The sequence below is a fragment of the Pyxicephalus adspersus genome, chromosome 5 (assembly GCF_032062135.1).
Source record: "Pyxicephalus adspersus chromosome 5, UCB_Pads_2.0, whole genome shotgun sequence".
Taxonomy (NCBI): domain Eukaryota; kingdom Metazoa; phylum Chordata; class Amphibia; order Anura; family Pyxicephalidae; genus Pyxicephalus; species Pyxicephalus adspersus.
The window spans coordinates 138108564-138180652 of NC_092862.1; the positions used below are offsets into that span (position 1 = coordinate 138108564).

The following is a 72089-nucleotide window of genomic DNA, read 5'->3' on the forward strand; positions in this document are numbered from 1 at the left end:
AGGAGGGTAACTACACCTCACCACCATTGGTAGCTGGTGGTCATGATATTAAAAAAAGGCCTAAAACGGAGGCAGGATGAACAGGTATTCATTAACCTCCCTAGCGGTAACCCCAAGTGTGACTCGGGGTAGAAAAAAGTAGGTAAAAGTGGTAACCCCGAGTCACACTCGGGGTTGGAACACCAATGGAAGGTTAGTAAATAGAGCGCTTACCTGATCCGCCAGGGTCCTGCACCATCCAGCGCCTCGATCTCCGTCTTCTTTCTTATTCCTGCTTCTGCATCCGATGAGTCACCGGGGGAGTTCCCGGTGACGTCGGTGCGTCTGTACGTCCCGGTCAGGCGGGAAATTCAAACTCTATTTGTATTGCATTCAATACAAAATAACTGTATTGAATACAATACATTGGATTTTTATGTGTAAAAGCAGTACATTGTTTTCAAGAACATTTATTTTACAGTATATATAATAGTATAATGTGTATTTTTTTTAAATATATCAATTTTTTAATTTATTCAATTGATTGTTTTTAAATGATTTTTTGTTTCAAGCTTTAATATACTCATACTAATATATTATACCGTAAAATAAATTTTCATGAAAAACAATGTACCACTTTTAGACATATAAAACCGGAAAGAAATGAACTGCTAGGTTAAACAATAACATCAGCATTTGAGTTTACATATACCTTGTGATTGGTGCATTCTGGTCTATAGTAACCACATGCCAAGGCATTTGGCTATGTGAGTCGCACTTTCTCCAGGAAAGATCAATATTGCAGTCATTTAGTAATTGTTCTTCCCTTACCCCCACTTCATGTACAGTTCAAGGTTAAAAGTTGGTGGGGGGTCCGCTCACTGGACATCACACAATAATGCCATTTACCCAGAAGTCCACTGTTTGGTGAGTTGTCTATTACAATTTCAAGGGAAGACTTCTAGATGTCTCCCTTCCTTCTACCTGATACTTCAGGGATGTGAATCATGGAAGTTTTTTGCCCGTGTTGTGATACTGATTCAGTGGGACCCACAGCAGTGGCTGCCATATTTGTAGGCTGGTGAAGTCTTGAAGTTATACATTCACTAGCAAATTCACTTGACCACATGATGTTTTAAGGGGGCATCCTCTGAATAAATGGATCTGGTCAACAAGATGGCTGCCTACCTATATGCTAATAATTTATGCTAATTATTTACACGGCTGTCCTAATTATTCTGACGTATGTTCAGTGTTTTCCCCACCCCCTTTTAGCCGTGTACCCCACCTGGTGGATTTTAGTAACCGCCCAGCTGTTTTAGGGTGGTTACTGAAAAGTTGGGTCACAATACAGGGGACACCACAACTTGCCACCACAACTTGCCACCAACCTTTTACAAATTTCTGGGGAGAACACTGATTTTGGTAAAGATCTAATAGGTCACAGCAATCGTTATTTAACTGAAAATGTTAGTTGCTCGGGATTACTTTAGTTTGAAGAACAAGCATGCAGATATGGTCTTCTAAATTTTCTCTGGACTTAGGTTAACCAAATGCTGGTGGCTGAGGGTCACCAAACTAATCAGGCAAATCATTTTCAGATGAGGGTCAGCAATAACAACTCCTATAATTCTTTAATGACAGGGTGAATCCCTAAATAGACCCTCCGGAGATTAGTCTTATCTCAGAAAGAAACATCTTGGGTTATCCCTATTTGGATGATCTCTTCTTCTGAGTTGGCCAGGAGGTGTCTACAAAGGACAAAAATACTTTCCATACCATCACCAGCAGGATCATATAGTGATCATCTCATGTCTACGGCATTGGATCAGTTGTGGCCTCCCTGTCTTAGTACCCAAGAGCTGATCCACTGCCAATATTTGCACTTGGCCAACTGGTCCAATTTGAAATTGGTTGGTCTTTGGTCCCAAAACAGGGCTCGCATTCTTCCATTCCAGTTTTGTGGGTGAGGATGAGGTGAACCATAGACCCATGGGAGCTCGTAATTGGATTTGTGCACTCAACACAACTCGTGTTTGTTAAATTTCTATCAACACATCCAACGAAGGACCAAAAAATGGATTTGCTGTTACATTCAATTCAGATTACTGGGCAGTCTGATCACTTTATTGCAGCAGTGGTTGGATTGGAAGTAAAATTCAGCCAATGTGTACTAGGGCTTGTCAGGGTGCAAAAAATATAAAATCGGGGTAAAATCAGCCCCTTTTAGCTGGGCGCACAAACCGGCAGTTTTTGGGTGGTTACTGAAGAATGGGTCAAAACACGGGCTGACGCCCACCTACAGCTTCTTCTCACCCAGCTTGAAAAATGTTCTGGGTTGAACACTGAAAATGATCAGTTCAGTTTGTGATGATGAGTGGTTAAAAACTTTTAAGAGCAAGGCATCCCATAGAGATTTTTGTTTGTTTTTTTCTTATTTGCCGTGATGGGGGTTGGAGTTTGGAAAGGATTTATGTGACGTGTTATCTGTTGTACATTTTGTTCTTATGTTATGTTATTTATACCTATTTGCTTGTGTTATCTCCTGATCAAGGTGTTTTCATGAGCTTTATTTAATTTAAGATATATGGATATCCGAGTAAAGGACAAGTAAGTAAATCTTTATTTCTCTGTGTGTTTTTATTGGCATTCTGTTTTTTTCTAGTCATATTTAATTTAAATAAAATTAAGCCTTACAAAGGTTTCAACTGTCAAATCATTCATTTACAGTTGGATTGCCCACCACCTTTTTATCTCTTGGGAAGCCCATCAGTGAAATCTCCTTTCAGCTATCCCAGCTTTCTCCTATAGGTTTCCAGATCCATCTGACTTCCCTTGCAGCCCTTTGCATTGTGAAATGTCACATGACTCAAAGCTGTATGGGAAGTCGGGGATGCAAGATTTGCCATGAAATGTTGGATGGGCACCACACTGATGAAAGGTTTGAATGGAGCCTGGGGACAAGTTAGTGCATCCTCATTGTGAAAGCAAATAAGAATGACTACCTTCGCAGTAAGGATTCTGGGAACGACCTGATCTTATCAATATTTCGCTTTAATTATTAAATTTACTAGCCCACAATGGACCACCAGTAAATAACAATTATGGTGCTGTCTGCGTAAGACCTTTCCTTGGTTCTCGGTTAGCCCATCATCACCTGTACAAAAGGTAATGATTATCTCCGGTATAAATCTACCATTAGTACAGGTGTCCCCTGTTGTCGCTGTAAGTGTTCTTCCATTTGGACCTCTAATGACAAACACTTTTGCTTATTTTATTGATATCTCTGCATTGGGGCACCTCCTGCTCTCTCTCTTTTCTTCATAGACAGGCTGTTTTAGAGTGCTATTCAGACAGCACACATTTGACCCAACCAGAGTGATAACGGAGAGACGGAACCACAAGGGGGCGATATGTATTGCTCAGTGGTGGTGTGAGCCCTAAGTAGGGCCAAGGTGCAGAGTCTAAGTAACAACCTGGTCTTTTCCAGAGCTTCTAGAGGTAAGGATGTTGTGCTGCACACTGATAACAGGTTGCAGTCCTTGGGTACACTAGGGTGGGCAGAACAATGTAAAGTACCCAATCAGCGGGTAAGAGAATAGTCAATGATGGCCAGAGACGAGGCAGGCAGCAAACAAGCGAAGTCGGGAACAAAGTCAGGGGTCTAGTACTAGAAAGCGTTAGTGACACCGGTGCCACAGGGGTCACCAAAGACACAGAGGAACGCAGGAGACAGGCCGACACTGGAGACACGGGTCACCAAAGACACAGAGGAATGCAGGAGATACAGGAAGAGACTGGAGGCACAGGGGTCACTGAAGACATGGGGGAATACAGGAAACACAGGGAGAGACTGGAGTCACGGGTGACTCGGGAGTACAGGAAACACAGAAAGAGACTGGAGGCAAGGGGGTCACTGACGACACAGAGGAATACAGGAAACACAGGGAGAGACTGGAGGCACAGGGGTCACTGATGACACAGGGTACCACAGGAAAAGACTGTAGGCACGGGGGTCACTAAAGACATGAGGGAATACAGGAAACACAGGAAGAGACTGGAGGAATGGGTGACACGGGGGTCACTGAAGATACAGGAAACACAGAGAGATTGGAGGCACGGGGGTCACTGACGACAGGGCACAGGAAACACAGGAAGAGACTGGAGATACAGGGGTCACTGATGACACAGGAAGAGACTGGAGATACGGGGGTCACTGATGACACAGGAAGAGACTGGAGATACGGGGGTCACTGATGACACAGGGCGCAGGAAACACAGGAAGAGACTGGAGATACGGGGGTCACTGAAGACACAGAGGAACGCAGGAGACAGGCCGACACTGGAGACACGGGTCACCAAAGACACAGAGGAATGCAGGAGATACAGGAAGAGACTGGAGGCAGGGGGGTCACTGATGACACAGGGTACCGCAGGAAAAGACTGGCACGGGGGTCACTAAAGACACGGGGGAATACAGGAAACACAGAGAGACTGGAGGCACGGGGGTCACTGACGACACATGGCGCAGGAAACACAGGAAGATACTGGAGGCACAGGGGTCACTGAAGACACAGAGGAATACAGGAAACATCCAAAGTAACTGAAGGCATGGGTGACACAGGGGTCACTGAAGACACAGGAGAATACAGTAAACACAGGGACACTGAAACAGCAGACTGGACAACAATAGGTTAGTACAGGAGTTGGACTGGGAAACACTCAATCAGGCAACAGCTGAGTTTTTAAACACTTCAGCAGCTAGGGGATTCATCAGTAGTCTGGGGACGCGTTGCCTGTACCCTGTGCATTGTGTCTGAGCCACCTAAATAACCTGGGACTAACCAGGCTATCTCCTGATTAGCCAGCAGGAAGGGCAATGCAGATTAAATCTGGACGAGCAGGTCCAACTAGGGTCAGAGGGTCAAAACTGCATGCTCAAGAGACAGAAGCTGGTGTTTTAGTTAGGAGGAAGTGAAGGGCTAGATATGGAGACCCCTTGGTTACCCCTAATGTGATTCCAGAGATACATTTCAAGATGGTACCAAAAATGTCCAAAGACTCTCAACAATGTTTCTTCTATAAAAGTAATACTTTTTATTGCAGTAAAATGCACATTATTACAATGCAGAATGTTTGTGAATACCACATCTGGTCAACGTTCACTCCTATGTACAAAATGTTGAATGAATGAAGGCTGGAATAAAGAAAATTTCCAACTATCCCACGGACTCAACCAGACAGAAAGCAATAAGCAGATTATACTAACCACCAAAATGTTGACTAACCACTGGTCAAGCTGCCATCTTTTAGATCAGAGTTGATTGATGGATTGCTCATCACCATCGCTGCTCATGCTGCCATCCTGTGTTCAGTAACTTTTATTTGTTGTCGTTTTATTAAAGTTTATTGAAAAAACTATAATCAAATTTATTACAAAAAAAAGTATGATGAAACTGTCCCATGAGCCATGCAAGTGGGTCATTGTCTAGGTTAGAAAAGTCAACGTTTATGGAGTGGTTTGTTATAAGTTCATGGCTTCTGTCAGTTTCCGCTCTTCAGGTATACCATTGACCTGCAAGAAAAAAAAAAACTCCATCAAAATGCGTCTTGCCCAGTGGAAATAACACTTGAGAAGAATATAAGTATTACAATCTGCTCCCTACTGCTGTGTCTATTCCAGACCTTAATGGCGCATCAGTATTTCTGTCTCCCCATACACCCCCCATGTAATGCTTGTGTGCTCCTTTTGTTTTAGGGCCCATGCACATGTTATACATATGTTTCAGTGCATTTTTTTGCCCATGTGTTACTACACAATGTGTGAACCATTCCATCTGCCATATGGCAGTCCCCAGCCCTCCAAGTCTTTAAACCCCATCTATTCTATCTATGAGCAAATCCACCTTTCCCACCATTCTGGTTTCCAAATCCTCAATCTTTTCCCCTTCTCTTTGTGCTCTGTTGAGCAAGGATTCCCATTAGAAAGCCGAATGGAAGCTTTATTGTTTATCATCGTAAAGCAGTTTGATTACAACTGCTTTACAGTTAATATAAGCTAATATAGAGGTGTTAGTCTTTTTTATGTACCAGTGTTTTGCAACTTTTTGGTAAATTGCCCTACATTGGCACCGTGTTACAATTCCTCTAATCAACAGCTCTGTTCAGGAAGTCTCTTTGGAGCCACTTCTAGCCACAGCCATTTCCATATACACCACAATGGCTACAAGTTTTTGGAACTATGCCTAATCAATGTGTGCTCATTGTGACAACAGTGGACCTTGCCTGAGTAATGTGTGTTAAAATGTCCGCTTGTCTCCATCAGAAGCCAATGTGACATGGTGACAACACTGGGGCAATATTTGAAGAACAAGGAGTGTTGTCTCCCAACAATAGGAAGAGACTGAACTTTCAATGCAGAACCACAGGTATTATTTTAATTATGGATATAGACCTAAAAAGACATTGTACAGTGCTGGATCAATAAGGGTAACAATAGGAGCAATCATCGTATTACATGGTATCGATCACAGTATAAAAGTAACAAAGTATTGCTGGTTATACTCACTTCAAACCTCTGAAATGTCGCCATGCGGAATTCTCCTTAGGAAAGCAGTAATGAAGAGGAAGAACAATATGAAATTCCCTGCTCTGCAGTTCTTACACATATTTGTTTTTGGGTCAAACAGGATAAAGTTATTGATGTAACTAAAAGGGACAGTCCACCCAAAAGCCAATGCTTGAAGACATATAAGACACAACCTCTTGTCTTTTTCTTTTATTGGTTCTATTGGTGAGGTCTCAGAACAATGTGCTCAAAAAGTGCATTGGGGTAATCATTGGGGTGTCATTAAGAATAAATAAAGTTTACAGGTTTGCTGTTCCTATTTTGAAGGATTCTTCAACAAGAGGAGAGGGATCACTCTAAGGTGGATTGGAACACCTGGAATTCTCATGTAGGCACGGAGATCTCACTGTGGAAGCCAGGAACTAACTTAACCCATCCCGTTCTACCTGAAATGAAATATTTCTGGGCAGAGTGACCCTTATAGGGACAACTAAATGATGTTCAGCAGTAAACTCCCCAGCCCCTTTTAGGTGGGCGCACTACCCGGCACTTTTCAGTAACCACCGGCAGTTATTGGAAAATTGAGTCACAATGCAAGGGATCTCCACCCGCCTGGTTCTCCTTCCTACCCAGGTTAAAAAAATATTCTGCGGAGAATACTGTTCAGTGAAACGTATGTTCTAAAAAGAGAAAAGTTGCGGTTTTCAGGAGTTTATATATGAACCAGGACAGTGATGTTGGAATGAATTAGAGTGACCATATCAAGACTGGCTATGGATTTTTTAGATTTTCCTCCAATCATTCTAACTAATGACTGAATAATATCTATTAATCCAGATGGTTCTGGAATGCCAACAACAATCCCTCTGACCCTATATAAGACAGGTGCAAGAAATGAGTAGGTCTTTTACATGTTGGGAATATATGGCATCTGGAGCAGAGTCGTCCACCTCCAGACCAGGATTTTTTTTTAATAAAAACACATTTTCAGACTCTTTGTAAACTACACCTTAGTAAATGTATTGCTTTGTTGTTAGAGGAATACTAAAAATGTATGCAGATGCCTGGAGGATTGGAGTTGGACAGGTCTGGTGTAGAGCCACATGTGGACCTCCAGATCTGCAACCCAGGGGGAGAAGTCACTTAAACAATTTTGTTTGAGCATATAGCTCTATTGTAACTGCAGATTACACCTTCTAGATCAGCAGTCGCCAACCTTTCGGACCTCACGTACCACTAAATTCATCGTTTTAAAGCCCACGGACCAATAATATGAAATTATTTAAAAAAGATAAATCCATTTGTAAAATAATGATCTTCCTAATGGTGCTGACAAGGACTGTGGCGGCTCTGATTCATTGATCAGCCCACGGTTATGTGAAGTATTACTATTGTTACTATTATCATTAGTTGCACTATCTTTATTATTACTAAAGAAATGCAAAATATGTGTTTGCTTTTTCTCACTCATTATGGGTTTATTTCATTCCAATCTAAGACCAAACAAGAAAAGATAGTTATCAAAGTCAAACTATTTGATACCATTAAATATAACAGTTAAAGAAGATACACAGTTAGGCCATACTTACCTAAAAGAGCATCTGAGAAAAAAACAAATAAAATAAAACAATCGGATGAGAATCGGTTATGGCGGGGTGACTGTTGTAATTGTTGTAAACAATACTGAAGCGTGCGGCTCAGCAACTTAACTCATACAACTTAAGACTACTGAATTTAGTGCAAAATAAAGGAGAAAATTGTCATTCAGAATATAAGAATTTATTATAATATTATTTTTGTTTTATTATTATTAAAACATAAAAATTGCACATAATGTCCACATTTTTCTGTGGACCACTGGTTGGCGACCGCTGTCCTAGATGTTGTGTTCCGTGCTGTCACCTTAGCTAAGAACAGCAGTTACTTTTTATATCCCTGGTCCCCAACCTGTAGCCTAGGGCCACTTGCAGCAATGCTTTTGAGGTCCCTATTTTCCCACCATAGGTGTATATAGTGGGCGCTATTTTCGAGCTCTGTTCCTTCCAATTGAAGTCTGCAGGAAGGAGTGCTTGGGAGAAGTGTGAGCACCCATCTACACAAAACAATATCCTGCCACTAAATGAAACAATCCACTCACAATGCTTTGCTCTACTGACCTGCATTGTGTTGCTGAGGTATTGCTGTCTGATGTGATAATGTCCTAGGAAAAAAAAAAAGATGAAGCATTATTTAGGATATGGTGAATCTTGGCATCATGTCAAGCAATTGTTTTTCAAAATGCTAAGAGGATACAGGTTTGACAATATTTAATACATATTACACAAGAATTATTAAAGATTTAAGTACAGAACATATTAATGCCTTTAACAGGGGCAAAACTACAGATTAGGACTATGCCCTGTTTTGCTCATTCCCTCTCCAGTGACCTATCTGCTGCACCAGTTATATTGTACTCCATATAACAAGATTTTTCCCCATTGGTGGCCAGTGTCCTATATCACCTAGTCATATGTTCTACTTGTAATTATAATACAAAACTGCCAGATGCATACTGTAGGTGGGCTTTGTATATGACAATATATTGTTGGTCAAAAGAGAAGAGTCCTTTATTTGGTGGTCATTGGGAAAGAGCCCCTGTACATTTATGGTCAATGGAGAAGGGTCCCCTACATTGGGGGTAGATGGAGAAAGGCTTCCTTACATTTGTGAGCAATAGGGAGGATTCCCCTTACATGGTGGTCATTGAGGAAGGGCATCATTACAATGGTGGTCGGTGTAAATAAGGTCCTTGTATATTGGAGGGTATTGGTTAGGACCCCCTGTTCATTTGTGGTCAATGCAGACGCGTCCCCTACATTGGTGGTAGGTGAAGGGATTCCTTACATTTGTGGTTAGTAGGGAGAATTCCCCTTACATTGGTGGTCATTGAGGAAGGGCTTCATTACATTGGTGGTCAGTGTAGGTAGGGTCCTTGTATATTGTTGGGTATTGGGGAGGACCCCCTGTACATTTGTGGTCAACGGAGAAGGGACCCTACAATGGTGGTAGGCGGAGAAGGACTACATTTGTGGTCAACAGGGAGCAGTAACCTTAAATTGGTTATTGAGGAAGGGCGTCATTACATTAGAGGTGGTCAGCATAAGTAGAGTCCTTGTAAATTGCTGGTTATTGGGGAAGGGCCCCTGTACATTGGTGGATAGTAAAAAGGGCCTGCTTACATTTACGGCTAATGTGGAAGAGCCCCCTTACATTTGTGGTAAGAGAAGAAGGGCCCTCTTGCATTGGTGGTTAGTGAAGAATGACCGACTTACACAGATGACCAGTGGAAAGGGGCCTCCCTACATATGGATTATTTCACAGAGCTAGGCTAGGTGAATAGAACTCACTCAAGTAGCTCTACTGTCCTCTAAAATATCTTGCCAGACCATATAGAAGCCATGTGGGCTTCTTTTTTTTGTTGTTGTGTCCTTGTCTAATGTATGCTGGAAAACTAATTATTCAGTCATACTTGTAAATATAAACTTTATGCTGTGAAATCTGGAATCAATGCATTGGTTACATTTAGCGTGTCTTCTCTTTGCTCTTACCAAAGTGCATACCAGAACTGAGAACAACAAAGCCATCAGAGAACCTTCCTAATGTTCATTCTACTGAAATTTCATGGCCATAATGGACCATGGCACAACTTAGCTTAAGGTATATTACCTTTTTCTAGCAAACTTTGGTTTCCTCAGGAGGTATATGAGGTTAGAACTCTGGCATTTGCAGCGCTAGGTCTCAGGTCTCAAACCTCGGCCAGGACACATGGAGTTTGCAGGTTCTCCCAGTGTTTCTGTGGGTTTCCACCAGGTACTCCCGTTACCTCCCACATTCCAAAAACATGCAGTTAGGTTAATTGGCTTCCCCAAAGTTGTCCTTACACTGTATTAAAGACATATGACTGAGGTAGGGACATTAGATTGTGAGCTCCTTAGAAGGACAGTTAGTGACATGACTATGGACTTTGTAAAGTGCTGCATAATATGTTGGCACTATGTAAATACAAGGTAAAAGTAATAATAAATGTGCAATATAGTACATAAATCATCAATTATGTCTTCCTTGGTGTTCCCATTCCTGGTCTCCAGTTACAGTGAAGACAGACTGAATGTAAGCAAAACAATGTTTACAGAGTTATAGATAAATGTAAAGTTATGCACTTGGGGGCTAACAACATGCATGCTTCATACTGTCTAGAGGGAATACATTTGAGGGAGCCAGAAATGGAAAAGGATCTGGGGGTTCTGGTAGATCATAGACCTAATAGCAGCATGCAATGCCAAGCTGCAATATCTAAAGCCAGTAAAGTACTTTCTTGTAATAAAAGAGGAATAGACTGCAGAGATGGAGACATTATCCTGCCCCTGTACAAAGCATTGGTCAGACCACATCTGGAATATGCAGTCCAGTTTTGGGCACCAGTTCACAAAAAGGACATTGTTGAATTGGAGAGAGTGCAGAGAAGGGCAACTAAGCTAATAAAAGGAATGGAGGAGCTCAGCTATGAGGAGAGATTAGCTGAACTGAACCTATTCTCCCTTGAGAAGAGACGTATAAGGGGGGATATGATCACCCTGTATAAATATATAAATGGTCCATATAGAGAACTCTCTTCCCTATTATTCACTTTGGGATCATTACAAAGCACAAGAGGGCGCTCTTTGTGTCTGGAGGAAAAGAAGTTTAATCTCCGGATAAGGAAGGGATTCTTCACTGTAAGGTCTGTGAAAATGTGGAATTGGCTCCCTCAGGAAGAAGTTTCAGCAATTATTATAGATTGCTTTAAGAAAAAGCTGGATGATTTCTAGAAGCACAAAATATAACTGGGTATTGAAGTTTTAAAGTAAAGTAACAGAGAATGGTGATCAAGGAAACATCTGATTGCCTGATGGAATCTGGAAGGATTTTTTTTCCCCTGTGGGAGCAAATTGTACCAGGGTTTTTTTGCCTTCCTCTGGACCAACTATATGGGATTTGTTTATTTCCCTAGTGGTTGAGCTTGATAGACATTTTTCTACCCGACCTACTATGCAACTACATGTAAGATGGTCTATAACGACAGCTGTAAAATCAATATACATTAACTTTTGCAGGGCAACTGTGTTTATTTCCTTTATGGCTTCCAAACTGGGATTTAATACTCACTGCTGTGTCTGCATCAACGGCATGTTGGTATTATCATAGGTATCTGTGTGCATGGGTGGCACCATTTCACCAGTCACCGGGTGGAAAACTGGAAGTGTAGACAAAGGCCAGGCAATCTCCCTGTTCTTCGACATGTCCCGGAGTTCTTTGGTTGATTTCTGGATGGCACTGTGGTGAACAAGCTGAATGCTGGAGTAAAACAGAAAGTTCTTATGTTAAAGTTTGTTTATTTTAATCATATCTCAGAACAAAATAACTGGAGTGGAATCTTACTGCACAGAAAGATATCATAGGGTTCCATGACTTCAAAACACTGACCAAAAGCCATCAAAAACAATTGTAAGTGTTTAAGTAGAGTCTGGTTCTAATTGCTTATAGAACACTACTGGAAACAGTAAGGATACAGTTCTTATTTTAGAATTTTAATCCCTAAAAAATTGGTTGAAGGCCAATTCTACCCACGTTCGATATTACAACCTTACATAGCTAAAAACAGGTTCTCAGAGACAACAACTGCAAAATTGCTTCAAAATTCTTTACTTGTTTGTTGCAGCCATTACAAAGCCAAATGATGGTATGAAGCTTTCCATTACATTTTCCATAATGTGGAATAGATTGATGACCCCAGCTCAGTGAAGATAGCCTTGTATGAGAGAAAATATATGCAAAGTAGTAGTAGACTTAGGTTTAGAGAGCCACAAGAACTCATTGCATGGCTTGGTTGCCCTTTCAAACCAAAATATTACTTTTTGGGTGGGATTCACAGGATTCAAGTTCTGCTCACTTCAAATAAGATTTCAACTGGCAACCCCAGGAATGTCATCTCTGTAAAAGAGTAAAAGGTTACCAATTTATAACCAGAAAGGAGTTCATTCCTTTCAGCCATTTACTCAGGTGGAGCTGGGGACGTGATATCCCAATTTGACTTCCCATCATCACCAGCAGATCAGAACCACAGCAAGTTTATGAGCTTGCTTATCCAAAGCAAATAAGCATTTCCACCATAGTGAAGTGCCTATTGTCTGTATTTATGGTGGGTGAAATATCCTTGAAATGCACCCAGGTCCAGACCTCAAGAAACATCAAGATGTGTTTTTTGTTTTTTTTTTAGCAATTGACTTCTAAAACAATATTGATAATTGATCTCCTGTTCAAATATTATGTTCTTCAGAAATATAATATAGGTTTGTTTAACTCTGATTGGTTGAATCACCCAAGAATTTTCATTGTACCTTTTGCATTCGCTGTTAGATTCTGGACCAGGGGAAACTCAAAAGCCAAAAGTTCTACTGTAGAATACCCGTTCTTATTTCAGTTTCCTCCCAATCCTCTCCTGCACAAGCCCTAATGAATAGATATCAGTAAAGACTCCAAAATGTATTGCATATTGCTTTTATCTTCATGGAGAAAACATAATTGAAGTTGACTGTCGGCTATATGCCTGGCACTTTTTTCATTGTACCGGAATCACCTACTGTATTTGTCTTGCAGACACCAAAGATGTGATCACCCTGGTGTAATATCATAAACTTGCCAAATCCACCAGAGCATACAAAATCTCTTAGTGGTGGTTGGGCCAAACCAAGACATTGTGTGTGGTGGTGGTTAGGCTGAATAGGTGGGAACTCAAGGGTAAAGACCTGGGAGGTAAAAGTAGCTACAAATATAAATACCCAACCTGTATTAAATCAGAATAAAATACCCATATTGCGATTTTATTTGTAGACTTATTGAAAATATTTTTGTGACCCTAATCTCCCAGTAGCTCCCCCTTTAAGACCTAAAAGTACTAAAAGCAGCTTTTTTATTACGCGTCATACATTGAATATATATACATTCAAATATTACAATCTATGCACCAACACATCTAGTAAACCTGCATAAACTACAAGCAGCTTTCACCAAAATAATTCATGAGTGAATGTCAAGGTGGAGCATGAAACACATGGGTGAGGCATGACAAGCTACGGTGAGGTGGTAGTGAGAAATATAGTGACAACAAGGTAACATAGAGAAGACACTTACTCTGGTGTTTGCATGTTTCTCTTTTCCCTAGAAACGAAACAAAATGTATGAATTAAATAATAGCATTGATATTTGGAGCACGTCCTAAGCTACAGATGAGAGATGAGTTCTAGATGAACCATAAATGCTGCTGTAGGTACTGAAGAGGAACAGTCACGTACATCAGTATTTATTAAGAAGGTGGAGGAGATGCTTAGATGTTCTACATGTGATCAAGAGCGTGTCCTGTGAAATACTCCAAACAGCAGTGTGGTAAGTGGTTAATGGGATTGACTTTGGGTGAAAGGAAACCTAACACACAATGGACCTGTCTTATTAACTGGATCACCCAGGTTCTCCTATGATAGTCTATCTTGACCAGTCTTGGAGAACTTATACGTAACCTTATTACATCTTTATATCCCAAGATCTAAATGTTTTCATGAGAAACAATGATAACAACTGAGCCCAATTTGTCAGTGTATCAGCTGGTTTACAGCTGGACATAAGTAAACTTTGAAAACCATAAATCCTAAATTCAAAAACCTTAGTTGAGGTTCAGGCCAATTGAAATATAATGTATTACAGAAAAGCAAATTGTGAAAATTGTTTGGGTTCCTGGAGCACATGAAAGATCTACCTAGAACGGAAATTAGGGAAAAAACACCCCATCAAAAACTCCACCAAGGTTCTGTTCTTCTATATTATTTTGCTGTTTCTTCTTGTCCCTTTGTCCCATTGTCTTGTCTTCTTGTCCCATTTACACCCCTTGACCCTCTCCTGATGATTTCCCTTCTCTACCCCATACTTTCTACCCCCTTCTCTCCCACAAGATATGTTGTCCTTCAATGTAAACTTTGGATCTGTATATTATTTTTCATTATTTGATAATTAATTTAAAGTAGGGAAATAGTAAGGAAATATTGAGACTAAAACTTCAGCAGGGATACTTATAAACCATAGTGGGACACAGTGGCACTGGAAGCCAAACTGAGAGTGCTCGAGAAATAACAGAAGGAGATTTAAACCAAAAGTCATCCTTGAATCAGCCTATGGTTCCTTTCTCCAAGAAGACATTGGGGATCCTGGCCACCAAAAATAATATTGATCTTGGATTTGGCTATCTGAGTTGTAAAAATCAATCCCAATTTAAGGTCATCTGAAGTTTGGGATTAATACTAATTACAGCTCTTAATCCTTAAGTGGGATTTAGAGACTATAAAAAAAAACCTTGTTGGCTTCTTTTGGATTTGTTTTTGTCTTGAACATTTATTGTATGCATGAAGTGAAACTTTAGCAAAGCAGAGTAGACAGGCAAAATATAATATGGGCTTCCAGAAGACATCCCAGAAGAGTAAACCTTTAGATTTGGTATGACTGGGGCTAGTTTTGAGTGGTTACTAAGTTTCCAGAATATTGGCCAAACAATGGACACCTTCGTCAAAGACCACCAAGGGAACCATTCCTCCAGAGTTCTACATTTAGCTACCTCCAAAATAGGTAATGGTATCAGTAGTTCTTGGAAAAGCTAAGAATACAGAGAAGACCTTCACTGTACCTCAGATATATTCTCATAAATATTAGCAGATGAAACAAATTGTTAATTTGACTTTAAAATAGAATCCACACTGCTGAGGAATATGGGAGGGTCAATACACCCAATATGATAGTTTTATAGAGTGGATGTTGAATTCTTCTGAATTTTCTATAGCTTCTAGGGACAATATCAGTGAGGTCTTTGTAGCTGTGTTCTTCCTGAGACTTCCTCTGATGGTGGAGTAAAGCCAGGAAGTGTGTTTGGTGGATCGCAGCTCTGCAGTCCCTTTGAGATATAAGTACCTACTGGTTGATTCATCCTAATGGATTCTTACCATAACTGGAATATCATTTTTGGGTGAATTGGGCCTTTAAATATACATTTCTAGCAAAGACATTGTCCCTGGATCACTGTAGAGCAAATAATAATGAATCCAAATGCATGGAGATGCAAAGACATTACACATGTGAAGAACAAACACATACATGAAGATTAATGTCTGGCGGAAATAAACTTCATGAACGAATGTAATCAATAATATGCAAATGGCTTTTGTTATGTTACTTGCTGCTTTTTTCTCCCCATTTCATCTACATAAAAAGTTCTAATCAAACTTATTTTTACTTTGAAAATTGATCTAAAAATATGGCACATTGAATGTAAATATATTTGCTTCAAATCAGGAAGGTGACAACATTGTGCTAAAAATTCACATACGAATATTAATATTTCTATTATGTCATACATCTCTTTTCAAACTCTGAAAGCGTAACAGTACAGATCTTATAGGAAATCAATAGAAAAACCTGTGTTTTGTCCAGATAAAATTGTGTGAATAGGTTTTCAGAAACTCTACACATGAAATAACAGTCCACAATCTAGTCAAACCAGGGTGGTGATCCCAAGCCTGTGTGTGGCCCCTGTATCACCTGGATGGCCAGTGTAGGGAGAATTAGTGATAAAATACATGCTTATATTGCTCTCATTGAAAAGTCCATACTGGCCTCCTGCTTTGGTCCCTCCACTCCTTATACAGCCACATTATATGGTATGTGGACCATTGACCATCATGACCATGTGAACTTGTTCAATGCACAGGACCATTTCCAAAACACTAATATAAAGTTCTGCCAACCAAAGTCCCCCTTTGATGCTATACGAGATGATGGGTAAGGCTTTCCACAAGATTTTGAACAGTGTATGTTATAATTTGGATCTAATTAGGATTATTTAAAAGGTCAGGCCAACAATTGATGGTTCAGTTCAACAATTAATGTTGGGACTGTTTGCAGGCCCCTAAGTTTTTTGAGATGAGGAACCAAAGCCTCTACTAAGATGACCATATCCACTTAGGGACACAAAGAAGAACAAAGCATGGCAAGTAAGGAATTGGGAAAACACAGCGGCAGGAAGACCAAAAGCAAAACTGGTGACATGTCCCATGCCCCAATTTTTATGGACATGTCTTCCACAGTTTAGTTTCTAAGGGCTACCAACATTGAAGCAGAGATGCTACAACCCACTTATTTCCTATTGTAATTTATTATTTGCAGTTCCTGCTGTGGAGGTATACAATACAATAGGTAACTACAAGTCAACAGTTCAGGAGAAGCTGCTCAGCTTTCTTCTCCACACACTGGATTTTCACCCAAGATTATTATAATCGCTAGGTGGTGAAAATCTAAAGTATTCATTGACCTTTTAGGCACTGGGCAGGCAGCAATTGTGTACTGCCCATTTTCCCAAGGACAATTCACAATGATGCCATAAAAACAGATATATACAGATATTTCTTTTCATAAGATCCAGCTTTTGTGAAGTGTAAACAACATTCGCCATTATGCACACCATTATGTAGTCAAATCTACACTTTTTTTAGAATATTTATTCAATGATAACTGGGGGCGGGAAGGGCATATGTTGATTCCCAAAACGTGTTGGCTAAAAAATAAAGGTGAGCCCAGTCATTGCACCCAGTGATAACTTCAGCCCCATATTTTGTCCTACTCCCACAGGACGTGACGATCAATCTCCCTCAATGGAGTCATAGACAGTAGTAAAAGAGACAGAACATTTACATGTACTCTTCTTAACTTTCTACTGGATTCAAAAAGGTCTGTATGATGTTTTTTTTGTGATCCCCAATTATAGTCCTATTATAGTTATAATTAAAATATATATATAAAACAGTTTTTTTGGTTGGGTAAATTTCAAAATGTATAAAAATATTGCATTTTTATATCCAGCAGTAAATGCTCCAATCCCCCTTTCATAGTATTAACTCTATTAACCTAAGCATGAATGATATACCATTAATCAAATAAACAGTAAAACTCAAACACTATTTCAGCACCCACAAAAAGTATGACTGCTTCCGGGGGCCTGTGAAGAGGCCCCTTACTCTAAATACATTTTGTAAAGTGTAAAGTTAAAGTTAATGTATAAAGTTTCTCTTCTATTCTCTTCTGTATTCTATTTCTCATATGTCAGGTTTGGGCCTCTAGCTGGCTTATTGAAAAGTACAGACAAACTAAATGTATTACAAAATTGCATTTTGTTGATTAAAGTGATCATAAATTTGCCAATAATGGAGTAAAGGCAACACATACCTAATCATCGAATACATCATCTTTATTACTGTAATGTATGATTGCTTTTTTCTTTTTTAGGTATGAGCTGCTGCAAGGATTACCATACCTTGTGCTGATAGCACACTGGAGAGTCGGGTGGCTGCTCTCATACACAATTCAATGGCTCAGGTCTTAAGCAATCGGACACACCCCCAGCACACTGCTCCAATCAACAGCTCTCTTTGAGCAGTTCCTGACCAATAATATTGATTGGAGCAATGTGCTGGGGGCGTATCAGACTGCTGGGCCCTTTAAATGTGTAAGAGCATCCACTTGGCTCTTCAGTGTGCTGCCAGGGTGTCTAAATCCTTGCTGCAGCACAGGGGACTTAAAAAAAAAAGAACAGCCAATCACTTATTTAAACACTGTCCCTTGGGGGACAAATGAGTGCGCATAGCCATATTGATTTTTACCTTGGATTTTTAGGCAACTACTGTATAAAACACTGTTCAACCATACAGCCATTCAACTATCAAGAACATTTACATGAGTCAATATACACAACTACAAACACCCAATCCTTGTCTAGGGACTGCCAAGAGGAGCATGTATCAGGGAGGTGACAACAGAGGTTCCCACTATATGACATCACTGGGACATTACAAAACAATATAAAAAAAGTCCCCGTCTAGGTGACTATGGAAGGGGTACTTGTCTAGTATAAATGGGCCCCTGTGCAAATACACAGTCTGCACACATGGCATTTTTACACCCACACATCGAGATTTTCTGTAGTGACTGACAGTATTCCTCCACACCTGGCTTCCCTATTCAACAACTGTTAATACCAAATATAATACCGGCCACATGACAAGCAAAAAGATTTCAACTGGCTACAAACAAATAATTATTTTATCAATTATTCATTGCAATTAACATGGTTGAATTGAATATAAAATTGTAAACTAACCAACTTTCATTCAATCAATTTACTCATAATGATTTCTACTTCACCAAGATAATCAGCCACAGCAAAATTTTGCCAACCTCTGAAATATCAGCCAATCATATTCCAGATTTATGGGTCATTATTTTTTAAAGTTCTATCAATATTGTCAGCTGATTGCAGTGAGCAACAATTTGGGGCCTGAGATAGAAAAGCTTTTATAGACTGGAAAAAATAGACTATCAGGGGAGAACCTGAGTGATCCTGCAAATCTGAAATGGATTTCAGATAGTTGGCAAATGCTTTCAATCCTGGATCAGATCCATTCCAGGTGTGCTTGATCACACAGGTTCATCCATGATAGTCTATCTTCTCCAGTCTTGGAGAACTTTTTAATGCCCAGTGTGTGCATTGCATTGTGCAGCATTTGAGTCAATAATTTGTTTGCTTGAGATTGCTTGCACCTAAATTTAACGCATATGCCAATGCTTCTCATCCGATTATTTGGCTCAGAGCCAATATCCGAAGAGAATTTGCTGTGTGTACAGCGCTGTGTGTGCTGTGTGTGAACGATTGTAATAGAAGTGAAGGGGGAGGGAGCACAGCGGGGTGCTGCTCCGTCATTCCCTATCCATAGAGCAGAACAGTGCTGTATGTACACCACTCGTACATGCATCATGCAGTCTTTAGTCAATGAAAAGGATTGTGAAAGATCCTTTCCAATGACAATTATTGCACGTGTGTACCCAGCTGTAGGGTCCATTTGTAAAGCAGTGAATCTGACATTCACCAAACATTCCCTGGTGAAGAATCTTCCGGGTGTGTTTTTAATTGCAGGACTTATTATGAAATTAAGAATGATTGGATGATGAAGGTGCTATCGGATTCACTGCTTATTCAGTTATAATTCACTTATAAAATGACCCCTATGTGTATGGCCATCTTTAGTGAGACCCAACTGGAACTAAGGGGTAAGAAGCAAAACAAGTATTTGTAATAAGTAAATTTGACTGCCCCTGTGTACATATATAGTATAAAAACAAGAACAGGTGAGAAGATTTCATTTTTCATTGATAATATAATTCACATGGAGCTCAAAAAATGTCTAAAAACATTACAAATACCGTAGTCATAGTTTAGCAGACATAAATGGGCTGCATTTAAATTGACTCCAAAACTTTATTATTACTTATTTATTATTATTTATTATTAGATGGCCAGTATTATCACATGACCAGTAAATGTTGGCCTTGTTGCCAATGTTATCCATAGGAAAATATGGCTACCATAATATAAGGCTGGTATTGTTTTCCAAGAAGTATTGTCAATCCATACAAAGGTCACAGGAAACTCTTTTGCAATCAGAAGTGTTGATAAAATCCATATCTAGTAATAAAATCCTAACTATCAATGTTCAAACAAATAAAACTCGGCCAAATTGTTTGACTTTGAATGGAAGCCAAAGCTGGTAAGAAAAAAAATGGAGGTCACTCACATTCCTTCTCTCCGGCAGCACATGATGTAGGCTAGTATGGCAAACAGCACCATAGCCACGGCAGATGGCACGGCCAGGGTTATCAGGAAGTCTGAATAGAAATCTCGGCCTTTCAGGGTCTCCGATGGCGGTCTGTATTCGCCAATGTCCGGCAGGATCCCTTCTCCCCGCACAACTTCCTGCGTGATCACCACTTGCTTTGTTCTATCCACCTGGAATATATAAACGTCAATCCATGTACAATGCCCAGAGGAGAAATGTAGAATTCTATTCATTTTAGGAAATGTATATTGGTAGTAAAAATATTGGGATTGTAGGAATTTTTTTCTTTGAATACTACCGGTATTTGTTTTTTAAAAATGTAATGCATTCCTTGAGTACCATGTTGTGTGTTTATGAATTTCACATTCACCATTATTTTGTGGAAAATCAATTTCATGCTATTAAAAACACATAGACCCGGAAGATTTTACACCAGAGAATGTTTGATGAATGTTAGATTCGCTGCTTTATATATTGGGCCCCATGAATTTTCCCCAAATTCCAGAAAGAGCCCAGTAGATGCTGATTTCTTTTAGGCTTTTTAGGTTTAACTAAAACCTTAAAATTGAGGCATAGGATCTGAATAACCAAAGCTCTACAAGACTGGAGAAGATAGAATATTATGGGTGAATCTGAATGATCTATCAAACCTGGAATGGATGTCTACAAACTCATTTGCTGTTAGTTGGCAAATGTTTTCAATCCTGAACCAAATCCAGGTTTGTGGGATCACACAGGTTCTATCTTGTCCAGTCTTGGAGAGCTTTAATAAATCAGGTCCATACAAAGGGGTGGGGGGATCTTTGCTGCAGCACATGAGCCCTCCCCACTGATCCCTGAACTTGAGCAGTTGCCAGCTTGTAGGTACCAGCATACGGCATGGGGGTGGAAGTCATGTGACTGGGAGGTGGCAGGTATCAGAGTTGGGTGGGAAGATGGGGGCAACACAAGCTAGATGGCCTAGGGGAGACAAAAGTATAAGCTTCTTTGTTCTCGTCCTATAATGCAAGGGATGAACCATTTTTTCAACAAGATCCCTGATTTCCTGCGAACAAGGATCCACCAACCAACAAAAATGTTTTTTAAAATCTCAATAATATGTTGATGGGGGAATAGAAAAACCAAAGAGGTCAAAATATAAACAGATTGAACCTAAAATCTAAGGTTGAGTGATGTTTTCAATGAGCTGAGAGAAATATACAAACCCACCAGTGAAATCTTGCACCAGTCTATGTGGAACTGAGCTCGGAACTTTTTATCACAGCTGATGACCGGTTCCATCTCTTGGCTGCACCTCAGCTGGTTCTGGGGGTTCTCCACCTCACGAAGACAAGAAGAGAATGCGACGTCTGCACCCACCATGACGTACACCCTACAAGAACAAAATTGTCTCATTTTTAAACTTGGACAAATGATGAAGAACACCTAATAAGTTTGGTCTTTCTGGTCCAGTCCTTCCTCAATTGCTCATAATATTACCTGCTTGGCTTGGTTGGCCTACTTTCGTCTTGACTGTACCAGGGTCTGTTTTGGAATAGGTAAGAATATTGATGTCTTCAACAAGGTACAGTCAAGGACTGGCCAGTGACGGCACCACTGCAATAGTGGGTCAGTTGCCATGGAAGCAGTGCCATAAAGGAACCTGGATGGCGGATGTAGGTGAATATATCTTCATACACAGGCTATGACCAGGTTTGATCTTGTAGGGTGGGTTGGAGGAGTTGATATGGAGGATTTGGCAAATGTATATTTCATCTAGCGATAGGCTTTAGGTAAAGTTCCCAGCAGCCCTCTTTACCCCTATACCTGTTTATGTTTTTATTATTTCACATCATTACCAGAGGTGTGGACCTCCAATACCATTTGGTGGACTTCAGCTTGTCCAATAGCCCTCCAAGGGGACACCAATGACGATCAAAAATGATGTAATGATGTAAAAAGATTGTAAGCTCTTCGGGGCAGGGTCCTCTCCTCCTGTATCACTGTCTGTATTAGTCTGTCATTTGCAATCCCTATTTAATGTACAGCGCTGCGTAATATGTTGGCGCTATATAAATCCTGTTTAATAATAATAATTAATAATAATAATGTCCCCTGCCAATTCATTTTTAATAATTTATGTTTGTAACATTTTGGTTAAATTAATTTTTGGCTTATCTCTCGGGAAAAAAAATACAAAACAAAGATACAGGTAGATACAGGTAGTCCCCGAGTTAAAGACATCCGACATACAGACGACTCCTAGATATGAACTTACGTTAGCTCCGTTCTAGTGTGCAGGACACAGGCTTGTTGGGGGGCAGTTTGTATGACTTGCAGAAGAAGTCTTTTGCTAAGCACAGCAGGTGAGGTTGTGGGTGATCTTAAGAGCTGAGCTGATCTGTAACATCTTGTAACTCTTTAATGACCAAGACAAACTCTGCAGCTGGTAATTTTTGCATGTTAAAGCACAGCTTGCTCCAGAAGTTAATGAATGTGGCTCCATAAAGATTTTTTCTATCTGTCCTAATTGCATATACTAAAAAAAATGCACCTGTTCTGACTTGCATACAAAATCAACTTAAGAACAAATCTACAGCCCCTATCTTGTATGTAACTCAGGGACTACCTTATATGAGCTTGATTTATTAAAGCTCTCCAAGGATTGAGAGGAAACACTTTTATCAGTGATCCAGCAAACCTGGCATGGTCCAAGATTCAAAAACATTGCCAACAAATAGCAAATGACTTTGAAGAAATCCATTCCAGCTTTGCTTGCGAAAATGTATGATCTCCAGCCTTTGGGGGCTTTAATAAATCAGGCCCATATTTCCTTAAAAACTTACAAACAGCAAGTTGTTGATCTCCAGTGAGCAGGCAGAGCTGTCATGAAATCATGTAATTTGTCTTTCTCCTAATAACAGCATCTCAGGCTTCTGTGCTGTAATTATTTAGGCGTTATTGATGCATGACTGCTTTCATTACAAGTTAGAGGGAAAAAACTGAGTCACCCCCTATATATTTAGCTGGATAGGCAGGGGCGCATGAAATGCGAGCAATAAAATGTACAGGAAATAAACATGAATGTTTGTGATAGGAAAAACAATGTTGTGTTGTGAAGAAAATGATCAAAAAACTATTTTTATTGACCGTATTTTAAATATACCATGTACTTATTCATATCACTAGGTTTGGACTTGGGTTGCGGGGCCTAGGACTAGGAAGAAGGACCACCAGAACAAATAAACTTTCCTGGATCAATGACACCTTTTATTAGGGCAGCTCCTACCAGAGGCCCAGAGTGCTATCCTGGGACCCCGTATGGCACCAAGAAGCTTGTTTTGGGGGAACAGCTCTGGAGGATTTTACCAATTTTTGCTGGTGGGAGAGTCTGACCCTCCCACGTCCAAATAAATGAAACCAACAAAGGATCCTGAGAGTAACTCCTGTACAGCAGTTCCAACATCCTGGCCCAGTCAATTCAAGATGGCCAAAAATCGGAATGCAGAGACAAAAGGGAGAAGATTGAAGCGTCCGTAACATAATGGAGACCGGTAAGCATCCCCACGGTTTAGTTTAATTTTAGGTGATTTTATCATGAGCAATGTATGGAAGCTGCTGATCTCTCCTTTATAAATATTAGGTCTTTGGCTGTTATACTGATGCTTTGGTTTCAAAGCTTTTCAAGTCTCTAAACTCAGAAACATTATAGAAATTTAAGCCGTATTTCAGGCTGATATAAAAGACACAAATCGATGTGACCCCCTAATTAATAATACATCAATAAATGTATTCCTAAAATGCAAGCAGTGTAAGCATCTAATTTGATATCACATTCCTGTAATACCCTGCACAATGGGCCAATCATGGGCGTTGTATTGCAAGGAAGATGCTGATGGGGGCAGACATGCAAAAAAATTAGCTGATCCCTTCACTGACTTTTCCTTCCCTGCCAGGGCTGTGTCACAAACTGTGACTGTTAACCAAGTAAAACCACAGCAATTATTATTTTCAGGTATACTGTTGGGTACATGGATGCATTCGGAGTCTCTAATTTTGGAAACATTATTAAATTAAAGCTCAATTTCAGGCAGATATAAAACATACAAATTGATGTGGCCATGCAATAAATAATGCATCACTAAATGGATTGTTAAAATGCAATGACTGTAAGGGCTGATTTGATATCACGCTCTCGTAATTCCCCTGAACAATGAGTCAGCCAGGGGTGCTGCATTGCAAGGGAGATGCAGATGGGGGCAGACCAGCAATAAAATTAAGCTTATCCTTTCACTGACTTTTCCTTCCCTGCCATACAGAGCTGTGCCGTGTGGCAGGACTATGTCACAAAATGTGACTGTTAACCCAGTGAAATGACAGTAATTATTCCCAGTTATACTGTTGGGTACATATCAAGAATGCATTCTGAGTCTTTAGATTCAGAAACATCAAAATTAAAGCTCATTTTAAGGCAGATGCTCCTCTTCCCTGCCCTATAGGGCTGTTCTCTGTGGCAGAGTTGTGTTACAAACTGTGACTGTTAACCAAGTGAAATCACAGCAATTTTTTCCAGTTATGCTATTGGGTACTTATTAAGAATGGAAGCTGAGTAAGGATGATCATTGCTCGGCCTTGGTCACGCACCAACTGCTCTCTCATCAATTGTGAATCTCCATGCCTAATCAGGAGTCTCTACCAGAACGTACTATATGAAATGTGTCTGTGATCACCTGCCAACCCATCAGATAGGAACTGGTGGACTCCTTTGAACTGCAACTTTTTTCTGCAGCTAAATATCTTCCAAGCTGTGACATAACATATACACAGGCATTTTTTTTCATGAGCTTCAATCTACTCCAATCTGACCATAATCATTACTGACAGGTTCACTTTGTGTTTACATCCAGCTTTAAAAAATTGCAGGAAGGTCACTAGAAATCTGCTTACCCCTCTTTCATGTCATTGATGGGTAGAGGAACTCGGCCACCCCTGTCCAACGCAGAGGTGATGTTTATTGCATTCAGGCGATCGGGTTGCCAAACATTTTTCACAGCTCCGAGGAAATCCCCAAGAACCTCACTGGCCAGCATCTCCTCCACATTCATGTTTTTAATAAAGAACTCGGCTTGGTATGGGAGGGGGAAATCTGTTATGAGAGATATAAATCTATGATTTAATAAGTGTGATAGGATATCCATAAAATGTAAACTACATTGACACAAAGTGAAATCTGTTTTGTATCAGAAGAACATTTATTCTGCAGCAATTTATAGGGGGTCATGCTGTAGTTTGCAGGGATATTAATAGAACAATTCTATTATAGTGCTAGGATGCATTCTACATCCACTAGGGGGCACAACAGAGTATAATTCTCTATTTTATCTGCCTTTGGTAGGCAAATGTAACATTTTACAAGTGGGTGAACTTGCATAAGTTTGGCTCAAAAGGTTTGGGTTCTTTGGATTTGGGCCATTGGTCTTAAAATTCGATCAAACAGATGTTCAAGTTCAACCTCACTGAAATCTATGGGAGAGGACTCTCCCACATAAAAGAATCAATGTTCTTTGACTAGTTTCTCCTACTATTGAAGAACAATTTGGAAGATGTGACTTCAACAAGTTTTGGCTCAAACATCAGGGTTGCCGAACTATAAAGAATGCTCGTCCAAGCAGTGTTCCCCCCAGCCCCTTTTAGCCAGGTGCACCACCCGGCACTTTTCAGTAACCACCCAAAAACAGCCAGGTGGTTACTGAAAAGTGCCAAAAAAAAGTTGGATCACAATACAGGGGGCAACCACCCACCTACAGTTTCTTTCCATCCAGCTGAAAAAAAATTTCTTTGTTGAACATTGCCCAAGTTTAATAAACATTAATTCAACTCCAAAGAATGTTCACCAAACATCCAAGAACATTCCCTAATCCTGGATACTTTCAACCACTTCTAATATCAACATAATGCAAACATTCTACTACTTTTGTGTTAAAGGACAGCTCATTTGCAACCAAAAGAACATTTTATTGCTATGTTCATCCAATATCAATGTTCACATTCAATTTTATTAAACTTTTGATCAGTGTTACTCACACAGATGATTAAAAAATAGACCCCAAACCTAAAGTGCAAATATTACCTAATTCGAACAGAACAATTAAACATCTTTTTTAAGGAATTGAATTGTTTATGAATATTCCCCAGATGTTATTTGTATCTTAGTTTGGTTAATTCAGAATCCCATCCTCAATCCCATAGAAATGCTGTGGCACGATTTGAAGTCTGGAGAGAGCCAGACATGCCAAAGACTTAAGAACTAAGACAAATTAGTTTATATGATATTGTGGTGTGATTGGCCGATACTGGAAGCATTTATATCACCATAATGACAAAAATAGGAGGTTCCCTGGGTACCCAACTCACCTTCAGCAGACATAATGTTGATGACCAAATTGTGTCTGGCTGTCTCAAATGTCCTTCGGTTATATGCAGTTATCTATAGGAAAAAATAAGAGTGGGAATTCAATTACATTTTATTATACTCTGCATAATTAATACTGAATAAAGAAATATGTTTAAACAGAAAACCTAAAGCCCGATTCTAAACTGGATTCTCCCCCCATTTCCTTTGTGCATTCCAGGATCACCCAGCAGTATTTTTTCAATAAATCTATCTTTTTAGGGCCAGTCACATGACACGCTTATTTGCAATTGTGACTGATGTAGCAAGTATTGCTGATGACCTCCATCATTACATTGTGTGAAAGATGTTGTGGGGATGTCCCCTCAGGGGCGGGTCTATGATGCTCTGAACTCATGTTACGTTCTCAGTCCTCTTGGTAGGCTGAGGACATCATGTGGCTGAAAGGAATTACTGCAGAAAACAGAACTACATATATATATATATATATGGGCTTTAGGAGAGAAATGTAGTTGGGCATTTGTTGCAAATCATTACATTTATTTTTACATTTTACATTTAGACATTGGTCTACCAGTCCCAAGGTATCCATCTCAAGTATGGAGAGAAAGGAACAGCACTACCAACCAGTCAGGATTTTCTATCATTCATTCTTTAGGGGGTAAGCTTTTGACCCCAAGGCGAGCTAGAGATGAAATAATAAGTGTTTGCCATTGGCTTTTGGCTAGGGGCTAGGACCCCCCACCATTTTCTATTCACAATGATATACACCGTTGACACAATGATAAAGGGGTGCAGGGAGCTAGTATGTTCTGCATTTGGGGCCCCCAATTTAAATTTGCTCCGAGGGCCCTATGTTATCTCAACCCATCCCAGGCTGGGCACAGTGAGTGTTAAGTGCCAGTGGAGCTGCCAGCTTCCGTTTCCATGTGAGTTCAGCCTCAAAATAACACTGTTGATCTCTTCCATGTAAGCGCTCATAAGTATTGTCTTGTGTTTGATGCTCAGATGTCTCCCTTTATTACAAAATGTATAAATATAACAATTTAAAAAAAAGTCCCAATTAAAAATTAAAAAAGGCCATCTAAGCTTATTTTGAGCCTGTGTAAATCTCTGCCAATAAGCGAGATGACGGTAAAAGCATTACTAATTATAATCCACAACGATACGCCAGGCATCCGAATACGCCGAGCGGGATAATGAACATCGTGGAAAACTAAACTAGGTCAGGGTTTTAATTAGCATAATTTAATACTCATAAAAGGTAAAAATAACCACAGCCATGAATGGATAACAACCATAAATGATAGATTATAAGGGGACAGATGGGAATAAAGAAAAAATAGGAAAAAAAATGTCATGCACATATCAGTTCTGGATCTTAATGGCAACCTCAACCCTTGCATGGTTGTCACCAGTACAGGAAATGAGGGAAACTCTTCTGCTTCTTTTCCCTATTGATTTTGTCTTTGTTGTAATGGTCATACCTAAGCATGGAACTGCATTAATTTATAAGATTTATTTCCAATTCTAAAGCGATGTACCTTTAATTTATTTTCACCCTATGCTATCATTGTACTTTGTACAGCGCTAGAGAAGATGATGGCGCTATATAATTGAATATTAGTATTTTACCTGAACTGTAGGTCTGATTCTCCAGCTATAATGTAACAGTGTGTGCAGCCTATTTGCACATTATGTCACCTTCTTGTTTGCTTTCCTAGCGCCACCATCAGAAATTTTTTGGGCCCCCCTACTAGGTAAACTTCCTGGTCCACCCTCCCCTAAAGTTGAAGCATTGCAAAAGTTAAGCTCTTTTGATCCGAAGTGGGTACAGAAGAAACTCTTCCCCCATCCCTGGTGGCAGCCCTGTGCCTTCCTCAAGGACAGACTGCCATTCCCTTTCTGCCCCATTTACAACTTCTTCTACAACAATCTTTAATTTCAGGTCAATGTATCCCCCAGAGGACCAAATTCAAAATCTGATGAGAAGCTCCATTTTATCGGGTGGTGACGCTGCAGTATTGTTACCAACCCAACCAGATTTGTATCACTAATTCCGAAATGTTAGCCTTTTTACTGTATTAGAAAACTGATCTCAATGTATAAGCTGTAATCCATTAAGATTTTATGAACAGTTCCGTCTCAAGTGCATTATTCTGTAATTCTGGGATAAGCAAATATTTTACTCTTACTTGGTGTACTTTGCATATTCCTTTTATATTTGTGCTGTAATCTGCTGGAGCATCCTGTAATAAAGACCAGGCTTTGGTACTAGCTCTCATTGTGTAGGATGACTGGTCATGTATCCGCCCCCTCCTTTAGTTTCTACAAGCAGCCTGCAATGGGTGGAGCTTTCAGGCCCCTCCCACAGCTGTTCTCTCTGCACATTTTCCATACAGCACAGCATTAATGTCATTACTGCTTTTGTATGGTAACCTCTTTCTTTGGAAATATTAAGAAATATATTTACATTAAGTTTTTGTGCCTAGTGTTCAGCTTTAAGCTAAATCTTCTTAGAGAGAATGAGCCTTGTATACGGATATCCACGCTCTGGCTATTTTCTGTTTCTCATTAATTCAATTTTCTCTGGGAGTTTAACATCTGTCGTTCACAACATGTGCATTTCCAGCAATCATTCGTGGAGGCGGCAGGGGGCCCGGGACCCTGCCTGCACCCCATACATTAAAGGCTATACATTCCGACAAGGACAAAAATATATTTGTAGTGACAGAGCGAGCGATAATGACATGTTGTTACAGGACATAATTTATAGCTAGGGCTGTTTTATCCATTACATCATGTTTAACAAGGGACTGCAAACACCGCAGATCTGCAAGAACAGTTAAAACACATAGGAGCCAATGTAGGCTGCAGGCAGTATGGGAGCTAGAGGCCCTCACTCAGCAGCAACCAATCAGATTTTGTCGTTTGGTCTAAAATTTGGATTTGTAAAATAAAACAGGTGATTTGATTTGTTGGGATGAGCAACAGCTCAATATTTAATCAGTAAATCAATTTTAATGCCCTTCTTTCTTGCAATAATGGGTAGAACTGGTGATTGAACATTGCACCTGAGGACTTCTTCCTGGGAAGAAGGGAAAAAAAGTTATATGCTCCTTATATGCTCCACCATACCCAAAAATACATGGCTGCCAAGTGTTCTATAACCTATGGAACAGTCTCATGATTTTGGACATTGCCCTATTGCACTTCTGTATTCCATCACTTAGAATTGCAGTTGAGACTGATGTGGCCAGCGGAGCTTGCAATTAGATAACTAACCACTAAATACAAACTCTTGTCTTGTTCTCATCGCTGTAATTCATTTTTCTCCCATTGTTCCCTCAATGGGTCTTCTTTTGTCCCACTGTACCAAAACTGGACTTTATTTTATACCATGGTCCAGAAAAAAGGAGTTTATTTTATCCCTGGCACCAAAAATGGGGACAATTTTGTCCTACTGACATCATAAATTGGACATTTTATATCACGCTGACACCAATATTAGGACTAATTTCACCGCCAATTTCTATTTAGTGTCCCCCTCCCAGTCCTATTTTGTCTACAGCATAGTGGGGAATGTACCACGCTACAAGTCATACCATCTGAAGACACATTCACTTTTGGCTATGCTTAAGGAGTTCTTACTAAATATTTCTCAAGGTTGGAAATGATATGAAAGTTCTGCAATATCAGGAGACCCTTCTATACCCACCAACATAAGGGGCTTTCTGTCCCCTGATCAACAATGCAAGTGGATCCTTCTTCACTAACTGCCAGAATAATGGGTATTCTTTCCAATTATCACCATTGTGTGGTCCTTCGTCATTTTTGATTACCAAAGTAGAGGGTATCCTGCCACCTGATCCTCAATGTAAGGGGGCCCTTCTCCACCCATCTCCAATGTAAGTTTTCCCCTGATCACTAATATAAGTGGGTCCTTCTCCAATAAACACCAACGTACTGGGTATTCTTTCCCCTGGTCACCATTGTGTGGGCCTTACTCGTTGATTACCAATGTAAAAGGTATTCTTCCCCCAAATACCAATGTAAGTGGCCCTTTCTGCACTGATCTCCAATGTAAGGGTCATGTTTTTCCCTGATCACACAAGTATACATGGGGTATTCTCAACTAACCACCAACGTAATGGGTATTCTTTCCCCTAATCACCAATATACATGGTGTTCTCCACTAACCACCAACGTAATGGGTATTCATTCCCCTGATCACCATTGTGTGGGCCTTCCCCATTGATTACAAATGTAATAGGTATTCTTCCCCCAGATACCAAACTAAGGGGCCCCTTCTGCAATGATCTCCAGTGTAAGGGCCATGTTTTCCCCTGATCACCAATATAAGTGGGTCCTTCTCCACTTACCCCCAACGTAATGGGTATTATTTTCCAGATCACCAGTATGGGTGCTTCTCCATTGATCACCAATGTAAAAGGTATTCTTTCCCCTGATACCAATGTAAGTGGACTTTTCTCCACTGCTCTCCAATGTAATGGTCATGTGTTCCCCTGATCACACAGATATACGTGGGGTATTCTCAACTAACCACCAACGTAATGGGTATTCTTTCCCATGATCACCAGTGTGGTTCCTTCTTCATTAATCATCAATGTAAAAATTATTCTTCCCCGATAGCAATGTAAGTGGGCCTTCTCCACCGCTCTCCAATGTAATGGTCATGTTTTCCCCTGATCACACAAATATACGTGGGGTCTTCTCCACTAACCACCAACGTAATAGGTATTCTTTTCTTGATACCCAGTGAGGGTCCTTCTCCATTGATTACCAATGTAAAAGGTATTCTTCCCTGATATCAATGTAAGTGGACCCTTCTGCACTGTTCTCCAACCTAGAGGACATGTTTTCCCCTGATCACCAATTTCATTGAGCCCTACTTCAATGGCCAAAAATCTAATGGGGAAGCCAACAGGGGCCTCCACAGGGGCTCCAAGTCAAATCAAATCTGCCCACTAAAGTCCACCACTGGAAGATCCATTTAGAGCAGAGTAATAGTCCTGGTAGCCCACCCTCCAGCAAGCTATGCTCATCATTTTAAGTCCTTTTGCAGCCCCTCTGCTCTGTTGGTGTCCTCATTCCTATCCCATTACTCTTGCACATTAAAGACACAAATAGAATGAGTATCAGCTGGTGGGAGTCTTCAATATTTCCTCAATAGGCAAGGTGACAGATTCTTTTTAATAGCCTTTGGTGGAAGTCTCCTTTAAGAATGTCTGTTTTCTTAAAAATCAGCCCAGCCTTTGACTTATATAATGAATTTTGTTTTGTTTCTGTCACATTTAAATCCATGTTGGCCTTTGTGGGATTTGTGCATTGTGACAAAGTAAAGGTTGTGCAGAGTATCATGCCGGGACACAGCTGCGCTCTCATTTCCAGCTCTTTGTGAACTTTAATTTTCTTGACAGCTCATCTGCCAGATGCACAAGATGAGAATGTGACAAATAGTCCAATATGTATTTATTTATGTTTCCTGGGCTATAAAGAGACCCTGTCACTAACTTAATAAATGTCAGGTAAAACCACAAGAAAACAATTCCCCTTTTTCCCTTTCCATCAAAGCTCTCTCTTCTGCTGGGAGCGACAGTTCTGCATCTGCTGGGGCTGCCTACATTACATTCGTTATAATGATTATTGTTAGTGAGAAACACAGGGAGCAATTAAAACCTAATATACCTATAAAACCCAAATAAATACACACTTTGCATTCCTAATTAAACTCTAAAGGGTGTATTTATAAATGGTTCCCCTGCCAATTTGCCCTGGATTCATCCTTTTATTCATTAGCACATATAGCATTTACTATTGGGACTGATGTGCTCTTTTGATAATTGACCACCAGGGGGCAAATAAGTTTTGTATTTTTTTATACCTTGAAATGAGCAATGTATGGGAATTTGAACGGATGTGAACCAAAACTCGGCCGAATTGACAAGGGAATACATTTTAAATAAACCTCTAAAAAAATGCATACGTTAAAGACAAAAATAGAACAGCAAAAAAAAATAGATGATGGATAAATATAGTTTATACCTCAATAATGGTCGGTTTTCCCACGTTCTCGTAGGTTGGAGATCCATACAATACGCCATCACTGAAGGGGGTCCGCTGAATGTAGCGCAGCCAGCCGGGCCGGTCAGGATAGCCCATTAAATTTGTGTTAAAGGTGATTGGGTCATTGCTTAGCTCCCCTATGCAAGAAAAAAAAATATTTTATTGCCTGATCTACAGTTATTTCATATTACAGGTAGTGCCTGAGTTAGAGACATCCAACATACGGACGACTCCAAGATACGAACGGGGCTTCCCTGCTTTCTCATGTGCAGAACACTGGTTTGATGGGGGGAGGGGGGCAGTTTGCATGACTTGCAGAAGAAATCTTTTGCTAAACACAGCTGAGGTTGTGGGTGATCTTAAGGACCCAGCTGATCTGTAACTTCTTGTAACTCTTTAATGACCAAGACAAACTCTGCAGTTGTTTCTTTTAGCATATCAAAGCACAGCTTGCTCCAGAAGTTAATGAATGTCTAGGCTCCATAAAGTTTTGTGTTTTTGCTTTGTTTGTGATTAGCTCACAGTGAGGATTTTATACAGTAACTGACACCACGCTGCCTGATAATATGTTGAAACAAACATCTGTCCTAATTGCATTTAATAAAATATTGTACCTGTTCCAACTTACATACAAATTCAACTTAAGAACAAACCTACAGTCCCTATTTTGTATGTAACCCGGGGACTACCTGTATATTGTTTCATATATCCAGGAATGTTTGTATTATATGTGATTGTTGATAAATCAAGGTTACAGTTACAGCATTCTACTTTTTTTACCCTTACTATTGTAATGGAATTATCAGGGGGCCCGACATTAGAAATTTCCTTCTATAGGCAATAGACAAGGCTTCCTGCATGTAAGTTTGTATCAAACAAATCTGGAATTCTCTTATGTCTGCATGCCCCTAGGCTAGAGACTGAGCAAACATATAGGAAGCTGTTTTTTATATACACCAGGCAAATATTCTGTGCTTGTCCTCTCTCTGCCCTTGGCACATTTCCCTTTGTACATGTTTGCAGACACTTCATTAAAGGCCAGTGCTGTATAGAAATTATAATTAGGAATGATGGCAATAAAGGTTAAAGTAACTGAAGGTTATTATTATTCTTCCCTTTTCTCTGTTCAGGCACCGGTAGTGAAAGAAAAGTCCCGTGTGGGCTACAATTTGTTGGAGTTATGGGGCAAGTGGGTAATAAAAAGTAAACCTATAGCTTTGCCTTGGATGTTCCTAGCATGACTGCTTTAGTGAAATGCTTTAAAGATAATGATTCGATCCTAAATCTAAAATATAAGGAGATATAGCAAACACTAAAGTATTTGGAACTCTGTAATATTTATTACGTCATTAGCAGTACAAGTATCAGATTTAATCAGGTCTCTTCTAGTTGCTGTACAGCAGGGCTGGAGTTTGGGAGAAAGAAACAGTACAAGGTGCATCAGATAACATCAGTTAATATACTGAAAGAAGCATACTGATATGAAGAGGGAGCAGAATGACTTGATCACTGTACTGCTTCTTCTTTCCCTGTCCATTCTATAACTGGAGCAGCTGCGGGACAAGAGAAGTGACTATAGACCGAGGACATCTAGTGCCAAAAAAAGGTACTGCAAGGGAAATCTGTGACTTGAAACAGATGCTTCTGGCGTTTTATCATTTAATGGACTAATCAAATTCAAAAGTTGAGTGTCTTTAGGCTGCCCACCTGTACATTAATACATTCAGACACCAATAGGACAAAAATCTCCTAGATTGTAAGCTCTTCAGGGCAGGGTCCTCTCCTCCTCCTTTGTCACTGTCTGTATCTGTCTGTCATTTGCAACCCCTATTTAATGTACAGCGCTACCTAATATGTTGGTGCTATATAAATCCTGTTTATTAATAATAATAATAATAATAATAATCTCCAATTCTGTTACCTGGCTTTGGGTACGGAGGGAATTCCCCTTTGTAGTATTCTCTCTCCAGAACATGGACGAACAGAACCCCGGAGGAAGGATAGACATTGTGCTCGGAGTGCACCTTAGACAGGATGGTATACACTGCAAAGTGGAGAATAAAGAATAAACATGAACATGATTTCTGAAGGCGTCACCAGGAGGAGAACAGTGCCAGGGAGGGGAAGTCACAGCTTATTAATGTGTTAGCACCATGTCAGGTTATTACACACAGTGACACCAAATACCAGGAGGTAATGCAGACATCTGAAAATCATTAAAGGTCTCACATGCAGACTTCATTGTGGTTACATTGTAACAGAAACCTTTACAATTCATGGCCGCTGAATGTAAAGTTTATTTTACTCATTCCCATAGGGCTTCCACTTATACGCACTGAATGACATCAGTCAAAGGAGCTTACAATCTAATGTTCCTGGAAGCCATGCATACACATTAGGAGTGTTTTGCAAGTCCAATAGGCTCTGTTTGCATCTGTGGGGGGTGCAGGGGGATCCTGGGGCTGTGTTGTTTCGGCCTGGTTTTGACTCCGTGGTGCCGCTATGGGGGTGCGGTTGAGGCCACTGGGGGAACCATTGGATGTGAATAGTTTTGCATAGTCTCAGTGCTTCCTGCAAAGATCAGATGATGCAATGCCAGGTAAATGCGGATCATGTGCACTCTTTTTGTATCAGTGAACCTTGAATATGTCTGCCACTGATCTCTTATTGATCTAAAACTCTTATTGTTAATATTTTTTTTCTTTGAAGTAAGGGTGGGGAAAACCCTAGCCATCACCTCAGCCTATGGTGGGTTCAACTTCAACACCTGCTGTTAATAGTTATTTCCTATGCAGATATGTAGGCAGATAAATCATAAGGGGTTGATAGGGTATCTGGCTCCTAAAGTACACAGCAACAGTTTCCTATTGACTGGTGATTGTTGGGGTGGTTTATTACGGGAAGGGTGTGTGTACACTCCATACACAGCGTCCTTATCATGAACTATCCCTGATAATTACCCGCAATAAGAATTCTGCCTGCTGTGTACCTTAAAAACCAGCTCCCATCTGATCTTTACCTTGCCAACTTTGTTGATATTCCTAAAACAGTTGGGTAAAAACATTAGTGGGATAGCTATTCAAATTGAAGATATGTGGCCCATTCTGGGCATAACACCTGGGTATAAGCATCACTTTTTTTAAATGCCAATTAAAAACAAACTGACAATTTTACTATTTACAGGCACTTTTGCCTAAGCTGGCATATTTGCAATGTGGCACTCAGCATAATTGACGTCTACCAAATAGCCAGATAGCATTTGCCACTTTGTACGGCAATGCCATGAGCTACAATGGAGATCAGAGTTTGAATTAAGCAACGTGATCACCAGTTTCACATTTGATAAGTCCTGTACATGGGCACAATAGAAGTAAATGTCCCATAAATTAGACTTCTGTATATGGTGATCAATTAAATCAAGCAAATAAATAGAGTTTCCGTTAACCTATTATGTTAATACGGTGATATATCCCCAATGTGCAACATCTGATTGCTATTTTATAAATTTGGCATTATAAAAGTAGCAATCAAATTTAGAAAAAAGTATTAAAAAAAAACCCAGCAATATATCATCTGATTACCGCGTTTTCAACCTCCATATCTTTAAGTAAAAAGGCCAGTGTCTTCTAATTTGCCATAAGCTCGTGTTATATGGGCCATTTAAATTCAGTGTTTAGCTGAGAGTTTCATTTTTTCTGGGTTTTTATTAACTTACATGAAAAATACAAAACAAAATGTTCCCTGCTTTTTCTACAAAGACACATTAACAGCTATAAAAATACAGAATGTTATATAAAATAGGACATCTCGAATGGTGAAGTCACAGATACAAAACCTCCTTTGTGTCTCGCCATTACCAGTGCCATCTGACTTGTGTTACAGCAGCCCACTCCTTTCCAACTTGTGTGCAGATTTCACAGATCCGAGTTTGTGCAATGATGTCATGGACAGGCCAACGCCAGGCTACAATGTGGCATCAATATAATAAAACTAAGGGCCACACAATGGTGCAGTTTTGTGTGATAATGCAAACAATATTGTATAACCTGGGACTCTTGCAGCAGGTGCTGCTTCTGGTTAGGGTGGTACCATGATGTAGAGCAGCGATTCTTAGCCAGGGTTGTATGAACCCCAAAGGTTCCTCCAGAGGTTACATGGGGTTCTCTCTGATGCAGCACCTGTATAGTGCCAGGTATGATGCCACTTGGCAGAGCCACACTCTTTCTAGGGTATCATTCAGACCACCAACATAGGGAAAGCATTCATCAGATGGGGCATTTGCCAATGACCCCTGATGAAATTGTCTTAGCAGGGGTTCCCTGACACCTGTAAATTGAAATCAATTGTTCCCATAGGTGTAAGGAGCAATTGTTGCTGGAAATCATCTTTTGTGATTGATTCCGGTAAAAGAAATGAACAAGTGCTGTGCACCCAGCACCCTTCTGTTTTATGGAGAGGGGAAGGAGGGCGAAGGCGCACAGTGATCATTCCAAATTGGTAATTCATTGATCCACCATGGTGGGCTGATGAATGACATTGAAAGATCGCTGTGCAGATTTTAACCCAAGATGAGCACATTCATTCAATTACAAAGCTGTGGTACTTCTGATTATTTAAGAATAAGTCATATCCTAACCAAAGAAAAAATGTAATAGATTGCATCATACCAGTCCTCACATTCTTACATTTCATCTGATGATCCTGCCAATAACACAATTCATGTCCTAGGGTGACAATGCCCACTTACTATGTTATCTATAGAAGAGAAAGTTGTCACCCTGCAATTTGATAGGAAGTGTGTTAGGACCTTAGAAGATTTTTCACAAGGAATGGGTATTCTGTAATCCACAAGGCCACAGACAGAACTGAGCAAAATGTCTTAAAAACTGAAAATAAGAAGAAACGTCATCAGAGCTCTAGGTTAGGGAAAATGCTGTTCTAGGGACAGGTCTCTAAGATGAAAAGTTGGTTTGTATTGGGGAGATTTCCTCTCATTTCCTGTTGTATCTGTAGCACAGGAAGTGAAGAGAAATCTCCCTGGAGAAATCTCTCTACAGGCAACCATAACCTTATGTGAATGGGGGTTTAATCCCTCCCTGCTCTATACAAAACTAAAAACAATGAGGGTTGTCTGTATACCTGCTGATGAGCCTATAATAACTATCACTTTTCTGGCAGGTTCAACAAGTTTTTGTTACTCTTCTGGAACAGATATAAAAATATTTTCTGTTGTATATTTAGGAGGCTAATTTGTATATATTTTCACCCAAGATTATTCTAACTTTACTCAACATTCACACTGGATTCAAATGTAAAATGTTTTATTCTTTAGTAAAAGCTGATTCACACATCTAATAGATTCACACTTTTCTTGATTGATTCTAATGTGAAAAAGGTGGGAAAGGTTGCTGTCAATGACTGATCACGAGAGATTTCAGTGGTGCAGTATACATAAATGGGCACGGTTATTGTTACATCAGAGGTAGGTACACAGCAGGTAAGTTGGTACACACAGTGTAATTTACAAATAACCCCCCCCCCCCAGTATAAATCTCACAATAACACAGAACAGATTGTAAGTGTTTTATATAAAGGAAGAGTTGGTGGGATTAATAGTTCTGCAGCCTAAACTCACCATAACTCTGCTCGGCAGGATTTAGCCTGCTGAGTACACGAAGGTTCGGCCGCTTAGCCATCCAGTAAATTGACTCGTTTTTGTCATCAGCCCAGCTTAGCAAAATCACTTTGCAGAACAAAACAAAACAATGCCGGATTAATATGGAGATTGCAGATCTGTAAACTGGGTGCAGAATAGGAGACAGATGGGGGGGGGGGGGGGGTTTATAATAATCACATTACTGATAAGATCTCCGGGTCAGGTCCGGGCTCCTTCCCGCTAGAGCCCAACAAAGAAATAAGAGCGCTAACACCAGTGGTGGACGTAGCCAACAGTGGGCACCTGTGCAGAACTGACCCTTGTGGCTGAGGCAGGTATGGGGCCATTGCACACTTTGCCCCTCCTAGGAATTTGGGTGATCCAACAAACTCAGGGCCCTTCTGCAGTGGCCCTTTCCTATGTGCATGGCATTCCAATGCACCTAACAATGCGGTGCTCTGGCTGTGGTACACGCACCTTTTCCTGGGTGTTTTGTACAATATGTAGTTCTTTTGAAATGAATAAATGGCTAAATGCAACAGAAGAACATGCAGAATAATGCATGTCAGCCAACGTGTCTTAAAGTACCGCAACAGCCCAAGAAATACCTTATTCTATGCACACCCCCGAAATGATAGACATGGGTGATAATCTGACATCGGACCCCAGCGCCACGGTGCTGGAGAACTGAACTACCTGTGGAATTTTTTCTGACCCTTTAATGGTGAGAATTATGCACTGATTTCCATGGTCTGTACATCTGCTGTGCCCATTATGAGGAGTCCCCACCATCCAGGAGAGGGGCAGTTATGGTAACACAATGGTGGACAATGTCATAATAGGACCCCTGTGCAAGAGCAATACTCACCTGCTCTCTAATTCAGGCTTCTTTTGCTGTCCTCATACTTCCCAGTTGTCCCTGATTTGGGGGGACTGTACCTCTTCATATTATTACTAATACACAGTATTTATATAGAGCCAACATATTTTGCAGCGCTGTACAAAGTCCATAGTCATATCACTAGCTGTCCCTCAATGGGGCTCACAATCTAATGTCCTACCATAGTAATATGTCTATAATACAGACTAAGGGCAATTTTATGGGGAAACCGATTAACCTAACTGCATGTTTTTGGAATGTGGGAGGAAACCGGAGTACCCGGAAGAAACCCACACAAACACGGGGAAAACCTGCAAACTCCATGCAGATATAGTCCTGGCTGAGATTGGAAGCTGGGACCCAGCGCTGCAAAGGCCAGAGTGCTAACCACTGAGCCACCGTATGTACAACTGCCCCTGATTTGGAGGGACTGTCTCTTAACAATAGTTAGTCGTTGCAGTGTAATAAAATTTGTTCATAAGTGCAGCCGTTACATGGACATACTTCTTGCAGAGTAGTGAAGAATGATAATTTATGAAGCCTATTGGTTATCAGCCCAGGCTCATAATGATTCATTAAACACATTGCACACACATGATGGCTTACCATGCAAGTAGTTTTAGCTCATTTTTCATTGCACATTTATTCTGATTGCATTCCCTGACATACAGCTAATAACTACAATCACACCCCGCTATATAAAAGAGTGCCTGGGCAACATATATATATGTTCACTACATTTCTGCAGTATCCGTATGTTTTCACCTATTATGTAGGAACAGAACAATACCAATGTCATTAAATGCGCTCAATCCTAATTTCTCCTACTGCACTGACAACACTTTCTCTGCTGCACATAAATTGCAAGCAGTGTTGTCAGATCTCCCCTCCCCCATATCTTTACAGCAGGGCTGACAACACTCCCTGTCGGAGACACAGCAGCAAACGCAATCTGCAGTAACTTTATGTCATCTGTATTTATTTTTATTAGAATCTAAAAATAGCCGCAGTATCTTTTCTCTAATAGGAAATCGACAAACGCTGCCAAATTCCTACTGTGGGTGCAGCCTGTGATCAGTTATTATTCTTTTATTTAGCTGCATCAGCCTACTCTGTGCTCCAGGGGAAAATATCATTGTAAATATGAGCAGCCTGTGATATGTGAAGAATCTTCATGGTTGTGGATGGAATGAAAGACTACGGATGACTGACAAAAATGTATATGAAAAAGTATTTGAACAGAATGATTAAACCTGCGAATTTATCCTGGGATATCAAAGCTCAATTTGGGGTCAAAGGGGTTACAAAAATGCACCTGTTCAAGCTGTTCCTTGCAGGAATTACAAACCACCACTAGATGTCCTCAGTTTTCTGGGTTGAATGAAGCTTGGCAGATCATGAGTGCAGAGTGTCATGGACCCACCCCCGAGGAGACGTTATCAATGTTGAAAACTTACACATCATTACACACGTGTTCAGACATAAAAAGTTGGAGCTGCAACTTTCTAATCAAGGAGTATTTGGGGGGCGGGGTGGGGTTCAGACTTCTTTAAAGAGACCTAACGAGAGCAAGGGTCCTTCTCTTCTCCCCCAAACTCTACAGCCCAATCAATGCTGATATTGATGATTACAATGTTACGTTTGACTTATATATGCAGTCAACACCTAAGCCCTCCTCTCCATGTCTAACCAATCCCCTGAGGAGTCTTGGGGGCGTAGGCTGAACCCCTGGTACAAAAAACAAAAAATATTAAGCAGACAAGGAGACTTCCAGACTAAGAGAGGGAAAAGCAGTACAAGGAAATAGGAGTGCTAATAAAGAACAAGCATATAGGATGAGAGAGGAGCTCATCAGATTGCTACTTCTCCTTTCACTGTCCAATCTCAGACTAGGGAACAGCCATGAAAATGTTACATTATTGCAACATTGAAGCTGATTGATTTTCCTGCAACTTTATATTTTATCTGAGCGATCAGCTTATATTGGCATCTGTTACAGAGTATCCCAGCCACCTACACAAAGGCACTGTAGCAATACACAGATATTGTATCCTCATGCAGGAAATGCAGAATATAATGCAGCATATAGGGATATCATGGATCACAGAAAGCTGCAGGCAAACTGTTCAGGCAGCTTTGCTTCCTGTTGTGTAATAATGCATCCAGCCAATCTGTGATCCCTGCCCGGCGTTCCCTTATTTGGCCAAATCTTACAAACATATTCGTTACAGCTTTGTTGTGCCAATGCCACAGCAAGGGAAGGGATCTGCAGCAACAGAGAGACAAAACTCTGCAAAAATGAGCTAAGAAAACTCATCAGAGCTGCCAATCAATTAATCAGCCAATCAGCCTGCTGTATTTCAGATCCTAAAAAATTCAATCTCCTGGCAGCCAATAGAAGAAGAGGAGCTGTAAACCTCTACAACCCATTGCTGCTATAGGTTGTCTATGGCTTGGTAGAATTTTTTATTTTGCATTCCCTGATCTACATAGGAACTTCTTGGAGCTCACCCAGCGATTTTGGGGGCCAGTGGTAGTTGGATTGTGTAGTGCAGATCGGAGTTGATTCTGATTGGGTCAGAGCTATTCCAACCTCAAATCAGAACTTGGAATTTGAGCAATCTGATTAGACATTACTATCCCTGTCATTGGATTAGCTGGGCCCAAGGGCGGACATAGGGAGGAGCATGGCGTGCCACTGCACAGGGACCCCAGCCAACAGGAGCCCCCACAAGGGCCCAAATCAGTTCTGCATAGGGGCCCACTATTGGCTGGACATTGACAGCCGCCAATCATCTGGTCCATTGACAGGTGCAGCATGGCTCAATAAAAATGGTAAAATACAACCCAGAATTCCTTAATCCGGTCGGATTTTTTGACCGATCAAACTGGATTCCATCCAAGTCAGAATTTTTGGGATTTGAGCAACTTTACTTATCGGCCAGTTGGGCGCTAGGGAAGGGCATACAGACATCTCCCTGGGGTCACTATCATTTACCAATGTGAAATTACCCATCATAGCTGAGCCCCAAAATGGCAGATTTTATTTCTGCCCGAAAACTCGTTCTTTTTGAAACGTCCATCATGGGGCGCTGCCTCTTTCTTCCTATAGGCAATAGAAATCTGACAGATGGTCTAACCCTCCTCTATCCAAAAACTCCAAAGCTGAACTAAAGCCATTAACAAGATTGGGCCACTGCGTTCTGTGAAATATTATCAGTCTGAGCTGACCAATAGAGTGCAATCAGAGAAGCTGAACTGTGCTGTGGGCACTGATGTGGGGTCAGGGGTTTGGGTGCATTGATAATGTCACAGGAAGTGATGATGGTAGCTATAATGGCACTCCCATGGTAGAGAATGGCTCAGTTTAAGGGTAACATCAAGGGGTACATGACCCACTCCCCTTCCTATCATTTACCACCACTTTGCATGGGGTACACATGGGGTATCAACACAACCAGCTATAAGAGGTCCCATTCAGGTCCCATTCAGGTCCCAGGTACAGACAAGCAGCCCTAAACTCCTCAGGGGCCGGATCACAACCACAACAACCACTCAGCACAGAACCAATCAGGTTTCTTTCAAAAAGCCAAAACCTTTATTGAATGTTGGATGGAGAATAGAAATGGTTACATACCTTTGGAGCTTCATTTACTTACTTTGACCTATTGGGAGATTTTCTTCACTTCCTGTTTTTGAGGCACAACAGGAAGTGAGATGAAATTTCCCCAATGCAAGGGAAACCTATCACACTGTTATCATTGGCACAAGTGTGGGAGATTCCCCCTTCTGTTCTGGTGACAACTCAAAACTCCCATTCTGAATGTGGTCACCAGGACACAGAGGGGGTGAATATTCTCAGCGGGGATACAGACAATAGAGGAAGTTCCACTCCCTTCTCCTATTCTGTGCTACTATGCAAAAAAACTAAACTGGCACAATTTGGCACAACATAACACAATGATTAGACTTCATCAGCCAATAAAGAGACCCTGTCACCAGACCAATCCTTATAAGATGTTAATTTTAACCTCTCCCATGCCTCCCTTGTGTACAGAACCCAAAGCCTCAAGACCGCAGCTCTGCCCCACCTCTAATGTTATATCAGCAGCCCCAGCAGCCATCATTCTATAGCAGCAACATGTTTATGTAAGATATTGAGGGGAGGAGCATAGGAAGGAGCTGGGCCAGCACAACAGTATTGGAAGGAGGGAGGTCTGCGGGGGTCTGTGCTAGTGAATCATCTCATACTATAGTATCAAAGCATATTGCAAAAAAGAAAAGTATTGCAAGCATTTAAAATATTTCATTTAAAGCTGGTGACAGGGTCTCTTTTCAGACACTTGAGCATTCTGGCATTGGCATGGTCCGAGCAGAACCCAACGCACCTAGATGCCTATTCTGTGCCGGAGTCATTGTGCCCCCAGCTCTATGGTAACATTTCCATACGTTAGCCATGCAGAAGGGAGGGGGGCTATGGAAATCACGGATGCAATATAGGACAGATCTATAGGTAGCCCCCCTTGACATCAATTCATTATATTGGAGCCGGCCGCCGCCTCTCGCTGTCCCCGCCAGATGTGCTGACACAGAGCAGTCATGTTTTCCATTCTGCCAGCGGTTAGCAGGCATGATGGGGGCAGTGAGAGGCAGCACACGGCTGTGCGGGCTGCAGAGGAGAGAGATGCACACAGACCTGAGATCAGAAGCAGGGTACCCGTCCTATAAGATGCAGGCTTCATCCCCATCATAGGGTCCATCAATGGCCCCCCAGCAATCAATCAATTCTCCCCTCTCCCTGCTGACAGACAGGAGCCCAGCAGTAGTAGCAGCAGCATCTGCATCCCCTCCTCTTCCTCTCCCCTCCTTCCATTTATCCCTCCTCCCTCCACCTTCTCTCTTCCATGCCAGAGCTATGGAAAGTGGGACAAGGAGCATCTCTTTCCCAGATTCCCCGCCATGCCGGGGGAGGAATAAGGCCGCATGCTAATAGAGGCTGCACTGTTTGTAGGGATCTGGTGTCTGTCTGTGTAGTATTGTGTTCTTTCCATTCAAAGATCTGCAGGAGGTTCAGGGATTTTTTATTCCTTAAAGAAAAAGTTCAGCTTTTTGAAAGCAGAACCTAAAAATTATAAATTTGCAACAAACAGATTCTTTATTGGAAAGGGACAGGCGATGTCTTTTCTGCAATAAATGTACGAGCATGCTCACAGTCTTCTCTATAACAAGCATACGCAGCTCAGTGTATGAGAATGAATGAACTCCTGTGTGCATGCGCATCTGTGAGAATGCGGAATCCGTTCAGGAAGTAGTGGCAGCAAGTTCTATAGATTGCTTTAAGAAAAAGCTGGATGATAGAACAGAATATAATTGAGGATTGAGGATTTGGTTGAACTTGATAGATTTATGTCTTTTTTTCAACCTAACTATGTAACAGCCTGTTGCAGCCTGGCCAAGATCCTGAACCTGGAAGAGCACCAGGTGAAGGAATCAGTGCTGGAGCAAGGAGAGGAGAATTTAGTTTAATAATTGTGATCTGGCAGGTAAGTTTGTTTTATTGCAAAGGAGACCTCACCTGTCACTTCTACAATAAAGAGCTGCCTGCTCACAATTTGTCTAGGTTTAATTCTGCCTTAAAGCGTACGTAAACTAAGAATTTTCACTTTACATAAAATGGTAGACAACCCTTTAATATTAAGTAAAAATTCTGTTGTTTGTTTTTTTTAAGTGCAACACCCATTTTTTTTTAAAGGGTGCAACACCGCCCTTTAATTCTTGATCACCTAGGTGAATGGGAGCGCATAGACTCCCGGGGTACTTATGTCACACATCCCGGGAGGCTCTTGGGTGCTCCTTCTGTGCATGCCTGAGCATCTCAGGAATGCGCAGAAGGAGTTTTTTCCAAGCTATGTTATCCAATCTTGCGCCTGGGTCGGGTGACGTAGGAAGAAGAAGCCAGAAGAAGAGGAGAAGATGGCAGCGCCTGGAGCGCCAGCCCGCAGACAGATGCTGAGACAACGCGGGACCCAAACGGAAGAGGCAGGCATGATTTAAGTCTTGATGGCTGCGGCGACCAAGAATTAATGGGAGTGCAGAGCGTCCTGGGATAGATATGTCATGCATCCCGGGAGGCTCTGGGGCATTTGTTCCTCCAAGGTGAAAGAGATGCTGATCTTACGCATGTGCAGTGACATTGGCTCTCTTTTTTTCCCATTCACAGTGGCTACATCACCCAATCACGCACCTGCGCAGTGCCAGATCGGAGGGGGGGGGGGGGGGAGTCCGAAGGACATGGAAGTGAAGATCAAAGATGGCGGCGGGACGAAGAGGTATTCCAGGACGCGACCGGATCGTGGAAAGGACCAGCGCCATCGATGGATCTGTGGGAATAAATGTGTGATTTTTTTGTTTTTAGTTTAGTTCCGCTTTAAAGAAGGGACAGACGATGTTCCTTTTGCAATATAATAACCTTACCCACATCATCAAAATTTATTAAATGCAATCATCTGTCCTTGCTCTGTTGTGGGCCCCTCCATCTTCTTCTTCAGCTCCTCTTCCCAATCTTCGGCCATTCTAATTGGCTGGGCTTGGAAGATGCAACTCCCATGCATGAGGATGGAAGCTCATTCAGTCCTGGGGGATGCAGGGGTACCCAGTATATTCCAACATCATATGCTGAGTTACTCATGTGCAATTCAGCATTTCAGCGAGCGTGCTGGTAAGTATTTTATTGCAGAAGGGACATTGCTTGTTTCTTCTGAAAAAAAAAAGAATCCTGCCTGATCACAAATTTTTTTGTGGTCTTTATGGTTCCACTTTAAAATAAATGAGCATGTGCAAGGGGCTCATTTAAATTCAGTGTGTATTTATTTTTCTCTTGGAGACAGAATGATCATTTTGCTTAGGTTTAGGTCACCCATGCCTGGGAAAAGCACAGGTACTCTTTAAGGCTTCAACCCAATAAACAATGCACAGGTAAAATATTTATATGGGAGTTGTTTAGCCTAGTAAAGGATTTGTAATTCTGTCCATCCAGCCCTGACATTTACTGCACTGTTGGACTGGACAGCCAGGTTGGTGACCTGAATTTTCTCAGCTGCAGTTAGGTCACCTTCCTGCCCCCAGCAGGTGAATGGACTGTGAAAGAGCAGCAGCAGTCTGATACAGTCATCTCTCTGATCTTTCCCCTTGTCATCATATTGCAAGACACCTGACTGGCTCCTAGTATTCTTGTGATGTTTGGGTGCCTGTGCAATGGTGCAAGACTGAAGGGAAGGAGGAGAAGTGTTAGAGTTTTGGTCATTGCCCGGCCCCCACTCTCTGCACTTTACCTATGGAGGGGCAGTGTTGTCACCATAGGACAGGAAATAGTTTGGAGCTGCAGAACACCACTGTCATTGAGGGGAGTGATGCAGCATGAGACAGTTGTTACTCCAGGCCTATCATGGAAGGATTATCAGGTAATATTTTATTGTATAAATGTTTTCACCCAAGAATCACCCCAGATTTTTCACCAGAAGGAAAATGTTTAATTTACCCATTTTCTCATTAAATCCAAAATTAAAAATAAGTACATTTCGGGTAAAGTTGTGTAAATATTGGGCCTTTCCTCACTTGCCATAATGACAGGTGTGTTGTTCTTCTCCCCAGATCCTTTGGGGGTATTTTGGGCTCCGTGGGAGGTAAAGACTTTGGTTTATTCATCATTTATTGTTTGTCATAAATAGCGCTGAGCTGCTGGCGGCCCCTTGGGCCCGGCGGGCACTGTCACTGTGCATCATCTTCTTCCGTGACATCTGTTGTTGCTGTTTTCCATGTGTTTGTCCATTGGTGGAAAAAATGTTTTATTATTTTTACCAAAAACATTAAGGAGTACCTGTCATCTGAATACGGCACAAGGAAATATTGTTTGGTCATACCAAGTGGTCAAATCCAGAATAAACAAACTCCAATACTGGGGAGGAGCTTACAATCTATTAGGGTATAAGTGACAATACAGGATAATAGAAGAGCTTACAATCTATTAGGGTATAAGAGATGATACAGGAGGCAGAAGAGCTGGCAATCTATTAGTCTATAAGGGAGGATACGGGAGGTTGAAGAGCTTACAATCTATTAGGGGATAAGGGAGGGTTTAAAAGGTAGAAGAGCTTACAATCTATAAGGGTATATGTAGGATACAGGAGGCAGAAGAGCTTGCAATCTATTAGGGTATAAAGGAGGATACAGGATAATAGAAGAGCTTACAATCTAATAGGGTATAAGGGATGATACAGAAGGTAGAAGAGCTTACAATTGAATAGGGTAAAAGGGTAAATACATGATATGGAGCATATTAGAATCTATTCGGATATGACAGGGTACAGGAGAAAGAGCAGCTTACAATCTTTTTGGGGTATAAGGGAGGAAGATACAAAAGCTCATGATACTAAGGGTGTAATGGGGGGATCCAGCTGGTGGAGAAGCTTACAATCTAAATGTTCAGTAGCTAAAGCTGTAAGCTGAGCGTGCAACCAGCAGGGGGCAGAGTGTGCTGATAGTGATTGAAAATTTGGAAAGAAGGCATTGGGTAGTATTTGTGACTTGGAGAAGTATATGTATATATATATATATATATATGTCATTCATTAGATAGCCAACCCATATAGGTAATATGACTTGGAGAATATGGCCTCCTTTACTATTCCTTCTCCTCCATGTATTAATGTGAATGCAATCTCTTTCTGCTCTGCTGCTTGGTCACTGTATCATTGGGCATAGTACCATCCACACCTGACTTTCAGAACAGTAAATGCTACCTACCATACCCAACAACAACCCCTCCAAGTCTTATAATTGCCTGTCCTGTTGGTATAAAAACCTTTACTATATGACCAGCAGGTGCCCTTTTCTTCAACCCCCACCTGGCTGGCCCTTCTTCTGTCCTATCATCCAAATCTCTTTCTATTCCTATGAAAGTGCCACACCACAACAATACGAATATGATCTTTCATTCCATTCACACACATATCTTAGGGTACAATAGGGTGCAATTACAAATATTCATTATCCTCTATCCACAAATGATAAACCCAGCACTTTCCTTATCTGACATTACCGCCGCTCATTTTTCAGATTTATGTTTGATTTTTAGGTAAACTGCCCATTGAATGTTTTGTATTCACTGTCAGTGGCGTCAATGAAAGATATAGAGAGAGGAATGCGGATTCTACATTCTGCAATTCACAGGGGACTCATTAGTGGGCTATTAAAGTGAAATGTAAGATATACAAATCCAGCGAGGATTTGTTGAAATCCGCTGCTGAACGAAGAACTTCTTCATTAGTAGAGCTGTTGTTTGGATTTGACCAGAACATCGGAAAATTCTATTGGGTTTTACAAGAACTGGACAACAGTTAAAATGTTGCTGCTAAGTTAGAAAGAGGATGTTTCAGGGGGGACAAAAACTGCTGATTTCTATTGGGGTGGCCAATGGAGAGCTCAGTGTTACTGTACTTGTAGAATATTTAAAACTTACTGCAGGTCCAGGCCAGGTACGGACTTTAGAGTTTAGTTACAGTCGTGTTCATCTGAGGCTATGGATGGATGGATGGATATCCCCCAACTTCATGCATTATATTCCCCCCTCCTACTGTGTGTTACTTCCCCCACCTCCTAGATTGTAAGCTCTTCTGGGCAGGCTCCTTCTCCAGTGTCACTGTCTGTATCTGTCTGTCATTTGCAACCCCTATATAATGTACATCACTGCATAATATGTTGGCACTATATAAATCCTATTTATAATTATTATTATTAATAATAAAATTCTATCCTGGCAGATTGAAGAATGACTGAGCGGGGTCCATCGCTGTACTTTCCTCTGGAGGTAAGCACAGCAGGGTGCCACTCACTCATTCTCCCTCCTCCCCTATTCATAGAACAGAACAGTGCTGTGTGTATATCCTTACAAGGCTTATTATCACCATTATCATGATGGGAAGAGACGTATAAGGGGGATATGATCACCCTGTATAAATATAAAAATGATCCATATAGAGAACTCTTTTCCCAAATATTCACTTTAAGATCATTACAAAGCACAAGAGGACATTCTTTGTGTCTAGAGGAAAAGAAGTTGAAGCTCAGGATAAGGAAGGGATTCTTCACTGTAAGGTCTGTGGAAATGTGGAATCGGATCCCTCAGGAAGTTGTTTTAACAACTACTATAGATTGCTTTAAGAAAAAGCTGGATGATTTCTAGAAGCACAGAATATAATTGGGGATTGAGGATTTAAAGTAAAGATAACAGAGACCTGATCCAGGAATATCTGATTGCCCCACCGATTTTTCCCCTGTTAAAGCAAGTTGTACCAGGGTTTTTTTTTTGCCTTCCTCTGGACCAACTATGTCCAGTGTTTTATATCTAACTATGTCCATAGGGTTTTATATCTGGGATATGTTTATTTCCCTAGTGGTTAAACTTGATGGATGTATGTCTTTTTTTCTAGCTAACTATATGACTGTGGTCATTTCTTTCTGCTGTCACCCAAAACTGTTGTGGATTTTTGCAAGTGCAACCTTTAATACAACAAGCACTAGTCAGCAAAAAAAACCCTACTTTAATTGCTTTTTGCTGTCAGTTGGGCTGTTATTTCTTTATTGTGTCACTTGTTGTCACCATCATTTAAATCATGGTCTAAAAAAATTAAAACATGTAAAGAATAAAGGGGAAAAGGTTTCAATGGGATACCTGTTTGAGTGAGAAATGTCTCAAATCTTTCAAATTCTTGTTTCAACTACAGGACAAGAGAATCTCAGCAAAGGCACATAGACAGCAAAAATGAATTGACATAGATCCTAATGGTTTCTCACACTATCCAAAATTAAAAATAGGGGCTTGGGGTATATATGCACTTAAAACAAAAATCTGAGATTGAGGCCCCCAAAACTTTGGATTTCCCATTATAGTGGCAATGGTTACCAAGACAAAAAGTGAATCAACAAGAGAGTAATAAAACCTGGCAGGGCGTTCAATCTTTCACTACTATAGCAAAACAATTTACAGAAAAACAAACAAAAAAAAAAACAATTGCTGTCGCATTCACACCAATGCATCAGGGTTTTTGTGCATGGAAGACAGAAGGAACCTATAATGGATGTGTTTGGGATTTTTTCTCCTTTGTTGCATACAGGAATAGAAATAGCGTTCACAGACCAGCAGATGGACAATATAGAGAGTGGCAGAATGATGCCCAGGGGAGGCAGCCATGTTTCTTGTTTGCATATCAAAACTTCATTTTTCATTTTGACTGCAGCATCCTTTTAATTCTTCTGCAATTTCCAGAAACAAAATTAAGCAAACTGTCTTCTTTTCCATTTATAATTTATCTGCATGAGTTAACATGAATGATGTATCATTACTTCTAACCATCCTGACCCAGATCTTCATGTCAATCTCTACAATGTAACAGGCAGGTCTGTTCATGACTTGAGCAGCATCAGTATTGCAAAATCCATTGTTAAGATGTCAATTTCTCTTATTCAAGAGATCCTTCATAAACATAACTATCTATAACCACCAGTTGAATTCTGCCTGTTCCTGTTCATGTGCGTAGTTGAAAGCTGTCACCAGCATGCAAAAAGCTAAACCCAAAAACAATATTTAAGTATATGCATTGTCATTCATCTGTACACCTAGGTCATATTTTGTTTTGCTGCTCATCCAGGCAAGGCAAGAGATCCTGCAGGTAAAATTATTGGTGCTCTCTATACCAGGGTGACAACTCTGACCGGCTGCCTTGGAATGCAGAAGTGATGTTGCCACTTTTCTTTGTGCACAGCTGCAGTAGGACCACAGGGGGCAGTGCTGGCACAGCAAAGAGAAGGGCCCCTGAGAGTGAGAGTCAGTAACACAGCAAGATTGACACCTTGCTGCAACCATTACCCTTGCCCACAGCCCTGGCCATGAATAGAGGTGCATGGGGTGTCATGTGACTGCATTATATGCCTAAAAAATTGTATTTAGGGGAGACCATGACTTTTTGTTATATGGGTAAAGTATTGCCTGCTTTTTGGAGCAAAGGAAGCTTCATATCTAATTTAATATGTCACTGTGACAGCACTAGGCACCCCGTACAGCACTATGGAAGATGTCAGCACCATATAATTGCATAGATAAAATAAATATAAGGCTGCCCCTGTAATATCTTCAAAGTCAGGTTCAATTAAGTCTCATATCATGCAGAAGTGTAAGTATTACCAGTATAGTGATGTCCTGGTAAGGAAAAAGAGCACAATGAAAGTCATTGAAAGTCATATAGCCCCTGATTTATTAATGCTCTATAAAGCTAGAGAGGATACAATTTCATCAGTGAAGCTGGGTGATCCCGCAAACCTGGAATGGATTTCTTAAAGTCATTTGCTATCAGTTAGCAAATGTTTTCAATCCTGGACGAGATACATTCCAGGTATGCTGGATCACCTGGATTCACTAATGAAAGTGTATTCTCCCCAGCCTTGGAGAGCTTTAATAAATGAGGCATATAGTGTGTGCTCTATAAGTAATGGTGGGTTAGAATAGGTCAGATTGGATAGAGAGCATTCGTATTGGTTGATGGTGTCAGGGGGGTTCTATTACTTACTAACAGTAGTAGTGGCGGTGGATATTTGTGCAAAACGCAGTTGTGCCTGCTGTGTACCACATGAGCTAACTTTGGTTAGCCTAAACAGGGCAAGTGTTGGGTTCTGTTAGAACTAAACCACAGCCCAGGCAAATGAGATGATAGCAAAATTAGCAACATTGATGTGCATGTGCAATAAATTAGTTGAGGTCATATATTTATGGATAAATCAGCGCATTACACTCTGGTCCTGTTGGATACAGTTGACCTACAATTATTTGGCACAAGCCCCCAGATAACCATTCAAGGATATGGCAACCTGCCACCCCATACATACCATGCTACTTTGCAGCTATTACCCAGCTATTATCCTCCTTACTATTTCTTGTCCTCTCTTTCTTCCTCAAGCACCCCTAACCTTTTCATACATGCTGGAAAAATTAAAGCAGATTTAAACCCAATCTCATATCAATTTATATTAGTTTTTTACATAATTTGTAGTCTCATGTTGGTTCCCAAGGAAGTGGACTTAGTCTAGGAAACATGTTGAACAAACAATAATTGAGGCTTTTAGTTACATTATTCTTAAATGTTTTTATTGTTATATCAATATTTCTATGTATAAATAAATAATTGTTTTACCTAATGATTATTGGTACAATATTTGGGTATGTATACCTTAATAGTCCTGTTGTGTTGTTTTTCACCAAGCATTAAACCCCGCTTTAGTAATCTGTCAGTGTTCCCTTTGCAGGGTGCTGCCATGTTCTTCTGTTTTTACTTCTTTCTTGCGATCTTCGACAATTTGATTGGCCAGGTCGGGATGACATAACTCCCAGGAGGGGTAGGTTCATTCATTCCTGGCATGTGCAGAGGAAGCCGGGAATGCCAGAAACCCTGATATCCAAAGCTGACCCTATACATGTACAGCTCTGCTTTGTCTCCAATAACCTGGAGCAATCAGGCAGGTAAGACAGATTATTGCAGAAGGGACATCCCCTGTATTATTCTGCAACGATGACTGGCCTGATCGAACATTTGTAAAAGTGCAATTTTAGTTCCCCTTTACAACCTATCCCATCAAGTACTTTATAAATAAAAACCTAAAGTTTTTCCCCCTTGGCCCTGCTACTCCAATGTACATGCCCTTTTTGTATGTCTCCAATTTTTTACTTTGTTGCTTTATAAGACTTTTGTTTTATGTCCTGATAATTGATTTTATGTTAACCACATTCACACTTATTACTTTTCCTCGTGTTAACTTTCCTTGTTAACAATTATAAAAAAAAAAAAGGATAACTGTACGCAAGTCTTGACTAACAGTCCTCATGGAAGGTGGAAATAATAAATTAATATAGTATAAGATAATAATAAAATATTATATAATTATTATATTAATATATAAAAATAATAATAATATATTAAGGTAATGGCAATAAGGAGGGAAAAGAGGTGGAAGAGAAAGGGCTATGAAAATGGATATGGTACAGGAAAATGTGGGTTAGGAGGGCTGGGGGATAGAAAATTATAAGAAAGGGAAAGGGGTTAAGTAGAATAAGGGGGAAGAATACCATAAGGGGAGGTAGGGAATGAGGGGCACCTTCATGAGAATTTACTGTTGCTCCATCCTTTCCAAAACTACCATGACAATTCTAGGTTGAGTTTCACTTTAAAAATCTTCCATTATATGCCAGATATAATTATTTCCTAACAAGACCCAATGATAATGCTTAAAAACAGATATTTGACCTAAATGTTGGCTTTCACTAGCAGCAGGTGTTGATACAATCGGCACATAGCATTTAGATGAGTCACAATATAATGATGGTGGTACAGTAGATTCCCGGACAGATTTAATTGATAAGGAGCCACTTGTACAATGAGATAAAATGTAATGATTATGTAAGTACAGTGAGCAGATGGCACAGAGCTATGGGGAGCCCACGAATGGCTTCATTACTGGAATATGAGATTGTTTATATTATATGATTGTGTCACTACAAAAATGTTAAATCTGATTTTTTTCAGTTCATTTATTGAAGAAGTGGATTGTATGTTGAATTCATGAAGCTGATTGTAAAGATGGATTTATTTGTATTGATTGATTTATATGATACTCATAAAATAGAAGTATACAGTATATTTTTGGATAGTTTTAAATAGAGAATAGAATGTTTATGATAACACATTGAACACACGTTTTTGCTGAATGGGTGCTTTGGCAAGCGGAATGACCAGTTTCCTTTTTGCAATGCAGATTGTTAGGCAACATTTGCTCGAAAACAAAAAATAAAAAATAAAAATAAAAGTCCACCTTAAGTTAAAAAGGAACTAATCCTAAAAATGGAAAAATTGTGGAACTAAATCTAAAACTAAAATAATTGCCAGCAGGCAGGTTCTTTATTGCAGAAGGGACTGGTTGTGTTTCATTTGTAAAAAATACAGAGAATTATAACGTTTTTGTAAACAATAATGACCATAGTACAAGTGATAGTTGGATATTTCAGTCTCATATTAGTGATCACAAATTATATCGCCGTCTCTGGTCCCAAAGCGTTTCACCGGTTGCCTTCCTTAGGGTACTTTAGTGACTTTTAATTAATGAATGATCACTTGATCCTATTAGAGAAAAAGGTTGAAGTTTGTTGGAATGTTGAAGACAAAAAGGGATGTAGTACTTTTTTATATTAAAGCTGTCCAAATCAAAGGATAATGGTCAGGTTTCCTAATGTCTGCTGGACAGCTTGTCAGGGTGGAACCCCGATTCTGCCGGGATCAGAGACAGCGGTACCATTTGTGATCACTAATATGAGACTGAAATAATCAACTATCACTTGTGTTATGATCATTATTGTTTACAAAGACATTATAATTCTCTGTATTTTTTTATACTTTTTCTACCTGCAGTAAATTTAAATTAAGTTGTATGCCAAAAAAATTTCTCCACTGAATTGTAAACATTTGATTTTTTGGGGCTGGCTTAAAATTAAACTATCATGGAGGAGTATAGCCCTCTCTATTTCCTTACTACTTTTCTGTAATGAATCAAACGTACCTGACTGTTCACAATTATCTAACTAATCATATTTCTCCTGGCTCCTTTCTGCCACGAATATCTTCACTTGGTCCTACTCTATGCTTTTAGATCACCTTGATCAGTCCGGAATGATGTACCTCCCATGCATGTTCAAAGGTCATTCATTCCTGCAGCAAGGGATCATACAAGTAAAGTGTTCATAACGGATAGATTGCACCTAGGCAGGTCATTTTTTGTATGCTTACAATTTTCTTTAAGTTTTGGTTTGGTTTGAGTCTACTTTATCTTCAATGCTAAGGACTAAAACACACCACCTGTGTTTGGCAGGATTTGCTGTAACAAGCATATGTTACATGTTAGTGCATTGCAGCTCAAATGTGCATTCTGTCAACCGCAATGCACTGTAACACACTATTGTGGTGCATTTTGTTGGAAAAACTGATTTCCATTTTTGTAATTCACTCTTGTACTTTGCCAGCTCATTCAAATGACTTGGGGACCTTGTGGGAAGCCATGTTAGCTGAGAAGGATCTGCAAATAAATGTAAATCCAGCCCAACATTAATAATGCTAACCCTAAGTCCAACCTTAACATTGACTATAACCCTCATTAAAAATGGTAATTTGTTAAAAAAAACTAAAATATTGAGGCGCCACATCCACCATATATCTGCCTATAATTTTTATTTTAACGTGTTTCATAGATTTTGCTTCCTCAGGAACCATAAAACATCTAAAAGAATATTAATGAATCTCATCAATCTAAGCACGTATTAGGACAATCTGTCCATTTTTATTATTGAAAAATGGGTCTTACACATTGGAATAGGGACAGAATTGACACTATTCACATGTTGACACAATTGTGTAAAAAATGAACGATATATTTCATGTATGTTTTTTTTAAATGTTTCAATAAATCATGGTTTTATTAAACAATTGATGTTGTATATATATAGTGGTGCCTTAAAAGTTCCTAAAAAGTTCAGTAAATAAATTTAGGCAATTTACTGTAACCCTAACTTTAAATCTAACACTAACCCTGATTCTTAAGTTTTAGTTCTTTCCTAAAACTATACCCAAGGGCCTGTGTCAACCGTTTTGGGTTTGTGTTGATGGCCCTGGACATCATCTTGAGATGCTTCTGAGATCATTCAAAATTCAGAGACATTTCACCTGCAGTTCACCTTGACCTGAATCTGACCTGCTTTGAGCAACTATTGCATCTCAATAGACTTGTATGAGAATGACAAATCAGTTTAAAGCATACAAAAGCCCATCAAACACTTTTATGAATGCTAACCCTAACCTGACCAAGTCCATTATAAAAACCACTAAAACCACCCAAAATCACCTGCATTCATCCCATTACCGTCATTTTTTAAGCCTTTTGACAAAAAGTTTGCATAAAATTGTGTAAAATAAAAATTTCTGTACAGCAAAAGATTACTCCATTCGCTCATGCCTACTGATCTTAAACAACTGGTTTGTAAATAAACATGAATAGGTAATAAGATATCATAAAAAGCTCTTTTTTTAAAACTGTGAATCTGAAATTCTCTCAACCATTCCCTCCTGTGAATTAATTACTGCCATTGAAACACATGGATCTGGAAGATTCCCACATGGGAATGTTTGTGGGAATGTCTGGTTCCTTGTTGTAAAAATGCTTATTTATATAATCTTTTATTATTTTTCTTTTAAATTGTTAGGTGCATTTTGCAGGATAGTCATTACAAAACGCGTTCCACCCTTCATTTATTACAACTGAGTAAACTTACCTCAACGCCTATGGAATGCCGTCCATTTTTATCTGACGTGAGCTTGGCTCAAATATTTGCGTAACTCACACAAACATCGACAGGGCACAGTCAAAACTTTCACTGAGGTGCTCCCTGTCCCTCTCCTCCATCAGACACAACAGGACGTGGTATGGCGGCCATGATTGTCATGACAACCACTATTTGTATGTTGACACAAGTCAGACATGTGGAGAATTAGAGCTGCATTGCGATGGAAGGAAGGCTTTGCAGATCTCAGGATATATAGAGGAGCACTGTAGTTATTCTGAGTTCCTGTCAGGAGTTGGATGAGGGCCAGGATCAAATCATTGTTGTTTACTTTGGTGTGTTTTTGCAGGAATTTTTTAGATATTTTCCAGGCTCCCTCCTGAACATACTTCAGAAAACTACACCGTGACAACACAACTCCCTAAAAATTATTTTAATACTCCATGTTACTCTCATGATTCTTTCCATTGACAATCATTGCCCTCGTTTTCTTCAGGGATTACAGGGACTGTTATTAAAGAAGAATCCCGCCAATGGGGTTACAATGGGAAATAAATACCCTACTGTATTCAAAAGAAAAAACTTGCTGGGGTTAAGTTTTCAATGTGTAGTTTTTTTACATGTAAAATCACATTTCCTGATATACTAATAGCCAATTGCATGTGGCTCAGTGGCTAACCAACCACTATTAGGGTAGCTCAGTAGTTACCCAGCCACTATCACGATGACTTAGTGGCTAACCAGTCATTAGCATGTGGCTCAGTGGTTAACCATCTTGCTTTTGCAACATTAGGGTTCTAGGTCCAAATTTCACCCCTGTCCTAAGCGGTTTCTTCCCATATCCCCAAAACATACTGGTAGGTTCATTGGGTATTCCACAAAATTGACAGTGTTCATGATATATAACTATGGCACACACATTAGGTTGTGAGCCCCTGTGAGGGTCATTTAGTGACATGACAATGTGATATGGCAGCCAGAAAATGTTGCCTATTCTGAGTGTGTTTTGACATTCTGCACCAGGATTTGCTGGAATTGGCATGATCTCCAGGTAAGAAATATTGCAACGCTATCTTGGAAAAGAAAAAAAGATTATATTGCAACGCATTCACAGAAAATGTTTTGTGTAAAAAAAATTTCTTAAAATAGCATGGCACCAAAGATATGGGAAAATAGAGCTTATATTGTATTAGTTACATTCAACTGGGCTTCATCAAGTTGAAGACATTTGTACACCTATTGAGTTCAATAAATGCTGCCGTATATATACCCACACAGGTACCACCAACACCCTAATCCAATCATCCCTATTTTATGTACAGCGCTGCGTAATATGTTGGCGCTATATAAATCCTGTTTAATATTAATAATCTAGTAATGTGACAAGGCAGATTGTCCAAGAACAGCAGGAGAGGTGTAAATTTGTGCAACCACCCTGTTCTAGTTTCATAATTCCATCCTTGGTGTCAGGAAGTCTGTGGGGCTGTGTACATTGAGGGTTTAGCACCTATGCAGACTTCCTGACACCAAGAATGGGGTTATGAAACTAGAACAACTTTCACACAGTTCATCTGGTTCTTGGTTGGTCAGCATCTGCTTTCTCACAATACATTGTGATTGGATCAAGGTGTTTGTGCTACCTATGTAAATAGAAATACTGGAATATTTTTTCTTGGCACTCATTAGAGCCAAAAAAGAGCCTTGAAAAAGTTAGAACTTTCACAGAACTTTCAAAAATAAAAAAAGGGTTGCTTACCTAGCCTGGTCCTTCCCCTTGCTGTGCATAGGGCAGCATGGTGGCTCAGACGTTAACACTTTAGGTCCCAGGTAATTTCGGTCAGAACGCTAACAACATGGAGTTTGCAGGTTCTTCCCATGTCTGTGTGGGTTTTCCATGTTTCCTTCCACATTCTAAAACATGCAGTTAGGTAATTGGCTTCCCCCCAAAATTGATCTTAGACTGTAATAAAGACATATGACCATGGTAGGGACATTAGATTGTGAGCCCCTTTGAGGGACAGTTAGTGATATGAGTATGGACTTTGTACAGCGCTGTGTAATATGTCAGCGCTATATAAAACTGTGTAATAATAATAATGACACCTAGACCAGGTTGATGTAATCTTTCTGGAAAGATCTTGGAGAGTGTGGAGTAGTCCAAAAATTGATCAAAAACAACTTTGTCAGCATAGAAAAAAAAGATAACATAATCAATGACTTATCTATTGGAAAGAGGAAAAGAAATAAACAGGAAATCTTGCCTGCAGTGTGGTGTCACCTATCGAGAATGACTTGGCGTCCTTGAGAACTCGGAGCCCGGGCCGAGGCTCACGTATCCTGCTTTATAAGCAGCTTCTGCTGTCTGTGATCCCTCCAGGCTTTGATATTGGCTTTTTACTGCTGGGGTAATAGCAGCTAACAGCTTCTTTTACTTTGTAAGCGGATATTAGTATGGGTCCTTTTGTGTTGATATTCTTGCCTGTTTCTTTCACAAACAAATATAAAGGCCAAATAAGGTGGAACTCCACATAAAATAAACTGCATATGAGGCATGAGGCATGAGAAATACAAGGACTAAACTCTGGCCTTACCTCATTTTTGCACAGTTGCACCTCTCCAGTATTGATATTGCTTACTTTGATTATAATCAATCTAATGTGCATAAGAATCTGCAGCAAGTCAGTTATAGCCAACCTCATTTTCAGGTTGAAGGATGTCCAGCATCATCCAGCCCTCTCCATCGGTCTGATTGTCTCTGGCTCTTTTCATTCATTGGATTTCAGCCTTTTCAATCACATTTGGACATTACCTAGAGTGAAGTGCATGCTCCTTCACATTGACACCCACCCATCAAAGTATTTTTAAACTTTAAAAATTCTTACCAAAATCCAGCCAAAAGCTTGCATCAAGTCTGTGAGCTCCTCGGGGGAGGAGCAGTGAAGCAGGGTGCTGTGTATTCAGGAAGTTATATACAATAGCTCCTCCTACTGGTCACAATCTGCATTGCATAGAGAGATGTGCAGGAATGAAGGGAATGCTGGGTTCAGCTTTAAACCATAACTCATTACCTTTTGTATCTTTAACTTCACTCATTCTTCATTTCCTTGGTAATCCAAACAATTACATTGTACCTTTAATCAGAACACATTATAAGCACTTTGCTTGTGACAGGTCCCCTTGAAAGTTCTCCTTTCTGAATTTGTCTCCATCACCAGCAACAACTTGTACATAACTCATAAAATCCACAATGGCTGGATATGTGTCTAGGCAGGTGGAGGCCCGGCGTCTCTACCATCCATGATGTAATATGTTCATTTTATTAGGATTAGGTCATGCTGACAGCCATCACTTATCTTATAGATGGAAATCCCCTTACGCATTGCACACAATTCTATGCAACCTGCAGGAGACCAGGGCAACCAGTCACAGTTCTTATCAGTTCAAAACTATCTTCTGATTGGTGCTTTGGGTTACTGTCCTCTGCACGGTATTGCACTTTATTGCATAGATTTGGCACATGAGAGTATTTCTGTTTATTTGCTGCATATAAGGAGCAAGCAGGTGGAAGAAAAAAGTCAGGTAATGTGTTAAAAATAATAATACAATATATATAAACTATTTTATTTATTATAGTCTGGACTAATTAATTATTGCAAAGTGCATTACAGTTCACTATTCTTCTTTTAGCCAGTTGGTGGAGCTGTAGACAACTTTTCACAAGTTTTTACGTTTCTTCTTACTACTTACAAGAGATCAAAAGCTCAAGCAGGACCTTACACACATAAGTGAATGAGCTTCCCCCTTTTTTTCCCTCTAAAGCTGTTTGGATCATCCTGGTCATCCTAGGCCATTTTTAAGTCCTCTTTATAGATCTGTGTCAGTATTAGTATATTTTTCATAGCCACCAAAAATGGGACATGTGACACCAGAAGCAGAGGGAAAGAAAGTTGCACAGCTCAGGCCCTGTCCAACCCTCATGTGGGAAGCTCTGTGAAATCTGGCTGCAGAAGATTACATAGACCTCTGACTCGTGTTCATTTAGCAACCTTTTTGACTTTAGCACACTTGCAGTATTTCCTATAACGTTAACAGCTCACTGACTGCCTTCCATCATGCATGGGATTGATTTTCTGGTTTAAATGGAATATATGGATCACATATATTACTGTTACTAACAGGTCTACCTAATATATGTATGCTATAAAAGTTCAGTTATACTACTTACTTTACCAGCTTTGCCAGCCTTCATACAGCTTGACTTTTAACTAAATCTGACACATCAGGAATATTGCAGAAATCAACAGATTTACTCTCTGATCAGATAGATTGTTCAGACTTGATTAGAATATGGCAAATTAATACAGGTCAGGGACAGAATCCCAAATCACCTGCACAGAGGATGGCAATCACAGGTAATCACCATTGGCCTGTAGTATGCAGTTCCAGCTTCTACCATTAGAGGGCAGGAGCTTGAACAAAACTTGATGTAAAAAATAGGACAGAGGAAAGTGTTACATTGTACCAAGGAATTGGTATTATGAATCATTCACACATTTAAATATATGCTTCAGGAATATTTAATTTATTTTGATAATTTACTTGAAGACAGGAACATATAGGGGCCCTGTCCATACCAAGATGCCCCTCTATATAATGACATAATGAACATGGCATGGTATGTAAATAAGCTGCTTATTTGCACTGTAAGTTAACAAAGGAACCAAGGAGACGGGAAAACATGTGAAACAAAACCTAAAGCTCCATCTTCTGGCTAAAAAGGGGAATGCAATAAATCATATGCAAAATTTCCTTATACGCTTCACTAATAACATTTTATTCTGAGTCCTGACCAACATAAATAAAACATTTTTTTTTGGCATTTCATAATTTATTTTGCATCTTCTTGTCTTCACCATTATTTTCACTTTATCAAACTTGACTACACTGGACTACAAATTATTAACCACATGGGGTCATTCTGTGTTTTGTTGATCTTTGTACAGAGGCCCCATATATCCACACAAAGACTAGCCTGTATGGGTTCCTCATTCCTCCTGTCTCAGGAATGTCGCTGACTCCACCCAATTCACACTGATTGTTGTTATACACAAAACACAACATATGTTACCGAACATATGCTGCACATTCACTTACTGCTGTTGACATAGCTTTGGTCTGCAGCTTATATTTATATGTTTTCTTTTCGTCTGAATCAATGCACAATTTGGTAATCCCAATATAGAGGAAAAATACAATAATGTAAAGTTATGGGAGACCTAAAGTCCTGACATTAAGAATTAATAAAGACCAATAAAACACAATTTTATCTGAGTAATATACACATTTATGTGTTTTCACTTTGTTGGCTGGAGTCAATCTGTGCAGAGACTGCTGGTGTTATTCCTGGCTGAACACTAGAGGGCAGCAGAGTGACTGCAATGACCGCTTCCCACATACAAGAAACTCCATGTCCCATGATTCCCTGCATTGTGTAACATAGATGGGGGTGTTACATTTGTAGTCTTAGCTCCCTACAGCATAATAATGTGGCTACAAATGAAGACAATCTGAACGGAGCATGAATTGTATTTACATTTTCATGAATTGTAATTGTATTTAATTTATTTCTTTATCAGTAAACAGGATTTATATAGCGCCAACATATTATGCAGCGCTGTACATTTAATAGGGGATTTAAAAAAAAATTATACAGCAATGAATATGATTTTCAGTAAATGTTCCCTGCAGGTGAATTGTACATGTGTTTTAAATAACAGTGATTGATTCGCCACCAGAGAATGATAAAAAACACTTTCACTGCTATATAAACAGTCTAAAAATGAGGTTTACAAAGGACTTTAAGACTAATAAAGTTCTGAAATTCTTGCCGTAAGAGTTTTACCTTGTTTCATGAAATCTGTATAAACTTTATATAACCTGCACTGCCCCCAGCACACACCAACATGCAATATGACACTATCACAGCTGCAGTTAGGAGGGATAATGAGTCTGATTTATTAAAGCTCTCCAAGACTGGAGAAGATACACCTTCATCAGTGAACCTGGGTGATCCAGCAAACCTAAAATGGACCTGGTCCAGGATTGAAAACGTTTGCTAAAAAATAGCAAATGACCTTTAAGAAATCCATTCCAGGCTTGCTGGATTACCCAGGTTCACTGATAAAGGGGTATCTTCTCCAGCCTTGGAGAGCTTTTTTAAATCAGGCCCCATTGCATTGTACACTTATTCCTCAAACTTTTCCCTTTTCCATAATTTAAATACTCGCTGCATTCGTCCTGATTTGCAATGTCATTTGGTTCATCCACACAGCTAAAGGGAACTTAGATTAGAAATCACCATAGGCGATTGTTCCTTACCATCTGTCTAGCGGTCCTTCAAAACCATATAGTGATACACTGTGCTGGATCACCAAATAACCAGCAGGAATGACCCCCCACCCCTTTCCCCTGTTGTTTTCTAGTAGAGAGGACGCAATGGGGTTCCTTCTGCTCATTCTCTATAGAACAGAACAGCGCCATCTGTAGTGCTAGTTCATTCTAGAGGATCAATAATCAATCAAGTATAAAAAGGCTTCCATCCTCAGTTATTCCACCCCTATAAGAAGCTCTAGTCCTGTGTGCAGAACTGCCCGGCCTCTTGCCGTATTCCTGACAGAACAGTCTGCAGATTATTAAGAATGGGAAACAGTTTGGTGTAAATAAAATGTTTTTTCAGGAATTGCTTGAAGGCGCAGAGCCGGGTGAATGCTGATTCGGGGAGACAGCGAACTCTAGAAGTGAGCTCATATAGCCTGCGGTGAACCTGGCAAATGGCATCAATATCAAACCTAGCTGTGGATCATATCGAGCATGAAATCTCCTCTAGTAACCCAGTAAGCAGACATTACACATACAGATCATTGTGATGTATTAAAAATAAATAAATGCACACTCACAGCAAAACTGAAATTATAGATAGCCAGTGCTGTGTAGATAGGTATAAGACACGCCTTCCCACATGAGCATATGCAAATAATGACTTTTCGAAAGTCGCCGAAAGAGCACTTGGATTGGAAGACAATGGAGCAGCTGGGGCCACACTACAAAATGTGCAAGTAAATTAGGAAGATGCAAGAAGCCCCACTGCCACCTCTGAAGGTCAGTAGTCAGTATTTGCCTAGAGTTAGACCCCCAACAACCATTTGGGGGACAGGTTGTTGGGATAAGGCTTTGAAGGGGCATAGCAGGAACAGAAGGAAGGGGGCACACGCTCACTGTTCCCCTTTTCCTGGACACTCAGACTCTATGCCTGCACATGGGTCTGGTTTCAACACTAAAGAGGAACCCCCATGCTATGCACAGCTTTAAGTTATAAAATGATGGCACCTTTCTTTCTTTCTTTCCTTTTATTATTATTACAATATCTTGTGACACATCAGGAATCTATTCATGCAGATGATGTTACAAAAAAGGCCCTAAATATTTAGTCCAAGTGTGTCCAACAGTGTTCTTTCTTTATTCTTTTCCTTCCATTCCTTCACTTCTTTATTGTTTCCCCTTTCTTTCTTTCTTTCTTTCTTTCTTTCTTTCTTTCTTTCTTTCTTTCTTTCTTTCTTTCTTTCTTTCTTTCTTTCTCTCTCTCTCTTCTTTCTTTCTTTCTCTCTCTCTCTCTCTCTCTCTCTTTCTCTTTCTTTCTTTCTTTCTTTCTTTCTTTCTTTCTTTCTTTCTTTCTTTTCCCAAATATATTAATATTATTACCATATCTAGTGACACATCAGGAATCTATTCATGTAGATTTGTAACGTTGCAAAAAAGTCTATTTTAAAAGCTGCACGCCCCTGGGTATAATGCAAAGCTTGAGTCAATTTTCTGCAAACATTCCAAATCTGGAATCCTTCCCATGACATATAATGCCTAGATTATACACTTCACATGTAACATGCTAATCACACATCTGTCACATGATAGCCGACACGCAATCCTTATCTACAATGTGCCGTTTGTTGGTGATGGCTCAGTGATTGTAGAAGAGATCTCTGATACTTATTGATGAAAGTATTTGTGAAAGTATTGTAAGGCTTTCCATACTCAGCCAATAGAAATCTCCCTAATATACAGCCATTTCTTTATTATATCACAGAGCTGAAGGTCACAACTGCTACATATTGTGATGCTGCATCTCTGCACTCCGTGTTCTGTATAAAAATACAATCGTAATACAGTGACTTATTGTTCAGGGGATTGAAGGGGATTTGTCAGCAAGAAAAGAACATTCCAATATGTATTGGTTCATTTTATACCATTATTTAGCTTTTGCCTAGTTGGTGAGTAATGATTTATTGTTCATTTGTAGAATGTATAACACAAAAAGATTCAGCGGAGATCTAATAATATTATAGTATATTATATATGGCTATCATTCTGTCCTATGAAAGTGCAGCTCTAGATTTTTCACCATTTCCTGTTTTGTCAGTGAAACAGTAAGTATGAGATATTCTCCATAAAATATATGTAAACAAAGTCACTGAAATCCCAAATAACCAAATCAGCAGAAAAGAAAATTAAAAAATAAAAATAAAAACATTACTAATTGTTATACAATCAATGAACTCTCATAAGGGCAGAGTTCTGCTGCAGGCTCAGCTGCAGTCCTAACCTCTTCCATTCAAGTGAATAGGAGAGGTTGGGAATACTTTTAGGAATAAGTGGCAGAATGCAGTGCAGTTTCCATGCTGCTTTGTAGCACTGAATTTGATCTTTGAAGATTTGCGTCACAGCTGTGTGCAAATCTGTTTACCTGCAGTGCATTTTGCCTTTCCCTGCCACCTGGGAGATGCCACCTGCACAGTTCTGCAAGACTTCAAAGAGCCCCAATGTGTTTTCTGACATGATTTTCAATATTTTAAATTTGTTTTAATCATTTTTTAATTTTATCTACACATTGCAAAAGAATTAAATCTGACCATCCTTTTTTGCTGTTGACCTTCTTCTTGCTCAGTCCCTGTCTACCAATTGTGTTGTAAACCAAAAGTGACTACAAATGGCCATATCCGCACACAATATACAGGTACTGGCCACTGTTGTCCCCACCTTGAAAAATAGCATGCAGCTAATGCTGCAGTGCATGTAGGTAATGATTGCCAAGAGGTGGCTGGAAATCAACGGACCTGATAAGCTAAAAATAATTACAAAAATAAAACACTGAAAGATGAATATAAATTGAGCATTAAAACATAAAAAAATGTTTTAAACAATTAATGATGATAACAAAGCAATTAACAAATTCAATCCTATTCAGGGTTTACGTACAATGGGCGACATTTGACATACAATGAGTATTAAAGATTCTGATGTTCTGCAGGATTTTTTTTCATTTGGCAATAGCATCACTTGTTTAGGCTCACCCTAGGGTGACAACACTCGCTCTCTGTCTACCAAATGCTCCCCTGCGTTGTCACTCGGGTTGTTTTTAAAAGAAGAACAGGAAAACATACATTACATTCACGCAGCCAGTGTCCTTGGACCCCAGCACCACAAGGCAGAAATGCTAACCATTTACCCACCACCTCCATGTGCAATCTTTTAGCTTGTGCTAAAATCATCAGTACAGGTGAAAATAGGACAATTGTTTATTATATACATCATTTCAGCAAATCAAATGCCATATTGAGGGTGTACATCTTAAACAAGCCATTACATGTCATGTTGTCCTTCAATAGTGCTAGGAAAACCTTTCTGTGTCCCTATTATTCAGGAACAGTTGGCAACAGTGGCAAATCCACCCCCCTTTCTTTAGTCCCAAGTCTGTTATAATGAGATAATTCACAGCCCCAACTGCTAAACTATAACATATGGGTGCTGAAAAGCAGAACACAATTCATTTTTGATTCAAGACATGTGTGCAGCACAGCAGCTCAGCCATACAGTAAGTGTGCAGTGGAAGGGTCCACCCCCTGCAGTGGAGGGAATGGTCTGGCCCAAGCTCTGCACAAGGGCACTAGGTACCATCAGTGGCATTGTAGTGCCAGCTTGCAGGGGGGTCTCCTTCTATCAGAACCCAGCTGTGCATGACATACACAGGAGGTGCCAGCAGCAGCACAGAGATGGGGATGGTGATGGGGAAGTGTATCTGCAGCAGTGACTCATGAGGAGGAGGACAAGGAGGAGGAGGCAGCAGCCATACACACACTCTGCACACACATTGCACACACATCCAGCACTCCAGCAACGTGCAGAGCCCAGCACTGCAAGGTAAGCCCCATGCCAGCGCAGCCTAGCAGCCCCTATGCTTAAAACACATCTGAAGGTGCCAATTCCCCAGCTTGAGGTTGGCATCTAGATGACCCTCTGCAGGGATCTGGTACCCTTCCTGGCTCCCCTTTGCCTTCTGCAATCACGTTTTACACCAAAACAAAAGGCATGGGCAGGCTTTTGTTCCAGTTGTCAGGCTGCTGAGTGTCTGCAGATGGCACATCAATGGAGGGGGACGTTGTACAGCATGGTGGGCTGTCAGTGCCAGGTGCATGGCAGCCTGTGTACCTGTCAATGAACATGTCTGCTGGGCTGCACAGGAGCCTTGTCTGAGTATTGCTGCATACTGTATAGGCAATGCCTGCTGCTGCTGGTACAGTAAGGGGCTGGCTGAGCCCTGTGTGTGCTGGAAGGAGAGCATGTCTGCAATCTCAGATTTATGTAACAATCTTTCCATGTTTGCTGCATGCTTTGCTACAATGTCTGTCTATTATGCATCCTTATACACGAATGTATACGAAATATATTTATGTGTTTATAAATAGAGCTGCAGATATTTTGTGTTTTTGTATGTATGGGTAGTTATATATTTTTTATTGTAGAAAATTTATCTATCTATCTATCTATCTATCTATCTATCTATCTATCTATCTATCTATCTATCTATCTATCATGCACACATGCTGCATCTAATCAGATATGTACAGATAGATATATTAAAGAGAGGCTAAGATATTTATTTATTTACACAGTATGTATGCCATAAAAAAAAACAATATATATATATATATATATATATATATATATATATATATATATTGCACACATGCTTGCATCTAATTAGATGTTTACAATATATATATATATATAAATATATAAATACATAATGCATACATACTGTGTATATAAATATATATCTCAGACTCCTTCAGCCTCTCTTTAATATATCTATCTGTAAATATCCAAATAGATGCAGCATGTGTGCATTATATATATATAGATACACAAATATGTAACCATACACACATGCTGTATATAAACGCATGCTCACTATAATATGTGTGTATCTCTCTCTCACCCTCTCTGTACATTTATTCATATATGTATGGTGCATGCATACATACTGTATATATACACATCATTTTCCTTCTTCCTCTCTATCTCTCGCTCTCTCTCTATATATATGTATATATATATATGTGTGTGTGTGTAATAATACATACACCACACATGAATTCATAATCTTCACTGACGCTGAAGCAGTGTATATACAAATAATATTACAATATCAAGTTCTATATATCATGCAGTGTTATTGCTAGAGGTGAGCATCTCTTCCATTAGATGGTTGGCGATTGCCAGTTGTTAACCATTTCTCCTCTAGTAAATCCTTCTCTTCCTTTGCTCAGTCGCCTCCCAGCAGCAGTGTCACTGAGTCGGTTATCATTTATCTATCTCCAGGTGAAGGAAAAAGATTATTGGTGGCGCATGGTGCTGGGAACTCTGTGCTCCATGCAGTGTAGGAGTAGCGCGCAGAGGAGTTTCTGGATGGGAACTGATCATGTCTGCATTTTAGTTGCTTCATTAAATTAGCCATCCTCCTGGGCATAGGAGCCCCAGCTCCATCGTGGTGTAATATCGCTTCAGCATTAAACATGTATTTCTTTTTCTTTCTCATTGCTGGCTCTTCAGAATTATTGATTGTGGGGTTGAGTTTCACAATTCTATAGTCTTTGAACACAAACAATGGAAGACATGGAGTTACAGGATTGTGTAGAATAGGCTAATCAGTCATGGTTTTGTGGAAGGGTCAGGCTGTCGCCTAGGACAGCAGAGTATTCTGGGGTGGTAGGATATGCTCCTGTCTGTTCAGATTTTACTTGAAATCTTGTAAAACTAAGTGAAAGATATTCCAAAGGGCTAGTGCACATGGGCTGATTTCTACTTTGAATTTCTAATCTGATAAAATAAATTGAATCTAAAGTGGACCTAAAGGGAAATCAGCAGTAGACCAGAGACTAATGTTTGGAATTCTGATTGGTAAACATCAATAGAGAAAACTCAACTCATGTCCTGTGATAATGAAGGTGAACTCGGAAGCAATAGTTTGACCTTCCTGGAATACATATGCAATAATTGTTGTTGGAAAGGATCTTTCACGATCTTTTCCAACGATGCAAAACAGATTGGTGTACATACAGCACCATTCTGCTCTATAGAGAGGGGAGGGGGAAAAACAACAGAGTGGCACCCCACTGCGCTCTATCCCCTTCACTTGTATTACAATCATTCGTCGTCCGTGAATCTGCCAGGTTGGTTGTTCTCCCTGAGCCGATTATCGAACAAGAACCATTGCACGTGCGTACATAGCCTAAATCATATAGATGGTTGTGAAATCTTTTGGCAGGTAAAACAATCAATAGTGATGTAAATGAATTATGCATTTTTTATGTTTAGGTTGAGTATTACATTGAGGTGCCAAAAGTTTGGAAGGTGGTTGAGTGCAAGTATCATCCAAATGTGCCTTTTTGAAGACTCCACTAAGCATTCTAGTTCATGCCTTAGGGAAGGGATGAAAGTTGGTTTGCACCTTTGTAAACTTGTAAAAGGAAATAATTGACCTACCTGTAGAATTTTTGGGTGTATGGTGGCACCAGACGGGATTCAGTATCTGTATATGTCAAACTATAGGGCCCTGACCACAAGGATTCTCATACAGATAGCTATTGGGACTTTGTCTGGGCCCTGGGGGGAAAAGCTCTGCTGAAGAGTCTTACACAGAAATATTTGGTTCCAAACTTTAATTGCAATCAGTTACAAGTATACAGCCAGCACAAGCTGCCGGATTTGGACTCTCCTTACTCCAGGGATTTTGGCGGTTATATCGGCTGTAGAACTGCTTTTGGAAATTTTACTGGTCCTGACAATATGCTGGTGGTACATTAACATTGCAAAAATCCCATTGGGTACAACAGCATATATATATATATACACAAAATGTCACAAAAACATTGTAGATTCATATTCCATCCAAGTTTCATTGTTCACAAGTGAAGAAAGACAAACCACAGAGGAGCAACCTTGACACTTTTTGCCTCCTATTAGGGCCTAATTATGGATAAATCTGATGATTAAGACCCCCTTGGGGCAAAAGGCGTCAATGTTGCTCTTCTGTGACTTCTATTATTTACTCATGAATCATAAAACTTGATGGAATACAGATCTACAGTGTGTGGTTTTGGACTATTTTGTATAGTGGATTTTACCCAGAACAAGCCTTCAAATGACTGGTGTGTGCTATCTTTTTCACAGGGGACGTTAAACTTGTTTTTCTTTTTTTAGCTACATCTGTATTTCCAACAGCACAAAAGTCCAACCCTGTAAATGCAATAGCTGTATACTTTTTTAGGTAGCAAATAACGTTGGGAAAAACATTTTTCTTGCAGTAGACCCATTTCACAAGGAGCTACTCATCATACACATATGCCATCTCTATAGTGACATTTACAGTATTTTCAGACCCACAATGAGCTTCCGTGGTCTGCAAAAGGCTTTTCTATGGTCCCAGCCTCTCCAATTGCGAACTGTTGGAATGGTTTGCAGCACAGTTTGCAAAAACCGGCATAACAGCCATGAAATTGTTGCCCGAGGACTTGCACCGGAGCCAAAAAAATCTTGTTGCCCATGGTGCAGTTTGCCTATTCTAACTGCTATGTAGTTTCACGCTGCGGGGCCTGAAGTGCTTAGCCTGCACTGGTGGTACTAAAATATGCAGGAATTTGAGGCATAGGCTTCAGCAGTTTTTGACCAGTTGCCACCATTATGGAGCCATGCAGGATGGCGGCTTCACATGCAAAAACCTGGAAAATGTCATGTGGATGGTTTAATTTCTTTTAGGCAGGCTAGCTCCTGATGTGATCAAATCTGGCCTTCTGCTTATTTCCAAAACAAATCTGCTTCATTGGGTCCTAACAAACATTCCAGAGTCATTCAGTGTTACATTTGGTGGGTCACACCATCACGCAGACTTATCAGAAATTGTTTGCAGGAGATTTTTCCAGATTTTGTTGAAAATCCTCTTAGGCTGACTCCAGCTTTGGCCACAACGGAACCAATAAACCATCCAGCTGTCACAGGGCCAACATAGCGTTGGTATGTGATTTTTGTTTGCCCTTTTTTTAACGGGATGTTGGTTGTATTTTTGGAAATGCCTGGGACTGTGGGCACATTAGGGCTCATAGATAGAGCCACATGTTGATTGGTGCTTGTTTTGTGTCTAGATGGCCGTAAAAGTTTATACCCAATATGTTATTAATAAATATTATTTATTAAACATGATTTATATTGCGTCAACATATTACACAGCGCTGTACATTAAAATGATATTGCAAAAGACAGATAGATACAGACAGTGGCACAGAAGGAGGGGAGGACCTTGTCCCAAAGAGCTTACATTCTAGGAGGTGGGGAAGTAAACACAATATGAGTATGTTTTCTGCTTTTATCATGTCAGCCAATGCATGTTAAAGAATAATGCAAGCTAAGCCAAAAGAAAGCAAGCAAATTATTAAACTTTTATTATTAAACAGGATTTATATAGCGCCAACATATTACGCAGTGCTGTACATTAAATAGGGGTTGCAAATGACAGACGAATACAGTGACAGTGACAAAGGAGGAGAGAACCCTGCCCTGAAGAGCTTACAATCTAGTAGGTGGGGGAATTAACACACAATAGGAGGGGAGATATAGAATAGTCGGAGGTAGTGACGGTTCCAAAAGACAGAAGAAGACGGGTAGGCAAGTTTGAAAAAATAGTTTTGAGAGCTCTTTTAAATGAGCAGAAAGTAGGAGCAAGCTGAATAGGACGAGGAAGACCATTCCAGAGAGTCAGGGTAGCCCTAGAAAAGTCTTGTAGTCCTGCGTGTGATGAGGTTATGATTGAGGAAGTCAGTAGTAGGTCATTGGAGGAGCGGAGAGAGCGGCTAGGGAAATGCAAATGCAGTGGGTTGCATTAAAAAAAACCTGAACCAGGAACAAGATTCTAGATGTTCAAAGTTTCACAGCAACTACC

The 72089-nt window shown here is 40.1% G+C and overlaps 3 protein-coding genes across 14 annotated transcripts in view; 2 read left to right on the forward strand and 1 right to left on the reverse strand.

Annotated features, from left to right (window-relative positions):
* Window positions 1-2598, forward strand: part of CASD1 (CAS1 domain containing 1) — a 37339-nt gene extending 34741 nt beyond the window's left edge. Inside the window, exon 18 of the mRNA XM_072412881.1 lies at window positions 1-2598. This exon is cut by the window's left edge and continues 5058 nt beyond it. The gene's annotated coding sequence lies outside the window, so the exon portion shown is untranslated.
* Window positions 2599-5052: 2454 nt separating this feature from the next.
* On the reverse strand, window positions 5053-44191 carry SGCE (sarcoglycan epsilon). Of its 9 annotated transcripts, none has more exons than XR_011920961.1 (12): window positions 44036-44191; window positions 34725-34847; window positions 32783-32940; window positions 26719-26791; window positions 25252-25450; window positions 21535-21697; window positions 20284-20495; window positions 13757-13783; window positions 11732-11920; window positions 8704-8747; window positions 6548-8148; window positions 5053-5554 (listed from the first exon to the last, which is right to left on the reverse strand). XR_011920961.1 is itself a non-coding variant. In XM_072412884.1 (12 exons), exons 1-12 carry the CDS (start codon window positions 44097-44099, stop codon window positions 5504-5506), a joined length of 1338 nt encoding a protein of 445 aa, XP_072268985.1. In that variant the 5' UTR covers window positions 44100-44191; the 3' UTR covers window positions 5053-5503. The 9 variants fall into 9 exon arrangements, 8 of the variants coding, with proteins under 8 accessions (XP_072268985.1, XP_072268990.1, XP_072268987.1 ...); XM_072412884.1 differs by having other exon boundaries at window positions 6548-6582; XM_072412889.1 differs by lacking the exon at window positions 44036-44191 and adding an exon at window positions 38439-38544 and having other exon boundaries at window positions 6548-6582.
* Window positions 44192-66824: 22633 nt separating this feature from the next.
* The window catches only part of PPP1R9A (protein phosphatase 1 regulatory subunit 9A), a 130588-nt gene continuing 125323 nt past the window's right edge, over window positions 66825-72089 (forward strand). For 2 of the 4 annotated variants that reach the window (XM_072412890.1, XM_072412892.1), the window contains exon 1: window positions 66825-67015. The gene's annotated coding sequence lies outside the window, so the exon portion shown is untranslated. The remainder of the gene's footprint in view (window positions 67016-72089) is intronic. The other 2 variants (XM_072412894.1, XM_072412893.1) reach the window with 2 other exon arrangements.

Excerpts from the sequence above, each read along its gene's own strand:
- SGCE (XM_072412882.1), bottom strand. The coding sequence starts at position 44,099 with ATGGACCCTATGATGGGGATGAAGCCTGCATCTTATAGGACGGGTACC. Across the intron at positions 34,848-44,035 it reads TACCCTGCTTCTGATCTCAG|TGTATACCATCCTGTCTAAG; the intron begins GTCTGTGTGCAT and ends TCCACTTTGCAG. Across the intron at positions 26,792-32,782 it reads GAAAACCGACCATTATTGAG|ATAACTGCATATAACCGAAG; the intron begins GTATAAACTATA and ends TTTTTCCTATAG.